Here is a 71,589-nt window from a genome sequence, read left to right on the forward strand (position 1 = left end):
AGGCCAAAAGGGTATACATGAGTTTCATGCCCTTGCAAAAAGGCAACAGTCTAAATTTGTCCACATGGAATCACTAGCTGTGTATGTGGTGGAGTCACAGCTAACATGAGGTAATTAGATGAAAAGCCCAATTGAAATAATGACAGGTTTCAGAGTAGCAGCCGTGTTAGTCTGTATCCGCAAAAAGAAAAGGAGTACTTGTGACACCTTAGAGACTAATAAATTTGAGCATAAGCTTTCATGAGCTACAGCTCACTTCATCGGATGCATTCAGTGGAAAATACAGTGGGGAGATTTATATACATAGAGAACATGAAACAATGGGTGTTACCATACACACTGTAAGGAGAGTGATCAGGTAAGGTGAGCTATTACCAGCAGGAGAGCGGGGGGTCGGAGGGGGGACCTTTTGTAGTGATAATCAAGGTGGGCCATTTCCAGCAGTTGACAACATCAAGAATTATAACATTCAAAAACCAGTCGGAGAACACTTCAATCTCTTTGGTCACTCGATTACAGACCTAAAAGTGGCAATTCTTCAACAAAAAACTTAAAAAAAAAAAGATTCCAATGAGAGACTGCTGAATTGGAATTAATTTGCAAACTGGATACAATTAACTTAGGCTTGAATAAAGACTGGGAGTGGATGGGTCATTACACAAAGTAAAACTATTTCCCCATGTTTATTCCCCCTTCCCCCTCCCCTGCACTGTTCCTCAGATGTTCTTGTCAACTGCTGGAAATGGCCCACCTTGATTATCACTACAAAAGGTTCCCCCCACCACCCCCACTCTTCTGCTGGTAATAGCTCACCTTACCTGATCACTCTCCTTACAGTGTGTATGGTAACACCCACTGTTTGATGTTCTCTATGTATATAAATCTCCCCACTGTATTTTCCACTGATTGCATCCGATGAAGTGAGCTGAAGCTCACGAAAGTTTATGCTCAAATAAATTGGTTAGTCTCTAACGTGCCACAAGTACTCCTTTTCTTTTTTCAACTAAAATAGTGACCCGGGGACAGAAACAACAGCCACTGAGGTAGGATGGATTCATGCTGTAAATGCTGTGACATCTGACTAATGAATCAATTCTGCCAAACACTCTCTATTCCAAGGCATTAGAAACTGAGAGGACATTGAGTCAACTTGCACACAGGGGACAATTCACCTTGAAGCCTTACCACACAGGTAAAACCTATTCCACATCAGGAAACTGAGGCAGAAGGACTAATGTGCCCAGAAAAGCTTGATGTTTAACAAAGATGGCCTCATCCTCTAGGTTTCTCCTATTGTGGGAGTTAAAAAGAAAAACTAAAACAAAGCAACAAGGCAAGATCTGAATCAGTGTCCGTGTGCACCTACTAAACAAAGAAATAAGACCTGAGACACATCACCTCGCTATGGATCAGATGAACTAAATGGATCCCAGGTTTTTTTGCAGCAGAGTACCACTGAACAGAGCTTCACCTGGAGATCAGATCCATAACATTCACGACACATGAATTCCTGCATTGCTACAAACGATTTTAGAATCTCTCCAGCTGCACAGTTCTTTCAAAACACAATCTGTGAAGTCTTAGGGCCATCAGGAGTTCTAAACATCACAGCACACAGGAAAACATCTGAAGAGCATAATTCTCACCTCATAGCCATGTTACTTCATGAACACAACATCACACTAAGTGCACAGTGGGTACAAGAGGGGATTTTTCAGGGATAGTTTTGTACTATCACACAGGCAATCTCAGCCATACAAAAGGCAACCACACAGAAGTACAAAGCTTGGTAGACCTAACGGACTTCTGTGATTGTTGTGTCCCACATTTGGTAAGTATCACACACCTTATTTGACCGCTCTCTAGCAATGATGAGCACTGACCATGAGCAGGATCACACACTACACTCAGAGTCTTGTACTAGCGAGACTTCTGGTCAGTCATCAACTCATACAGCTTGGGCATGATGCTCTAGTACAAAACTTTCACAATTATTTAAATAGCTGCCCAGGAAAGAACAGACCTGCAGTCTGTCATAGAAACTGCAGAAGCTCATGTAAATTTCTTGACCTATGCCATCTGTAAAGCAATGACTCAATAACAGTCATGAGCTGCCACTGGGTCAGACAGCTGGCTGGATGCATTCAGTCATTCAAATGATGCAAGACAAGTATCAGCACAGGTCAATTGCATCAGACTCTGGAATCACAGGAGACATGCTGCTCTACACAAAAGATGAAATCATGCTTGCTCTTCTGTACTACAAGACTTGTTCTCCTTTGCTCTCTGGAGGACTATGTCTTCCTCAGCCAAATCAGTGTATTGTAAAAAGCAAATAGGTTCTGTGAGAAAGACTGGATTCTGTAGACTGGATTCTGTGGATTGACAATTTAACTGAACTCCATATAAAATCCTGCCAGTCTGCTATCACTGGACAGTCAAACTTCTCTATTACATGTTGGCTGGACATTAGTGAGGACTTCTGTGATTTCTTCAGTGAAAGACGTCTACTGGCTGTCAGTCTGCCTGACTGTTAATCTAACAAGATATACATAGTGACCCAGATACAGCACCCCAAAATACAAAATTTCAAAACACATTCAAAGTCAAATTCACACATCAGTGACACCAAGGGCTACTTCCTAACCCATCCAAAAGAAAATAAGCAACCCTCAGCTATCTCCAGCCCATCATTAAAAAGCCTGTGGAAATACAATAGCTTTGCAACATGCCTGGAAGATCAACAAACTCAAGTTGTATTGAAGTGAAACTCAGAAATATTCTGTTGGTTCAATAAACTATGCAAGCATTGCCAAAAAGTAAAAAGATCAGAACTACTGTGAAACTAAAACCCTTTCTGGTCATACCTGAAGTCTCTCCAGATGGAAGTTAAAGATCCCATGGTAACTTTTGGAAAATTTTGAGGATCAGTTCAGTATTCACAGTATACTTCAAGAGCTCCTGTTGCAGGAGCTAGGCCCCTAGAAATTAGCGGGGGGAACAACCTGTGTGACCACTGCAGATTAGTGGCTGCCTCACAGAGCCCTGTGTTGGCCTCATGCAGGCCTGCACACAGACCCTCATCTCAGTTTCCATTCCTGGATCCACCAAATCAGTGGCTCTCATCCTTTCCAGACTATTATATCCCTTTCAGGAGTCTGATTTGTTTTGCATACCCCCAAGTTTCATCTCACTTAAAAACTACTTTCTTACACAATCAGACATAAAAATACAAAACTATCCCAGCACACTATTACTGAAAAATTGCTCACTTTCTCATTTTTACTGCATAATTATAGAATAAATCAACTGGAATATAAATATTGTATTTACATTTCAGTGTACAATATATAGAGCAGTATAAACAAGTCTTGGTCTGTATGAAATTTTAGATTGTACTGACTTTGCTAGTGCTTTTTATGTAGCCTGTTGTAAAACTAGACAAATATCTAGATGAGTTCATGTACCCTCTGGAAGACATACCCCTGGTTGAGAACCACTGCCCCCAAACAAATTGCACACAGAGTTTTTCCAGTCCAGTCACAACAACCCTCCTTAGGGTCTGCTTTATTAACTTAAAGTTCAAACCTAAACACAAATGCCTTCCCTCCAGCCTTCAGCTGGGTACAGCCCAAACTCCCTTGGTCTGGCCAGAGTCCTTACTGTCTTGGTAGGCTATTCCCAGCCCTTCTTAGCTGGAGCAATTCCTCTGGTCCCAGGGCCTTCTCTACAGGAGCCTCACTCAGTCTCTGAAATCTCAGCACAACCTCCTGAGCTTCCCCCTTACTGCAGCCACATTCTGCTCTTTATAGGAAATCGCTCGATTCCTCTCGGGTGGGGCTTATTCTGTAGTCAGGGTTGGCTTGGCCCTAGGCTCTCCAGCCCCGGGGCAAGCTACCGAGTTACAATCACTTTTAGTCCATTCCCTCTGGGTAAGGTGGCCAGTTGTTCTGGTTTTATGGGACAGTCCCAATTTTGGGGCTATTACACCCCATCCCCTGTCCTGATTTTTTACACTTGCTAACTGGTCACCTTACCTCTGGGGACCACAGCAGAATTATTTGCTACAGTGTATTCTCGAGCGCTTGGTCCATTCTAATCCCTTTACTGCTTTCTAGGATAAGGTCTATCCAAGAAACGTGTTCTTGCCATGCAGACAAATGGGCCTGGTCCTTCTTGATGTCCCAATTTTTTAAAATGAATTGTAATGTGCAAGGGAAGATTCACCTTCAGATCCCTGACCAGAACTTTGGAATAACCAAAGGAAAACCCAAACCCAGATAATACATCCCACGTTTTATACTGAGGCAGAGTGCATTCTGGGGCAGAATTTGGGGATTTTAGTGAGGGTTGTGTGAATACAGATGCAGTACTCATGATCAAGAAATCTCAAAGTTTATACACCTGACTGTTGTTTCACTGCCTTGATTAAGGCAGCTCCCTCTAATCGGGAACATAACAAGGACATTACACATATAAAAATCTATTAATTCAGATGCATCCCCTAGAGCAGTAAAGAGTTAAAGGAATTAGTATCAGAATTAGATATTTTTAGTGCTCTCTGTAGTTAGTTATGTTTAAAGCCACAATCCAGTGAAACTTTTCAAGGTAATACTGTTGTGCCATAACAACTCAAAAGCTTGAACCATTAGATTTCCGTTATATCACAGACCCTTAAAGTTTAGTTTCCCATTTGTTTTTTATCAGACCACTATTAGTTTAAGGTTGAGTAACAAATGGATTGCTTTCTTTAGCTTGACATTAATTCACTTTCCATCAGTATGCACAAGACCCTCATTCATGTACCAGTCAAGTTATAGCTTATGCTATGCAGCATGGAGTCCACTCACCATCGGAGCGCTCCTCCTGGTTGCTCTGGGGATTAGCTGGTTGCAGGTCTAATGCCCCCTTTTGTCAGCTCTTCATCCCATTGTCTCCTCCTGTCTCTGGGACTCAGGGTGCTCCTTCTTCATAACTCAGCCCTCCAGCCAGGTCACTATAGTCCTCCCTTCCTGAGGGTCACAAAGTCTCCCCGGACAACCATCCTAGGCAATCTGCACGCCACTGTCTGGTCCATGCCATTTCCTCAGTAGCCGGTGGGGAACCTCAGCTCTTCCACTATTCCAAGCGCCAGTCCAGGGACCCTATACCTGCAATTGTAGTCCACTTTCCTTCAACACTGGTTGCTCTTTCCCTGGACTTCTTCCTACTTCTCACCTCTACCTTCTGACTCCCTAACTCTGTGGGTTTGCCAGCCCAAACACCCTCCTCCCAGGCAGAAATTGCAGGCTACTTAGCACTGTAATCTCCAAACACATCTCCCTTCTCTCACCTTCCCTGCTTTACCCTAGCACCCCACCCCCGCACTTCTTTCTCAGCTGGACTCCATCAGCATTCAGGGGATTACTTAGGCCACCTATTTCCCCTCAGCTCTGACCTATCTGGTTAATTGGCCCCATCTCAGCCTCATTAACCCCTTCTAGACTGGTGTGAGGGCAAACCAGAGGGGTAGCCAGGGTTGGGCCTGGCTGGGCTGTGGTCTACCCACTTAGCATCCAGGCCCACCCAAATCTGAGCAGGAACGTAGTGCTGCCACAGCAGCCCAGAGCATCACTGGGGCACCTGAAGTCCAGGATGGAGTGTGGGCAGGGCCGGAGCCCCCTGAATCCACAGACTGGGAAGGGATGAGTTGTGGGGGTGGGTCTGGGTAGGACTAGTGCTGGGGCCAGAGTGGAGCCAAGCCTGGTGACTAGGAGGATGAGTGGGCTGGGCATGGACAGGCCTCCAAAGACAGGGGCAGCAGCGCACAGTGCAGGATGCACAGACACAGCGGCGCCGGCAGGACAGAGGGACAAGGCCGGCTGGGTGGACAGACACCGAGCCGGATTCAGAAGGGGTGGGCAGAGCTTGACCGCTGGCGGGGTCCCCCTCCTCCTCATGGGCGTGCCCGATAGCCTGTGCGCCCTGGGCAGCCTTGTCTTCTGGTGTCTGAGAGCGGTAAGGGCCGGTTGGAGGAGGTGGGGGGAGGCTGCCCCCTGATCACTCCTGCCCCCCTCCCCAGGCCCCTAGATCCCTCCTGTGCCCCCTCCCCCAGGCCTCTGATCCTTCTTGCACTCCTGATCCCTCCTGCATCCCCCAATCCTTTCTGTGCCCCCAATACCTCCTGTGCCCCAGTCCTGTCCCTGTACCCCCAGTGCTAGGCTCTGCTATGCCCCCCAGTTCTGCTGCTTCACTCATGTCCCACGCCCCCCTGGGTCCTGCCCCTTCCCCCCAGCTCTGGACCTTGGCCTCTACCCTTCCCAATCCAGCCTCTTCCTGCCCCTCCCCAGTTTTCCCTCCCCGCTCTGGATAAACTTTCCCTTTTCCCAAGATGGCGAGGCTCAGGGAACCTGTTTCGCTGGCTGGATACCCTGACGGGGGAAGGAGGATGTAGTCTTCAGACTCTGCTCAACTGAAGTGGGGGTCAATGCCTATTATCCCCCCTCTGCTCTAAGGAATGTGGGAATTTCAGCCCAAAGGGGCGGGAACCTCTTTTACCCCAGCAGCTACCCACACTGGCACATGCGAATGGGGTCCTGGCCCCATGTGCATGCCCAGCTCGGCAGGTGAAACCTTGTGTCTGGGGGGACCAGGGCTAGGAAGAGGGCGAGGAGTCAGGGGAGAAGCTGAGCTAACACAGTCTGTCATTGCCCGCCCGCCCAAAAGTTGAGGCCCTCCCAAATTTCCAATCCTAGCTACACCACTGAGGTGAACACCCCATCATACCAAGTAACTCAGGTGAAGGCCTGCAGTATGCCTCCGTGTTAGCTTCAGATGGGTTATCTCAATCCTGAAAGCACCAGTGTAATTGCTGGCTGATGCAGGGTTATAATAATCAACTTAAATCAATCCTCCGATGCTACTCCACAATGCCCAACAAAGGCTGTGACTACACTAGCACTTTTGTCGGTAAAACTTTTGTCTGTCGGGGGTGTGAAAAAACACCCCCGACTGACATAAGTTTCACCAACAAAAGTGCTGGCACGGACTGTGCTATGTTGGCAGAAGACGTTTTCCCGCCGACATAGCTACTGCCACTCATTGGGGGTAGTTTAATTATGACGACAGGAGAGCTCTCTCCTGCCAGCATAGAGCAGCTACACGGCTGTAAGGTCCGGCTGTAAGGTCCGTAGTGTAGACAAAGCCAAAGTCTCCTATCTGACCATCAGCCCATTTCTTTCATCTCCCTCAGCAGAGGTCACACTCAGTGAAAGATGTACCTAATGCATGTGTGAATGCAAGTGGGGATACAAACCATTGGGTTAACTTTAATTGAGCTACAAAACATGAGATAAGAACAATCAGTCTAATTCTGTAGTCTAGATAAGGCCCTTGATGATGTTGATACCTAGCTCTTAGAGACCTTCGAACTGTGGAAGTAAACGCGAGGTCACGCAGGTGGTGTCGGAGAGAGAGCTTTGGATTCTTCGACCATGGGATGTTCCGGGAAGAAGGATTGCTAAGAAGAGATGGGATCCACCTAATGAAGAGAGGGAAGAGTATCTTCGCAGGCAGGCTTGCTAACCTAGTGAGGAGGGCTTTAAACTAGGTTCGCCAGGGGTCAGTGACCTAAGCCCTGAGGTAAGTGGGCTACCAGGAGAAAACACAAGGACGAGGGTGCAACGGGTGGATGGAGCGGGGGTACCTGATTCATATTGAGAAAGAAGGAAAATCGGCTAGTTATCTTAGGTGCAGGTACACGAACGCAAGAAGCCTGGGAAACAAGCAGGAAGAATTGGAAGTCCTGGCACAGTCAAAGAACTATGATGTGATTGGAATAACAGAGACTTGGTGGGATAACTCACATGACTGGAGCACTGTCATGGATGGGTATAAACTGTTCAGGAAGATCAGGCAGGGGAGGAAAGCTGGAGGAGTTGCCCTGTATGTAAGAGAGCAGTACGATTGCTCAGAGCTCCAGTATGAAACTGGAGAAAAGCCTGTTGAGAGTCTTTGGATTAAGTTTAGAACCGAGAGCAACAAGGGTGATGTCGTGGTGGGCATGTGTTATAGACCACCGGACCAGGAGGATGAGGTGGATGAGGCTTTCTTCAGACAATTAACTGAAGTTTCCAGAACACAGGCCCTGGTTCTAATGGGGGACTTCAATCACCCTGACATCTGCTGGGAGAGCAACACAGCAGTACAGAAACAATCAAGGAAGTTTTTGGAGAATGTTGGAGACAACTTCCTGGTGCAATTACTGGAGGAACCAACCAGGAACCGTTCTCCTCTTCACCTGCTGCTTACAAACAGGGAAGAAGTGGTAGGGGAAGTAGAAGTGGGTGGCAATCTGGGAAGCCGTGACCATGAGACGGTTGAGTTTAGGATCCTCACAAAAGGAAGAAAGGAGAGCAGCAAAATACAGACTCTGGACTTCAGAAAAGCAGACTTTGACTCCCTTAGGGATCCCTTGGAAGGATAATATGAGGGGGAAAGGAGTCCAGGAAAGCTGGCTGTATTTTAAAGAAGCCTTATGGCGGGCGCAGGAACAAACCATCCTGTTGTGCAGAAAGAACAGCAAATATGGCAGGCGACCAGCTTGGCTTAAAAGTGAAATCTTTGGTGAGCTTAAACACAAAAAGGAAGCTTACAAGAAGTGGAAACTTGGACAGATGACTAGGGAGGAGAATAAAAATATTGCTCGAGCATGCAGGGGTGTAACCAGAGCATAACTGGAGTTGCAGTTAGCAAGGGATGTGAACAGTAAAAGAAAGGTTTCTACAGGTATGTTAGCAACAAGAAAAAGGTCAGGGAAAGTGTGGGACCCTTAGTGAATGGGGGAGGCTACCTAGTGACAGATGATGTGGAAAAAGCTGAAGTACTCTATGCTCTTTTTGCCTCGGTCTTCACAGACAAGGGGCAACACAGTATGGGGAGGAGGTGAGCAGCCCTCAGTGATAAAAGAACAGGTTAAAGGCTATTTAGAAAAGGTGAACATGCACAAGTCCATGGGTCCAGATTTAATGCATCCAAAGGTGCTGAGGGAATTGGCTGATGTGATTGCACAGCCATTGGCCATTATCTTTGAAAACTCATGGTGATCGGGCGAGGTCCTGGACAATTGGAAAAGGGCCAATATAGTGCCCATTTTTAATAAAGGGAAGGAGAACCCAGGGAACTACAGACCATTAAGCCTCACCTCAGTTCCTGGAAAAATCATGGAGCAGGTCCTCAAGGATACCATTTTGAAGTACTTTGAGGAGAGGAAGGTAATCAGGAACAGTCAACATGGATTCACCAAGGGCAAGTCGTGCCTGACCAACCTGATTGCCTTCTGTGATGAAATAACTGGCTCTGTGGATATGGGGAAAGCAGTGGATGTGATATATCTGGACTTCAGCAAAGCTTTAGATATGGTCTCCCACAGTATTCTTACCAGCAAATTAAAAAAGTATGGATTGGATGAATGGACTATAAGGTGGATAGAAAGCTGGCTAGATTGTCGGGCTCAACAGGTAGTGATCAACAGCTCGATGTCCAGTTGGCAGCTGGTATCAAGCGGAGTGCCCCAGAGGTTGGTCCTGGAGCTGGTTTTGTTCAACATCTTCATTCATGATCTGGATGATGGGATGGATTGCACCCTCAGCAAGTTTGCAGATGACACTAAGCTTGGGGGAGAGGTAGATATGCTGGAGCGTACGGATAGGGTCCAGAGTGACCTAGACAAATTGGAGGATTGGGCCAAAAGAAATCGGATGAGGTTCAACAAGGACAAGTGCAGAGTCCTGCACTTAGGACGGAAGAATCCCATGCACCGCTACAGGCTGGGAACCGACTGGCTAAGCAGCAGTTCTTCAGAAAAGGACCTGGGGATTACAGTGGATGAGAAGCTGGATATGAGTCAGCAGTGTGCCCTTGTTGCCAAGAAGGCTAATGGCATATTGGGCTGCATTAGTAGGAGCACTGCCAGCAGATTGATGGAAGTGATTATCCCCCACTATTTGGCACTGGTGAGGCCACAACTGGAGTATTGCATCCAGTTTTGGGTCCCCCACTACAGAAAGGATGTGGACAAATTGGAGGAAGTCCAGTGGAGGGCAACGGAAATGATCAGGGGGCTGGGGCCCATGACTTACGAGGAGAGGCTGAGGGAACTGGGCTTGTTTAGTCTGCAGAAGAGAAGAGTGAGGGGGGATTTGATAGCAGCCCTCAGCTACCTGAAGGGGGGTTCCAAAGAGGATGGAGCTCAGGTGTTCTCAGTGGTGGCAGATGAAAGAACAAGAAGCAATAGTCTCAAGTTGCAGTGGAGGAGGTCTAGGTTGGATATTAGGAAAAACTATTTCACTAGGAGGATGGTGAAGTACTGGAATGGGTTACCTAGGGAGGTGGTGGAATCTCCATCCTTAGAGGTTTTTAAGGCCTGGCTTGACAAAGCCCTGGCTGGGATGATTTAGTTGGTGTTGGTCCTGCTTTGAGCAGGGGGTTGGACTAGAAGACCTCCTGAGGTCTCTTCCATTCCTAATCTTCTATGATTATTCCCATTTTACAGAAGGGAAAATTGAGGCAAAGAGAGGGGAAATGACTTGCCTAAGGTCACCCAGCAGGACAGTGAGAGAGCTGAAATAAAACCTCAGTCTCCTGTGTTCCAGTCCAGTGCTCTATCCACGCCAATATTTATTTTGTGTTGCAATGGTGCTAGGAGGTCCCACTGTGCTAGGCACTGTACATATATAATTAGTGGGAAATAGTCCCTGCCCCACAGAGTTCACAAGGCAGTACAAAGTACAAGGCAGACAAATGGTGAGAAAAATAAAGTTATGATCCCCATTTTACAGATGGGGCACTGAGGCATAGAGAATAAGAGACTTGCCCATTGTCATACTGGAAGTCTACGGCAGAGCTGAAAAATGAACCCAGATCTCCTGCGTCCCATTGCACTTGGGAACCACCTGACCGTCCTTCCAAAAACTCATTTAAAATTATCATGACCACCAACCCATATCAAATACATAGCAAAGTTCTTTATGCATCCAAACCCCTGTTTATCTGTATAACTTCCACATCCCCTGACTTAATAAACAATGTTTATGCTGTACTGTATTATGTTGCAGTGTTGTACAATTCTATTGCATGCTGGTCTATTGTCATATTGTACTATTGTGTGACATTGTTTTATACAGTTGCATCAGGTTGTATTTAAATCAAATTTAAAATACTTCACTGGCACACCACACAACTGTTGCCAATGTGCAAAAAGTGGACAACAGTTACGCAACCGGTATGCTGAAACCAGTGTAGCTTGCTGACCAATATCATCTCTTTGTCGTCTCATACCGTCTCTGTGAAAGAAAAGTCTGCCGGGAAAATTGTTTCAGGCCATCAAAATGTTTTTTTCAACAAAATTGAAAAGTTTAATCTTCCTTTTATTTTACATGTATATTATTGTATTATACTATATAATACAAAATTTTAAAAATCAAAATGAAAAGTTGTTTCAAAAGAAAAAATTGAAATATTTTGTGCTGAAAATATACAAATAGGACATTTCAAGATTGTTGGAAAATTTCCCCCTTTATTTCTCCAAAACAAAATTTCAGCAAAATTGATATGACTTCACAAAGCGTTTCTGTTTTAACAAACTGCATTTTCTGACAGTTCCATCCAAGTTTTTATGATCATCTCTAGTCTCAATGTTTCCTTATGTCCCCCTTCTCTGTCTCCATCTGTTGCCTCTTCTCTTATACTTAAATTATAGATTTCAGAGTAGCAGCCGTGTTAGTCTGTATTCGCAAAAAGAAAAGGAGTATTAGTCGCATCTTAGAGACTAACCAATTTATCTGAGCATAAGCTTTCGTGAGCTACAGCTCACTTTGCACCTTAGAGACTAACCAATTTATTTGAGCATAAACTTTCGTGAGCTACGGCTCACTTCATCCGATGAAGTGAGCCGTAGCTCACGAAACCTTATGCTCAAATAAATTGGTTGGTCTCTAAGGTGCAACTAGTACTCCTTTAAATTATAGCCTTATTTAAGGAAGGGACTGTCTTTTTCTTCTGTTTGTACAGTGCCTAGCACAATGCGATCCAGGTGCATGACTGGGGCTGCTAGGTGTACAGTAGTAAAAATTAATAATAGCAGACAAAACTCTTGTTTCTCTGCCAGGTGCAATATATCAAGTATCTACCCAAAATAAGGGCATTGCAGTGATTGGTATTCCCTGTCTGTGTTTAGCATGACTGTCCTTTTCTGTTCCAGAGGCAGTGCTATATGGCTTAATGGTATGTCTGTCATTCTTGTTTGTGTTCATCATTGTATGTATTATATTTTACTTGGCTGAGGTCAGTGAACGGTGTTGCAATTATCACTGCAGGATACTGCACTCTATAAGTGGGGTGGTTCTGCTGTGTTTTTGTTCTAACCATGGTACTGCTGTACTCTTATGAACTATCCTGTCCTACTGTATCGCTGCACTCCGCCTGTTTTTATTGTCCTGTGTGGCTATATGGTATTTTATTACACCCCATTTTCATATTATGACGTGTTGTGCTGTTGTGTTGGATTGCATTGGTCTGTCCTGTTGTGTTCTCCTGCATCTCGCCGTGCTATTGTGTAGCATTACGCTGCCCTGCTGTTCTGTGCCTCGCAGTTTTACAAATAACCCCAAACTGCTCGCTGTGCTGCTGTGACCCCTTCTCAAGCCACTCCGCCCTGCTGCTTATTGGTAATGCACTTTAGCCACAGACCCTGAGACTGTCCCCAGCCCGGCCACCGCGGCGTCCCGTTCGGCATCCACCACCTTGTTTGCCGCCGTCAGGCCCCGCCCCTTTGGGCAGGCTGATCTGCATCGCCCCGCCCAGGAGGGCGGCTTATATCCAATGGGGAGCCGGGCCTGCCCGTGGGGGCGGAGTCCCGGGGGTGGAACTTCGCTTCTCGTGGGTCCCTCCAGGGCAGGCGGGCGGGTGGGTGTTGCAGCTGATTTCATCAACCGTGGGGCTGCGGGCCAGCCGGTGGGTCTGCCTGGGGCAGGGCAGAACAGCCCGGACTTGCTCAGGAGCCCGCACCAGGATCGCTGCGGCTGGGAAGCAGGTAAAATGGGACATGTTTGCCTGGCACCTGATGCCGTTTGGTGCTTGCCTGTCTCATGGATAGGGCAGTTATTTGCCGGTCTCTGTGTCTGAGCTGCCTCGTCTTGTCCCTGGACTTCCCACCCAGCCTGCCGGGGCGGCTGAGGTTACTGCGCATCTCTAGATGCTCAACCACCGGGGCATGCCCGGTATGTAGCGGCTGTAATCGAGATGTGGCGCCCTGAATCTACTTGTCCTGGCCTGGGTTGCGTGTGTCCAATCCCGGCCCGTGCATTGCTTTCGCTCCGGCTCGGGCTCTCCGGCATGAACAGGTCTGGGGCTGGTTCAGGCTGCGGCGTCGCTGTGCTGTGTACATGCCTGGGCATATCCCAGCGCGCTGGAGCATCCCTCGCCCTTTCCCGTTTGTGCTTCAGGGGATGGAGAGGCTCCAGTGGGCGAGCCTGTCTCTGTCTCAGCTAGAGATCCTTGTAGGGAGAAGAGAAGCGGGCTGCCAGGAAGGCTCGGTCTTCTTAATCAGCTTTCCTTGTTAGTTTCCGCGCTCAGAGTCTAGGTTAGGATTGTCCGGTACCAAACCGCAAAGCAGGGCCCTCCGTTTCTTCCCGGGAGCGAGGGGGTAACGGATCCGCACTAGCCGTGCAAAGGGTCCGGAGAGGAAGGAAACTGATACTGACACGTGGTGCGCTGGGCAAGTCAGGACTTGCAGGTACAATCTCCAGCCACAGCTCAGTCTCCCACTCCCCGCGGATGGGGTTTCATCTGCTCGCTTTACAAACGGCCCAGATATTCTGATCCCTGCAAACGCAGACTTTGGAATAAACCCTGGAATACTTTGACTGCGTGCCAAAGAGTCACTGGTAAGTGACACCACTCTAGTCTGCAAGGCACGCTGCAGGTTTCGACACTTTAACTTAAGCGATTGCGGGGGTGGCATGCCCGATTCTAAAACACAGCAGACACCAAAGTGTTTAGAGCGCTGAGCTGTAGATTTCAAGGCTGAGATTGCAGCCAACGAAAAATATTAGTGAGGATTACAAATTAATAATCTTATTGGTTATTTATTATAAACTAGGCTGTTGAGTTTAGGATTGGCACCCGCAAATATTGATGAGTACAAGCCACTTTTTCCATTATTGTAATACTTCAGATTAAAGTTTTTAATAAATAATGAGCTAGGAGTTGATCTAGTAGTTGATCATTTCTTTAATTCTTAAAAATGCATTTCCTGAGCACTGTGTGTATAACATTTATGGTATCTCTGGGTGTGCTCTTCATCTGTAAATATTTTAAATTTTTCTGTCTAGCAACTGAAATGTAGTAAGCATTTTTATGTACATTTGGAGTAATTCTTAGTAAGTACAGATTAGAAATGGTTTTCTTTGTAAAATTAATTACAAATTAGGCACAATTTTTTTCCTTTGAGCTGAGTATGAATGACTGGTTGTCAGTGGTATTATGTGTTAGACATTAAAGAGGACAAAAGCAAAAAGGAGTGACATGGGGGTACAAAAAATTGTTACAATAATCAAGAAACTGGCCAGTTAATAATGGATAGGTCGAGGGGAAAAACAAACAGACAAAAAAGAAGCCAAGATTTTCAAAAGATACCAGTGATTTTGGGAAGTCAGTTTGAGACACTCTAAAATGGCCTGATTTTTAGAAAATGGGTGCTCAGATTGGTCATCCAAAAATTTGAGGCACTGAAAAATAGTAAAACAACCCCCAACACAGACTAGTCACATTTGGCAATCTTGATCCTAGTGTATAATTATGTATATAAAACATATATCGTATATAAAAATTATACATATTATGGCCATGATCCTGCAAACACTTATGCACAAGACAAACTGTATGTACGTGAGCAGTCCCATTGATTTCAAGGCCTCAAGTGTATCCCTTTCTTTCCTGTATTGTTTGTCATTTTAAGTCTCAATCCTGCATTGTGATTTGCTAACATGGCTCTCAGCACTCCTGAGGAATCTCACTGAAGTAAAACAGAACTTCACATGGGTGCGGAGTTCTGTATTAATCAGATCCCAACACATGATTGGGGCTTCGGATTAAATTCTTTTGGGGATGATATAGGTCTTCCTATGTGTTCAAATGGCATTTTGCGTGCCATGAGCACTACAAGAATGCACATAATAATAATACAATAACTCCTGCATTGGGTATTATTACTGTATTTTAAAGTCTCATTTTATTTGCTGTTAGAACACAGTTGAAAGAAACAAACAGAAGTCTAAAATGACCATTACGACAAAAGTGGGAAATTAAAAAATTGTCATCATGTCAGAGAGGTGTAAAATCAGCGCTGCACACTCCCCCTTTTGATATTGGGGTGTTTTCTTCTAAAAACAAACAGAAAACAAAACTTTTAGCTTGAAGTATTACAAATTACACACTTACTGGACTTTTTGTGACCCGGAGAAAGTCTACAAGTTCACTGAAAAACATGTTTATTTCCAAACCAGGCTAAAAGATTCAGCCACTTTTTACTTATGACGAGCAATACCTTATTCTGCAGGTAACCGTATTAAAATCAGTGGGATTGTTTACAAAGTAAGGTACTATTTGATATGAGTAAAGATAGAAGAATTTGGCTCAGAGTCCTATATATTAAGCAAATATAGTGTCAAGAAATGCTTGCAGAACAAAATGAATAGCATTGAGTGATTGGGGAACAGAAGATATTTGCACTAAAGGCATGGACTTGACTTAATAGCAGGGGAAAATGCTAGACATGCAGGAATATTTTCCAGGTTAATATTTGGGGATTTTAAAAAATTCTTTTTCTCCTGTTGCTTTTATTTAACATTGTCATTCTTTCTTTTTTAAAGCAACATATAACCCACATGATGGCATTTAATCTGGCTGACCTGTTTTCCACTGCCCAATTCTACCAGCTGCCAACTTCAGATATGCAGTAAGTGTTTTATAGCAATTTTTCCTGTTTTGGTATATTGCAAGTAGTGCTGTATGTTACCAGCAAAGACTAGGTAAATCTTCTATGATCCCTTAACTCTAATATGTTGACCTGATAATCCAGTAATGCTAAACCTGATGCCACTATCCTGGTCCATTGAAATCCCTTTGCCACTTTGAAAATGTAGACAGACGCCTTGAAATCCATTAGGAACAGCAGGAGCCATCTCAAAAGATGGCAAGCGTTTATCAAACAAATATAAATTTTCTTCACTGTGTAAAGATTGTAGGTCAGACTAGGTTATAAACCAAAAAAATTCACCCTCGAATTTCAGGGATCTTCCGGTAAAGAATTTGAGTTTTGCTATCAGTTTCTGGATTTTTATTTCAATTCAGTGCTTTGGATATTTATAAATCAAGCATCTACTGGGGAAAAAAAACAACAGTTTTCAGTTGAATATGAAGTCTGACCAATGTTCAAGGAAAGTGCAAGTTAGGTAGGGCCTAATCCAAACACTCCCATTGACTTCAGTGGGCTTTTAATCAGGGCCCCAGTATGCAGTTGTAGATCTATGTATTGCGAGGTGCCAGTCTAGCTTGTTAAGTCCTCCGTGAAATATCCTATTGTCTAGTTAAAAGGCTGTGAGTGGCCCTTGCATGGGCACACTGTGGTGGAGTGCAAGGGTGAAGCTTCCTCCCCCTTTTTGCAGCTACCTAAGGGCCTCCCATACCAGCAGTCTCTGCAGTCCCTGTACTCTGGGGAGTGCAGGGTCTTGTGCTTCCCCTGGGAAGCATGATGCCATAAGAGAGGGGTCAGGATGAGGCAAGGTAATGGGCCAGCCTTGCATCTGCACTGGCTTCCGAGGTATGGCTGGTGCGCCTGGGAGTTAATCAGATTCATCCACTGTGGTCACCGAGCCATCCCTGAGAGGTTGTCTCCTGAGATACAATCTCGCTGATGCTGTCCTGCCCCACCCCTCCCGAGGGCCCTGGCATAAATGCTGCAGTCTAACCCAGTGGGATAAGAATGGTGGAACTGCAGAAAACAGCAAGTTTACCAAACTATGGTATTCTACACTAATGGTTCAAACCACTTCATTTTACAATAGTTTTAGTGCAGTATTTTGGGTGCATATTACACATACAAGGGAGTGTTTAAATAGGGGAAAGCTGTTTTCACTGAGATTTTTAACAAATCATGAAATCATTCAATAATTTAACAGGTTTTATTCACCAAGTTCATAGATTCCCGTTAACACAGAACAATGACTGTAGGTTGTTTCCCTATAAAATCAGTGAGGAGACTGATACTGTGAGATGTTTAGGTCCCTATCCGGAAAATGAGATCTGATTCTGGCAGTTGCCTTGAGATTCTGTACAGCTTCTGCAGAGATGGGAGAATATCTCATTTTAACCTAATTGGGATCAGATGTTTTAACCACTTACTAGAATCTCAAGGTGGCTTTCTATTGAGGGCGGTCATAGAGTTTAAGACCACCAGATCATCTAGTCTGACCTCCTGCATATTGCAGGCCACCAGCACCCCCAAACTAAATCTAGCAATCAGAACTAGACCCAAATATTATAGCCCATAGGAGACTATACTATTATGTGTCATAAGCAGAGAATAGGAGGCACTGAGGTGCACTGTACCCGAGGCCCCCACAATGACAATGCTGTGTGAGCTTGTTTTGTTTATGTAAATTTCACTTACAAATTAGACTTCACAAGTAAATTGATGGCCTTGGTTTTGGTATTATAGGAGAAAATTTTAAAAATTCCACTGCTGTAACCCACACCAGAAATTCAATAAAGCTTTCAATGGCCAGGTATTGCTAAACAGGAGTGAGGACCATGGAACCATAGATACAAAGGATAGAAAAGATTATGCAGGATAAAACTATATTTGGGAGGCCTACTCCCTACATCATTCCTATTATTGTCTCACCTTGCCTGTTCTTTTTTATTACTATTTATTTTTTGTACTAGGGTGTCACCTGGGGTCCCCCACCAAGATCAGCTCCCCGTTGTTCTTAAGACACCCTAGTGAATGGTGCCTTTCCACTTCACTTGGGAATTTGCTCTTATTCCATTTGTTTTTATTCATACATATGGGCCCAAATCAAAGCCTCCATTCCAAACTCCATATCTGAATGTTTTGCCTCTATAATGAGCAGATGCAAAATCATGGATCTAAACAGTGCTGAACTTAGGGCTTCAAACACTGAACTTATCCAAAGTTCAAGGTGTTTGGAGTCAGCCTATTATGGAGACAAATTTCAGATATGAACTTGGATTCAAATCTGTGATTGGTTCATATTTGGGATGATGGTTCAGGCCCATTTCTATTTTTTTCTAATGGAAATAGGCCCTAACTAGACATTAATATTGAGCCTAAACATTTCCTCTTTTAGCTTCAGCCCATAGCTCCCTGACCACATCTTCTGAGACTATGACAAACTCTCTTTATTTACTCTATCGTGTCAGTAATCTTGAAGCTATTTATGGACTGTGATCTCATCCCTTCTGCGATCTTTGCTTTACTGGGCTAGATAAATTTAGTGCCCTTAATTTTGCTCAGGGTATGTGAGTTGATAGTAATAACTAATATCTTGCTTTCTGTGCTTATCCAGTGGAGACACCATATGAGATGAGTCCTGATTGTTTGGATAGTGGGAAAAGCCTGGCCAATAGCCCACTTCCAAAGTGCAGCCTACTTTGCATAGGGCTCATGAGGGTGGTAGGAGATCAGACCTGAGCGGGCTGACAAGGCATAACAAGGAACATTTACTGAGGGGCCCTTTTCATTTTGTTTGTGACAAAATGAAATTTACAGTTTCAAATGGTGGCATAGATAGAAATGGGTTATGACTGGGGCAGGAAGAGAAGTGGAGAGGGCTCATATATCTACTGCTGTAACATCGTTCTTTCCAGTATGTTACTAGGCCTTACTGTGTGAACATTAGCCGGGCTGTCCTTTGACTTGCTCCTAATAAGGCCTGTGGCTGGGCTGACAAAAACTTGCGCTCCACCCATTTTTGAATTGCTTCAAGTTAGAAAAGTGGCTTCCTTTGAAAGCATGTTTCTCAAGCCCTTTGTACTCTTCTTTAATGTTTAGATTCCAATGAGCCGACCTCATGAGGCAGACACGACATTATTAATTCCTTTCCTCATTTGGTGCATGAGGTTATGAGAGAAGTGACATGAAGAGAGGCCCAGTGCTGGTTTTTACCCTATTTCTTGTCACCGAGGTAGGAACCCACTTGAAACAAATGAACCAAAAACTCTGCCTAATGTGTTTTAATAGCTTCAGTTTGATTTCTGTTGAATTCTCTCTATGTGCTCTGCTCTCTCTGGTCTGTATTATTTGCATTGCCCAAATTCCAAATGAGTTCGGGGGGGCGGGGGGGGGGCTGAAATCCAGGCACCGCTGAACTCAATAGGAGTTTTGCCATTGACTTCAGTGGGGCCAGGATTTCACCAAGGAATGCATGACCAGGGTGTAAGTCTGTAGGCTAGCCTTACCTAGTGCCTTTGACTAGTTCTGTTCAGTTTGAAGCAGAGGATTCAAATCAGTTTTCAGAGTAACAGCCGTGTTAGTCTGTATTCGTAAAAAGAAAAGGAGTACTTGTGGCACCTTAGAGACTAACCAGTTTATTTGAGCATGAGCTTTCGTGAGCTACAGCTCACTTCATCGGATGCATAGCATATCCACGATATGCTATGCATCCGATGAAGTGAGCTGTAGCTCACGAAAGCTCATGCTCAAATAAATCAGTTTTGTGTCTTGTGCTGAGTTCTGGCCATGAATTCCATTCGTTGCATTAAAATCTTGGGTGGCAGTATGGTGCCCAGTAATATAAAGTGTGGCTTTAGTTCTTCAGAGAACTGATAGTTATCCCTTGCTATGTTCTGTGCCCCATATTACGTATCCCCAGATTCCTTCTGCCCCACTGACCCAAGACTGTGTAGTTACTTATCTTCTCTTGCACTGTTTTCATGCCAAATCACATGAACATGAGCTCATCTGAGTGGAAGTATTTGCCTCTCGCCAACTCTATACCAACTAAGGCTCTGGATTAAACATCTGCTTTGTGTGCTCCATCCAGTTTGGTGCTCTCTGCAGATCTGGATACCACATTGGTGGTACTTTCCACTGCTCCATTTATGCAGATCTTTGTGATGCTTCTAAGTTAGGAACAGTCCGACTGTTTAGCAGACCAGGATAACAAGTTATTTGGTCTGGACTATGTACTGACCTCCCATCAGGGAAGCTGCTGACCTGAACTTAAAAAAGTGTGTCCAACATGAGTTTGGAAATAAAAACTGACAGCACCTCACTTCACTTTTAAATGCTACCAAATGGCACAAGGAATGGACAGTTCAGCTGCATGACCTACTACTTAAGTCCCTCCTCTGTCTCTGCTTAGCCAGTTGCACCTCATACTGTTCTTTGGGAAGAAGGCACATGGCTTTGCTCTTGCTGAAGTCAGGTTTTCCTGGTGCAACACAAGCATCTACTAAAGCAGTGATGGGCAACCTGCAGCCCACGGGCCGCATGCGGCCCGCCAGGGTAATCCGCTGGGAGGCCGCAAGACAGTTTGTTTACATTGACCGTCCGCAGGCACAGCTGCCCGCAGCTCCCAGTGGCCACAGTGTGCAAAGAATGCAGGCAAATGTTCCTTCCAATGAGAAAGCTTTGCACAGTAAACAACATGCTTGGTTCACCTCAGGAGTGTTCTGGGACTTGTAGTAACCCCAGTTGTTTCTCCAGGTCCGAGGTGCTGCTCCAAACCCAATGGAATGCCAGGAGAGTGAGTATCTGGATGAGCACAGGAAGTGTGTTCCTTGCAGAGAGTGTGGCCCTGGATGGGAGCTTTCCAAGGTAATTTGGCTGCTCTGAGATGAACCTGGATTGTTGGCACTGGTGGTACTAGATGAATCCTCTGCTAGCCTTTACTAGAAGGATAGAGTTAGAGCTTTCTCTGATATAGGCGTCTGTGCCTTTAAAAAGAACAGAGCTTCATTGGCAAGGGAGGTTAGACTATTCCACTGATCATAAGTGATGCAGGGATAGGGATAGGAGGATGGGAAGATGGAAGTACCATAAGTAAGGAGAGGTTTCAAATTGGTGCATTTTATTACGTAAACACCAAGGAGAGTCCATCATCTCCAGCTCCCAGGGGAAGTCAAAAATCCCTCTGGTGGATAACTCCAGTGTCCTGGTCAGAGCTAGACAATGTCTCATAGACTTTTAGGTCAGAAGGGACCATCGTGATCATCTAGTCTGACCTCCTGCACATTGCAGGTCACAGAACCTCACCCACTCTTGAAATAGACCCTTAACCTCTGTCCTTGTGTGGGTCACTGGCAGCAGGTTTCCACCTGGGATCTTTGGCTCTATAAATGAGCGTCTATGCCTAAGCTAAGAGACCTAGCTCTGTTCACCAAGACTGTAGATTCCTCAACCTCTATATATGATCCAGTCACCACTAGAAGGGGCCAGAACGCCATACTGAATGGGTGTGATTTACACACTCCATTGAGGTTAGTGAGCTTGTTGTTATATAGCCTTGACTAACTCAGGCTCATACTGTTTGATCCCAACTGCCAGCAAACCCTCTCCTCCCCCCGAGGGCACAGCATTACACCAGCATCTCCCTCGCAATAAAACACGTTTTAGTGACTGAGGCAATGTGTGAGCTATTGCTGAGTGCAGAATGGCTGCCCCATTTGTTTGCACAGGCACAGCACTGCTGCTGTCTGCTTCAGTGCAGTGCAAAGATGTGAGATGCCCAGAGTGTGAAAGGCAACGGAGAATTCTCTCACTGAAGAGAAGCCATCTGCCTCTAGAGAATAGGACAGCTTCTTCCCTCCGTGGTATCTTCAGATCTGATGCCATTTCTTTGTCTCAGACATGGCCCTGCGCTTGTCTCTTGCAGGAGTGTGGCTATGGTGAAGGAAGGGATGCACAGTGCACTGCTTGCCCTCCCAGGAGGTTTAAGGACAGCTGGGGGTTCCATGGTTGCAAACCTTGTCTTTCCTGCCCCCTCATCAACCGTGTCCAGAAATCCAACTGCACTGCCACTTCCAATGCAGCCTGTGGGGAGTGTCTGCCAGGGTGAGTACAGCTGGCAGCTGGAACACCAGCAGCAGATGCTCTTGGGAGGGCATAGGGAGGTGCTGTTCAAAAAGATGAGATATACCAGGGATCTGCAACGTGGCCCTCCAGGTTAAGCCCCCTGGCAGGCCGGGACGGTTTGTTTACCTGCCGCGTCCGCAGGTTCAGCCAATAGCAGCTCCCACTGGCCGCGGTTCGCCGCTCCAGGCCAATGGGAGCTGCGGGAAGCGGCGTGGGCTGAGGGATGTGCTGGCCGCGGCTTCCTGCAGCCCCCATTGGCCTGGAGTGGTGAACCGTGGCCAGTGGGAGCTGCTATCGGCCAAACCTGCGGACGCAGCCGGTAAACAAACCGGCCCAGCGCGCCAGGGGGCTTACCCTGGCGGGTCACATGCCAAAGGTTGCCAATCCCTGATATATACAATTCTCTTATACCTTGTCCTGTTGTTAGAGCATTCTCCACTTTCTCTTTGGCAGGTTTTACAGTAAAACCCGGATTGGCGGGCTGCAGGATCTGGAATGCATCCCATGCACAAAGCAGACGCCTTCCTATGAGCCTCAGTGTACGTAGCCACCAGCACTGCAACCTGCTGTCTTTCGCTGTGTAACATGTCATTTCACAGGGCACGGGGTGAGCCCTGCAGGATTAACAGGAGATGGGAGGAGTGGTGGAGTGGAGCGGGGCAGTGGTGCATGTAATTCAGTATCACCTATCTCCAACAGTGGCCACTGTTACACGCTTCAAATGAAGGCATAAACCCCCACGGTATAACTAAGGGTAGGTCTTCACTTAAACCGCTGCATTGGCACAGTTGCGCTGATGTAGCGCTTTAATGAGGACGCTCTAAGCCGACGGGAGAGAACAACTCTCCTGTTGGTTTAGTTAATCCACCTCCGCGAGAGGCGTTAGCTTCATTGGCGGGAGAAGCTCTCCCACCAACATAGCACTGTCTACAACAGCGCTTAGATCAGTATAATTACATCACTCGGGCTGTGGATTTTTTATGCCCCTGACTGAAGTAGTTATACCAAAGTAATTCTGTAGTGTAAACTTGCCCTAAGTGTGCAAAAGAAAATTCCCTCCTGACCCCTGCTGCCGATCATCTTTTGCCCTGAAACATGAAGATTGAGGCTTTTTGTTGTTTCTGTCCTCATGAGTGTCCTTGCAGAGGCTGTGCTTATTCATTTAAATGACTGGTCCTTGTTTTGAAGTTTATTACGCTAGCTGTAGCAGAAGAATTCTGCCCCAGTGCGATCTGACCAAGGAAGTACTGACAGTGTATATATGGAGGGGAGGGGCAGCTGGGGCCAGCAGTGCCATGATAAACGTGAGTATCTATGTGGTCAGACTCAGCAGCTCAGCCATTCTCTATCCTGTAATGTTTTGTTATTTCTGTTGTTAAAAATCAAGGAAAATCATCCCCTTCGCTTTGCCGTCGTTCTGCAGCCGGGAGATCATTTTAGCTGTTGTTTCTCAGTCCTCCTGGGTCCAGTTGGTGGTTCTGCTACTGAGTCACACTGACTGTGGACAAGTCACTTAAACTGCTTGTGTCTCAGTTTCTCCATCTGTAAACTGGAGCTAAAAATACTGTGCTGCTGGATGGCACTGGATTATTATATTCAATTTTCAAAAGCACCTAAGGGGTTTAGAAGCCTAATTCACACTGACAGTCAAAAAAAGTTAATGGACTTAGATTCCTAAGAGTAACAGGAGGTGGGAGGAGTGGTGGAGTGGAGCAAGCCAGTGGTGCATGTAATTCAATATCCCCTGTCTCTGACAGTGACCACTTAAGAGTGACTTAGGAATCTAAGTCCATTAACTTTCTTTGACTGTCAGTGGGAATTAGGCTCCTAAACCCCTTTGGTGCTTTTAACTTCCAGGTTGAGACCTCTTGTCCTAAGGGATTAATATCCTTGTAACTGGTCATGTACTAATCACTCCAGGCTGGATCCGTGCTGCGCTGGTCCTGTCTGCTTTCTTTTCTGTAGCATCCTGCAGCTCACCATGTGGTGATGATGGGACTCTGACCTCTTTCTTTGGCTGGTATGTTTGCAGGCAGCTCCAGGTCTAGCCTGGTGAAGGCAGCAATTCCCACAGTACCTCCCCAGGACACTGCCCTCCTAGTGCTAACCAGCAGTGCGCTAGTCATCATTGCATTGGTGCTGCTGGCGCTCGCCATCATCTGCTGCAAGCGCTTCTGGAAGAGCCAGTGTCAGCGAGGTGAGTGAATGCAAAGCAGCATCCCTCTGGTCCTCCTTCCCCTGCCCCCTCTTCCCTAGAAATAGCAGGGAAGAGGAGGAGGAGGATGTAAGGGCTCAGATTCAAACAGCGTGCCAGGTGGGGCCAGCAGGGTTGTCACTTGCGAGGTTAGTGCTTTCTCTTCTCGGGTTTTCCCAGGCTGGGTCAAGACTGAGGAGATTTTGGCAGTTGTGGAGGTGAGGGGGCCAGGGCTGGAGCAGCAGAGGATGAAACAAGAGGATGAGGGAAACAGCAAGGAGGAGTAGGTTAGAGAGATATGATTGAGGGGCATTGGCACAGCTGCATGGGGAACAGTGCACAGCACTAGCCCTCTCCATGCCAGGAAGTGAGGCCTGATTGCTCCTAAATTTTACAGTCACCAAATAAATAGCCGTACCAGATGGCCAAGTGCATTCTGGGAAAACAAGCCAGGTCTTCGCTGATATCAGTTGCTCTTTATCCTTTAAAGTGTTTCTGAGGACCCAGAGTTTCTCGGCCCAGAGGGTGATGTTCTGGGCCTCAGCCATGCCAAGCAGGTTTCCCTGTGAGGAACAGACGTCTAGTCCCTGCTGCTTGGGTGTGAAGAACCTGAGCCCATGCTCCAGGCAAGCAGAAGGTAACGTCTCTCATTGCTGCTTTAGCTTGGGTCTGGGGGGAACGCAGGCTGGGCTGTGACCCTCACGTCATAATATCTGTTCAGTTTCCATTCCTCAGGCAGGAAGGAGCACCCCATTGGCGGGCTGTCAAAATCTCTGCTGCCATGAGGCTTACTGCCAGGGTCAGCCCCTGTGGTCAGACACTGGAATAATCAAGGTGGACAGAGCCCAGTGCCACTAGGAATCTTCCTCAGGGTGAAAGGTGGAAGTCTGGGGCGGATTCTGAACACAGAAGACGTTGCACTGGCTTTGGGAAGATGTAGGTTTCACTCCTCCGGCTTCAGTGTCTTTCTCTCCTAGGGATGTGTGGGCTCTGGAGGAGAGAGTGCTTGACTGTTGCAGTGGGAGTGACCCTGGAGGGCTGGTGATCGACCCCTGGAAGAGCGGGGAGCCTTGCTTTGTTCAGCAGTGCTCACTGCCACCTCGCAGACAAAAGGCACTGAGTAGTCCTATGCTGTCTCTTCCTCTGCAGCTGGAGACAGGCATTGGCAGTGCAGTGCCCCGGGGGAAATGGGGTTTTTAAGGAGTGGTTGACTGGAGGGAGGCCAAGCCCCAGCAGGTGGAGAGGCTGGTGGAAGGGAAACCAACATACTTTTAAGCCATGGGGTTTCTGGTTCCAGGTCCAGTTGAACCGGTTCAGTTCATTTCAGATGGTGAAGCCATAGGCCTGCAGATCCCTGCTCTCCAGCCCAATTCGGAAGCGATTGCCATCAGCCCCAATCCCACATCCCAGCTGGCGAGGAGCGTCTTGGAGACCCAACCCCTGATAAGGAACTCAGGGTCCAGCGACTATTCTGCAGGGGTCTCGTCATCCTCAGATGCCAGGCAGGGCCCAGCTGTGTTCACAGAGGCCCTGACTCCCCTCTCATCATGTGCCTCAGAGATGCAGCCCAGGTGGCCCCATGCCCCGGTGGAGTGCACGGAGCTAGACCTGCAGAAGTTCTCCACCCAGGCTGAGTTTACGGGTACCAAAAGCCAGGAGGATGCAGAGAAGCAGGTGGCTCAGAGGGTCCGGAGACATACAGATGAACTAACCCTTGAAGTGCCCCTGTTTGGTTCCCCTCTGATAACACAAAGTGAACTTGTTCTGGACCCTGCCAGGGGGTCATCCTCATCCTTCCAAATTCCCACTGCTGAAAGCAGGGAGCAGCCTGTAAGTTCTTCCCATCTTGCCCCCCTCTGTATAATAACAGCTACTACGGGGCTCACACAGGGAGGGACGGGATATCGGAGGGGCTGGGGGTACAAAACGTTTCACCTCTGAGCAGGTTCAGATCTAGCACTGGCTGGTAGTGGCCGTCCAAAAGTCATAACCGTCTGCCGTTCAGTGAACTGTGTGGCATGAGTTTGGGAAGGGACACCGCCCAGTTGCCATTGGCCAGGGTAGCGCATAACACTTCCACCATTAAACTAACTGGTGTTGAGAGCCCAAGGGAAGTCGCCAGTTGTGGTGCTTTTTCTGTTTGCAAGGAACTGGTCTAAGACCCACCAACTTATCTAAGGGCCACCAAAGAGCTATCAGATGGTAGCAAAACTCAGTCACTACCAACCTGGGCTGGGTTCAGATACTCAGCCTGGCAAAAGGGCAAAGTCCAAGCATATCCTTAACTCAGCAGGAACTGTGCACTTCACCTGATCCTTGCATCACCCACGAATCATCTTTGCATGTTTCCCAGTATGGAAAACTGACCTAGTGGTGAACAACTCAGCTTCCCAGTCCCCTGAGCCATCTGGTCTCCTCACCAGTTTGTGACGGATTAGTGATTAACATAAGTCTAAAAAATGTCTAGCAGGTAATTAACTTACTAGTTTAGGTTCAAGTACTTCTTTATTGAGATGATGGTTTGCTGGAAGAACTTAGAGCATCTTAATAGGGTTGCTGTCCTAATTGAGTGGTGATGTCCTGAATAGAAATATCCAGGCCATTACTAATACATGGCAGGTCCTGTGAGTGGAGCACTGACAAGATACACGTGATTGTTGCTCATTCTCTGATGAATCTCCCCAATCCTTGGGGTCTTTGTCTTAGCAGGTGAATGATGTCCTGAGCCTTGTGAGTGAGATTAGCAGAGCCACACAAGGTGAGTGGATGTCTGGGCAGCATTTTTCAGTCACGCCCTTGCTCCCCTGGGGTTCAGGTGGAGGCAGACCATGGGGTGAGGAGCACCTGCAGAGCCCCAGCCTGGCCAGTGTCGCACTGACTGTCGACATAGAGATCTGTGGCTGACCCTCTTTCACGGGGCCTGTGGCATTAATGCGGGGAATAGACAAGCCCTTCTGTGATACACCTTGGAATGTGGGTGGGTTGGGGGACAGGCACATAGTTTACCTCTATTAACAGTGAGGATCATAGGCGCTGACTCCGTGGGTGCTGAGGGGCTGGAGCACCCACAGGGGAAAAAATGGTGGGTGCTGAGCACCCACTGGCAGCCCCCTATCAGCTCTCCCCGCCCCAGCACCTCCCAACCGCCAGTCAGCACCTCCCTCCCCACGCCTCCCACCCGCCGTGAACAGCTGTTTTGCCGCATGCAGGGAGGCTGGGAGGGAGGGGGAGGAGCGGGGGCGCGGTGCACTCGGGGGACGGGGCAGAACTGCATGGGAAGAGGCTGGGCAGGGGTGGAGCGGAGGCAAGAAGAAGCGGAGTGGGGGTGGGGCTTTGGGGGAAGGGGTGGATTGGGGGCTGGGCCTGGGGCAGAGCCGGGGATCAAGCACCCCCTGGCAGTTTGAAAAGTCGGTGCTTGTGGTGAGGATTAAGCTCCCCTGGGGCTGAGAGGCAGGTTCCATGCGGCTAAGCTCTGAAAGGATATGCATTGGTGCCCTGTGGCAAAAGTTCCCTCTGTGGTGAGGCCAGGCAGAAGGGGGTGTTGCAGCTGCTCATCAGATGGGTGGGACAGGGGCCGTGGTATGGGCCTCACTGCCTTATTTTCAGGACACCCTTCCCTCGCTGAGTAGACAGGCTCTCACCTCACTTTTCTGCCATCCCCAGGTCTCCCCATAGCACAGCTCCCCCACTCCTTGGTGCTGTCACTTGGCTTCCAGTTGGACCCTTGCTTGTCTGGTCTCAAGAATTTCAGCCACGTGGGGGTGGAGCTGGGGGTCCCATCCCATCTGGTGAGCAGGATGTCTGGATTCAAGCAGCTCGTTGCTCACCTCGCCTCCTCAGGAGACACAGTCACTGTTCCCGCCCTGGCCCGGGTCCTACAGCGACTCCAGCGCTTCGACGCCTTGCTCCTACTCTGTGATCATTTCATTATGAGCCAGGCCCAGGGCTGCCAACACTAGGGGAAACCCACGTTGCTGCCTCCGCACACAGAGGGAGGAGCAACTCCAGGCATAGTTTTGGCTGGGTGAACCTGGCAGCGATGGTGCTGCCTGGTTTCCTACCCACTCTTTGTGGGCTGTGTGGAGGTTGCCTTTGAATCCTTGGGGTAGAATCACAGTAGAATGATGAGTCTGTGAGTGCTCACTCAGCAAACTTCTCTCTCTTGACCACTGCTTGAGACCTACCTTGTGCTGGTGATAGCTGGCAGATGCACGTGGTACCTCCAAATGCCACCTTTCTTAATACTTGTTCATACTGATGCCCAGAAACGTTGTGGCCCTCATGGTCACCATGCATGGTTATAGGGCCATTTGCCTCCATGGGCAGGTGTGGATTTATAATGGGCCCTTCAAGCACACAGTGTTTCCTTGAATCACATCTCAGCTGTAATGATTGAACTCTTTGAGTGAGGGGCTGGATGGTGTGTGAAAATATCCCCCAACTCTAAGATGGAGCTCAGAGGGTCTGGACCCTCTGTGTTGGATTTCTCCCCTGCAGCTGATTGTATCTTCCTCTTAGAGACCTGATAATCATTTGTTCTTCCCCCCCACTTTTTAGATGTGGGCCTTCTCCATTTGGCAGACATTGTATTTTGCTGGCTTTCTGCTCAGCTTTCTGCTGTGGCTGCCTTTTTGTTTACTTCTCCTTTTGTGCACCGACGAGGGGACCTGTTCTTGGAGAAGGGTTGTTTAGCTGCCACTCCTTTCTTTTTTTTTTTCTTTTTTTTGGCCAGGTAGGAGGGACTCATGCGCTGAATTTCTGTGTGCCATACCAAAATAGCAGTGTGTTTAATTGTATTTCCTGGCTGTGGAATAGTACCGTTTTCGTTAAGCGATATTTCTAATTGTGAGTCAGGATTTTTTTAAGCATGGTGGAGTTTGCTCCAGTGCAGATGGCAGGGTACTTGCTGCATTCCCCAGTCTTCTGCTAAGCACTTCAACTCCCTTGCCCTAAGGGGCTTGCTAACGGGCTCCTCTGTGATGATGTTTGGAGGACAGCACAGCACAGATTCTACTCTTCTGCACATCTGAAGTTTTCAGAACACGTGACACAAATAAAACCCTTGTGGGAATCTGGATGTGTAATCCCAGGGTCAGGGTCTCCCCTCCATTACCCCTCCTGTGAGCACCACAGGGTCTCATCTTCTAAACACTAAATGGAGACCACTTGGCCTGGATGGCGCCCCTTTGAAGTGCAGATTGGAAGGATGGCTTGGCTTTCAGCTCATCCGGTGCCCAATTCTCATGCTGTAGGATGCAGGCCATTCCCATTGGCTTTTGTGGGAGATGCTCCTATTCTATGGTGGGAAAACAGAGCCTGTGGGGTTTAGTATGTTACGTAGCTACAAGAAAATAAACGCAGTATAATAATGAAGGGTGTCTCAATGGCACAACCACTCTATTCCTTTGCCCTAGTTAATTAAAAACTAAAAGGATGGAACCCCTCAAGAACTAACTATGCCAAGTTCATAATGGGAAATGCTGGATGAAACACCATGGAGTATTCTCAGAAGTATTTTCTCACTGCTAGTGTAATGTACTGCCATGTGCATAACGCCCCCTACTGGAATTAATCAGACCTTTGTGTGGTCAGGTTCTGATTATTAGCCTGTGCAGGGAGGCTAAATACTACTCCCAGGGTCGCCATTTGCCTGCAAGAGGCTTCTATTGGAAGAGCAGGAAAGTATGACTTCTCATCCCAGTGCCATGTGTATTTGATTTGGCTGAAAGACTCTGGTGTCCAGAGGTTTGTTTCCTGGCCATGTTATGCTGCCTGTTAAAGTAATCATGCCATTAGTGGTGAAGCGGCTTTATTTTAAAATAATGTGTTGTTCAGACTAAAGATGACCTCATTTTCTGGTTTCTGAGAATGGCTGTTCCATAGGGACACACTCTTCTGACTTTAATTTTCTCTAGGAGGATTTGTCAGAGCTTGCCATGGTTTGGCTGTGTTAGACTTCCTGAAGTTCCTGGAACTGGTATCTGGAGGCAGCTTCCAAGGTTGGTGGCTGCAGGTTCTTGTGCTATTTTCTCAAAGCTGCCACCAGCTTCTCTTGTTACTGTGCATTAAGTAGGAGCAGGTTACACTTTGAACTGCTATCTGACAAATTGGATTGGTGGGAGGAAGTTGTAGAATATGAAACAATCCAAGTCTCCTGTAAGGCTGGAGAAATCGTGCCACATGACACACCCCACACCTCCCGGAGAGAGGACAGGAATCCAGCCCTGGTGATCAGCTGCGATAGTCTGTTTCGTGGTTGCAGAACACACCCACGGTCCATTCATAAGAGGACCCTAGCACTCAGGGCATGTGACATACTCTGTTATATTGATGTGTTGTTCAGCCCTGGCACTCAGCTGTGATGGATTCCTTTCATAGTGAGGTCATTTTCACAGAGCAGCTGCTCCAGAAGGAGAGGCGTTGCTGGGAGCCTGATTGCAATCAGCACTTTGCCATGAATTCAGATAGATGGGGGCTTTCATTCGGATTCCATAAAACACACTGTTTCACTATGTCACTCTAGGTGGGATTCAGTGTGGTTCTGTCAAGTGACAGATGACATAGGCTCCCTAGAACACCATCTTCAGGTGGATCTTTACTTCATTGGTGACACAACCTTGACACCTAGTGGATGGGGAAGGAGGTGCCTTTCTAATAATCTCTCCTGGGTTCTTGCCCAGTCTGTGGAGCTGGCTGTTTCAAACAAGAATGGAGAAGAATGTGGCTAGCTCCACATTGCACAGGGTGATGGTGTTGGGCTGCATGACATTTCCCATGTGTGCTGTATTTTGCTGCACCTCAACACGTGGGGATTGCTTTTTTTAGTGAAGGCTTGAGACCGATATCTGGGGCTGGCGTTGGAGTTGCCCCATTTAGTCTGTTTCATCCTGCTACGCCCTTGAGGGTTCAAGTCCAATGTAGAGTTAACCTCATGAGCTCTGGGATATACTTGCAGAGTTTCACTGATGCTAGGGTCCCTAGAACAATACTGGGTGGTGCGGAGGGAGTTTTGCTGAGCATACATAGCGCTGCCAAAGTGCATAGGCATAGGGTGCAAAATATCAGACCATCTGCACCCAGTTAGCATTGTGGGCACTGTTCATCTTCCCAAGAGCTTTGGGAAAAATGAGCTGGAATGTCCCTGATTAAACCCTTCACCTTATCCCAGCTAAGAACCATAAGCTGTTGACAGTGCTGTGCTGTCTTAATTTCATTCACATTGCCTGAGCATCAGTGGAGTGCCAGGGACCACACTGGTACATTTGAGAACACCGTGTCCCTGCTGCTGAGTATTCCGGGTATGTTTTGCAGTAGTTGAGGGGCTAGAGAGCAGAAAGGGTGGTGGTTTTCCCTGTGTTTAGTAAACAACTCTCCAGAGCGAAAAACATATTGCTTATGCCAGTTACCAACGTTGCTTGGGAGCCATCAAGCTATAAAGGGACAAAGCAGAAGGATGGTCTTGTGGATAAAGCATAACACGAAGTCAGGAGCTCTGCACATAGCTATGCCACACATGTTGAATGCGTCTGGGAGGTCACTTCACCCCTCCATTCCCGTTTCCCCACTTCTCATGTAGGGACAATAATACTCTCCTACCTCGCAGATCTGTTGTGAGGACTACTCCATTAATGTTTACAGCCTCCTTTGAAACCCTCAGACGGGAGGCAAATGAGAATGACAGAGCTGTTCTGGTAGCATAAAGCCTGGTCCCATTAAAGTCAGAGGCAAAACAATCGTTAACTGCAATGGGATCAGGATTTGGCCTGTGGTACATGGTTCCTCCCTTTCCTATCCTGTGTCTCAGGCTCCCCTCTTCTCCCTTTATTTCTGTGCATTTTCCTGCCCTCTTTCCAAGTTAAATTTTCAGACTATTTACAGTCCAAGAAGTGTGCACTGTTCTGCACTTTTCTGATATCAGCTGTGTATCCCAGCCTCGGACAGAAACGTCAGCTCTCTTTTAAGCCCAGGATAGGCTGCCATCTACTATACCCTTTGTGCACTCAGTAACGCCCCTGATCTGTTGTTCTGAGTAATGTCTGAATATTTTTAAGACCAGGGTTCTGATTAGAGAGCCCCTGGTATTGACAGTTCCAATGCTGGGCTAGCTAAACCATTTCATTACTAATTAACTGGCATGTAAAGGCTGTCTTAACAGACTGACATGTATTGTGATTTCATTATTAAATGTTACAGTTGAAAGTTTGACAATAGGAAATGCATATATCAGAACCCCATTGGGTTCATCTGATCATAGCAATCCCTTGGCTGTTATCATAGCTCTGGGTGCCTGAAATTGGCTGAGAACACAGACCACATGGGAATGTGTAATTAGATTATAATTAATTGGTGTTTGCCTTTTATGGAGGAATTAAAGGCATGGTGTCTCCCGGCAGCCAGCAGGGGGCAGTATTGCCTTGTTTAAACTCAAGTGCGCATTTTGCCTGGATGGTTTGTTACTAATTGACATTGGTATCTGTTGAACATCTTTAAGACCTGAATCTGTTGAGGACAAGTCAACTCAGGCGGGGCATGGCCACCTAAAGCTGGACATGATGCTTTCCCTGTCTGCTATTCACCTCTGGCAAAGTCAAGGTCAACTCGTTGCAGTTTTTGAGATTGCCTTGCAGTAAACAGAGGTATTGAACGTTTTATCCCTTCTAAGTTAAAATGTCAATAAATTATCCCTCATTACTTGGTTACTTAACTATGCAGCACTAATTAAAAAGGTGCCTGAAATGTAGAACATCTCAGGGCAAATGCAGATCTGGGGCCAACATCCTGATCTCTGTTATACCGACATAAATTTGTAGTAACGTCATTGACTTAAGTGGCTACTCTGGATTTACTCCTATACCAGTGAAATCAAGATCTGGTCACTAGTGTGATGGATTTTCACCTGCCCTTCATGTCATCAACTATGGGTTATTGGAATCAGTGGTAGTTCTGCCCCATGAGTTAGTTTTGCAAGCTGAGTACATCAGCTCCCGTTGACTTCAGGGGGAGCACTGAGAGTGCTCAGCAGTGCCCCCATGCAGGATCCGGCCCAGTTTGAATGTAAGGCTTTCCCTTGTCCTTCATTTGTTTCAGGGGCTGCTGTGTCTATTAGTGCCCAGCAGCATAATCATGTAATTAAGAATGAATGATCCTCTGGAGTTACACTCTGGGAGAAAAAGCTAAACTTGGGTAAATGCTGCTGATCCTTTTGTAAGTGTTAACAATCAGTGATTTCTGTACGTGAGTATTATAATGTGTGTTGCAAATTCTTGCCACTTGCTGATGTGGTGTTTGTCCTTGCTGATCTCACCTGGTAGCCTTGCTGGTGAATGGGGAAAGCACAATGTAAAGGAGTTTTTCCTTTTGAAGAATTTGGTCTAAGCGAACATGTCCTTTCCCTAGTTCAAGGTTTTTATGTATATATTTTAAGGTGCCCTATCATTTTTAAGCTGCATACCGTGTTGTTCAGAGGCTGATCAATATTATTCATTGACAAACCTTATTAACTTCTGCCTTAGGAATGAAGCGGTTGCGATGTAAGGTTCTTTGTTCAAGTATAGCATGCAAATAAGCTACTGTGACTCACACTCTGGCTATATTCTCTAGACCAATCACAGTGTAGCTGTTCAATTATGGTGTATTTAATGAAAGAGTGTTCATTAAATACAGGATGGGACTGTTTTTGTGTAGTTTAACTGGATTCTAGTTACTCTTCAGCATGTAGCAAATTAGGAGCCCAAGCAACCCCTTATGCAAGTAGTTCTTGTGTGAGTCATCCCATTGGCTTCAATGAAATTCTTTGAAGAGGATTGATTGTCTGAGTAAGGGGTTGCAGGACTGGGCCTTTAATGGTTAGGAAAAACGTAACAGGAGTTCAAGGTCCGGTTCCTGCTTCCAGGTAAGTCGATGGCAAAACTCCCTTGACTTCAGTGGGAGCAGGACTGGGCCCAAAGTTATTTACTAATGCCAGAATTTTAAAGAGTGGCCCACTGCTTTTGGGTGCCCAGCTTGAGATGCCTTGGATTTGATTTTCACAACTCCTGCAGAAGTCTATGGAAGCTGTGGGTATTTAGCACCTCTGAAAACAAGGCTCTGGTCATCTCAGTTTGGCCCCCAAAATTGTGGCATCCACAGTCAATGGCCATTTTGAAGGTTTGGCTGTAAACCAGTGAGATCTGTTCTTGACTCTTTTTTTTTTTTTTTTTTTTTTTAAGAAAAAGTTCAGCACAATGCATGAGATATGAAATTTCCAGAAATCTGTGACTTAGTTTCTATTTTAATGTTGAACAAACTCGGATGTGGGGAATCTCCAGAGAGTGTGAATCTTGCATTTCGGTGTAGAAAGTAATGCTGAGCAGAGATGGCTTATAAAGAGCTAAAGGAAATAAAATTATTCAGCCTCTGTAAGAGTTCAGTTGGGAATAACTGATTTCGAAACATGGAAATATTTCCTGGCTCGACTTCCTTTTTCCCAGTCATGTCTCAGGCCCTAATTCAGGAAAGAATGTAGTAAAATCCTTAAGTCCATCCCTGTTTAGGGCAGCAATTAAGCACATTTTTACCTTTTAAGTGTGTGCTTAAGTCCAGTTGACTTTAATGGCATTTAAGCATGTATTTCAAATGCTGTCTTGAACAGGGATACTGAATTGAATTAGCCTGAATATGCTGTTATGTGAGCAGGTAGCTGCTGCAAAAGCTGTTTTAGTGCTCCAGGCACTCTTAATTCTCGTGTGTTCAGAAAGCTCTAATTAAAGTGCTAGGACGACATCCTCATGGTACTCATCCTGGTGCATCTCATGAGGTTTTTGTTGTTGTTTTCAATTGCTGTAGTCAGGGATTGCCCATGGAAATACATAGGGTTTGTATTTTTTATGGTGAATGTTATTTTTGTAAAGGTTGTGAACAGGTAATTTATATTTTTGTAAATTCACTGGCATTGTAAATCAGTGCTGTAGCTCTTTCCTTTCCCCCCGTCATCTGTTTAAAAAAAAAAAAAATCCTGTGTTTTAATGTACTAGGGAATGTTTTGGGGCTTCCCACATTCCATCTTGGACTCAATGCTCTTGAATGTTTTTTGTATTTGTAGTTAAATAAATTTTTAAGAAGGAAATATTGGTGGTTTTCAGTGAGTTTTTTCCCCCATTCTGTTTGTCCGACATATACAGAATAAGACACAGAACTACAAGATGTTCCACATGATAGGAAAAACAAAAACCAGGTGAGGAAATAAGATATGACCACACATAAAGGGGCAGAGTTAAGGTTATATGTGCAATAATTTGAGTTGGAGCTGTGGTTCTTAATCTGTGAAAATGAGACAACTTGTTTAGGTATAGAGGTATAGGTACCTAACTTCAAACACTCAGTTTTGGAAATATTAGTCTGGTCTACTCTTGAAAGTTGTACTGGTACTGGGGTAATATTTTTTCACTGAAGTACTTATGCTGGTACAAGCCCTAACGTGGACACCGTTACATTGGTCTAATGGTGCCTTATACTTGTATAACTTATTCCTGTATAGGAAGGAGAATAAGCTATACCCCTACAAACATCTTTATAGTAGTATAATTATGTCCACACTAGGGGCTTTGTACCACTTTAACTATGCTGGTACAATGTGAATGTAGACGAGCCCTAGTGAAAAAGGTCAGTGAAACTGTTCTTTTGTGAAGACACAGCTGAACCACACAACCTCAGGCCTGGTGCAAGGCTGCAGTTCAGCTTGCAGGGTTTCTAAAGAAGCTGCTTTCTTGGAGCTGAGAGGACAGTATTGCATCTCCATTTTCAGAGATGCTTGAAACAACATGCTAAGGCAGGGGTCGGCAACCTATGGTATGCGTGCCAAAGACGGCACATGGCAGCCCCGTTCAGCCCGCTACCAAACCCAGGCCCACAGGGGACTGAGCGGGTCCAGCGGCCGGGACCACGGCAGGCAGCAGCATGCCATTAAAAATCCTGCCTGCCCCGGCCTGCTCTTCTCCGCCCCACACCCATGGGGGCAGAGTGAAGAAACTTGGTCCTGCCGGCTGCTGCTGAAGGGCAGGCAAGCTCCCCTCTCCCCTGCCTCTTCCCCTCGCCGTGCTGGGTTCCTGCCCCTCCTCCTCTTCCTCCCTGCCGCCATCAGCTGATGGCCCGTGCGAGGGAGTGGGAGAAGCAGAGCCGCACCATGCTCGCTGCTCTGGGGAGGAGGTGGAGAAGAGGTGGGGATGGGGCCTTGGGGAAGGGGGTGGAATCAGGGCATACCCCCTCCAGCCCCCTGCCCAGAGCGGCTCACGGCAGAGGGCTGGGAGCACCCCCACACCCCTAGTCCTCTGCTGTGACCCCTGCACCCCCCCACACACCCCAGTCCTGACCCCTGCACCCCCCCACACCCCAGCGTCCTGCACTGACCCCCCCACGACCCCAGCCCTGACTCCAGCACCCCCACATATACCCAGTCCCCCACATCCCATGCCCTGACTCCTGCACCCCCTCACCCCCCCAGCCCTGACCCCTGCACCCCCTACACATCCCAGCCTCATGCACTGACCCCTACACACCCCAGCCTCATGCACTGACCCCTGCAACCCCCCACAACCCCAGCCCTGACTCCAGCACCCTCCTCACACACCCCTAGCCCCCTGTCCTGACTCCTGCACCCCCCACACATATCCAGCCCCCCCACACCCCAGGCCCTGACTCTTGCACCCCCCACATTCCCACCCCCACCCTGAGCACCAAACGGGAGCTCCTGCACCCCCCACCAGATTCCCACTTGCACCCCTCGCACCAAATGGGAGCTGCTCAGGTAAGTACTCCACATCCAAACCTCCTGCCCCAACCCTGAGCCCCCTCCCTCATTCTAGCTCCTGGCCAGACCCTACACCCCAACTCCCAGCCTGCTCCTTCACCCCCAGCCCTGTGCTCAGTGCACTCCCTCTCTCTGCACTGAGCTGAGGGTGGAAGAGAATGGGCTAGAACAAGGAAGAAGGTAGGTACCCACTCTATGTGGACAGGGCCGGGATCCCAGACTGGCAGTGGGCTGAGCGGGGCCGGCAGCCGGGATTCTGGCTGGCAGGAGCTGGCGGATGGAATCCCAGACCAGCAGAGTGCTGAGTGGCAGCTGGCTGAGCCGCTCAGCCCACTGCCGGTCTGGGGTCCCGGCCGCCGGCCCCTTGCCAGCCGGGGTCCCGGCCGCAGGCCCCGCTCAGCCCGCTGCCGGCCTAGGTGAACTGAATCCCAGGCTGGCAGCAGGCTGAGTGGACTGGCAGCATAAGATCAGCATTTTAATTTAATTTTAAATGAAGTTTCTTAAACATTTTAAAAACCTTGTTTACTTTACATATGTCAAGAATTTAGTTATATAATATGTAGACTTATAGAGAGAGACCTTCTAAGAAACGTTAAAATGTATTACTGGCATGTGAAACCTTAAATTAAAGTGAATAAATGAAGACTCGGCACACCACTTCTTAAAGGTTGCCGACCCCTGCCCTAAGGGTATGTCTATACTGCAATTACACCCAGGCGGCTGGCCTGTCCTAGCTGACTTGAGCCAAGGGGCAGTAGATGTTCGGACTCAGACTGCAGTCCAAGTTCTGGGACCCTCCTAGAGCCCAGGCTCCAGACTGAGCCTGAACGTCTACATGGCAATTGAACAGCCCCTCTAGCCCACGGGTGTCTAACTGCACTGTAGACATACCCTAAGAGTTAATATTGAAATGTAGAACTCGTAGCTGTGCTAAGCACAGCCAACCAGGCTGGAGGGCTACAAAGTGTAAACAATGTCGATTAGTCTGCCTGGGCTGATGTTTTCGGTAAAATGTGCCCTGCATTCTTCGACCCCTGCCTGGGTTGTTCCAAAGTCCTGGTCCAGAGTTGAAGGGAATGTTTCCAAGCAAATCTTGGGATTTTGGCTAAGAGCTATGAAGCCTGCTCACAGAGAACAGCTTGACTTCATAAGGCCTGGCATATTGTGGCTCAGTTTTGGAGAAGAATCCCAGATTTACCATGCTGGAAGAGCAGGATTTGAAGAGAATTTCCCTGCAGATTGTTGTGGCTGGACTTCAGAATATAACTGCTGAATTTTCACTTAGCTCACATCCTTTGGCTTCCAGATGACTGTAACGCACGCACCTCATTCTTCCTGTTTGGGAACCAAGAAATGTAGGGGGTGCTGCAAATGAGGATTGAGGTGCATTGGCAGAGCTGTGTGATGAAAGGCTACCACTGCTGGTTGCATTAAACCTAGTTCTAGCCAATACTGTTCACCTCTCTAGCCTTAATAATGCTGATATGCTGTGGAGTTCCAGTATATACCCCACACAGCTAATGAAAGAGAAATTAGTGCACCTGGCTACACCTGCAGGATGGGCAAGGCCCAAACTAAGAAGAAACCCAGCAGGGGGAGGAGGTGGGTGGTGAGCATTATGAGAGGAAGCCCAGATGAGCAGGGGACTGCAGGGAGAAAGGAGCTCTGCAGGCCCTCTGGTTCGAGAGAGTGGAGGAAAGGCCTAGATTGAGGCATGTGTATCGTAAGCCCAGGGAGGGGCTGAAGGAATGGCCCTGGGGGAAGGCCAAGGTAAGAAGAAGTAGTCCAGGGAGGCAGCAAAGAGTTTCCGGAAGTAGACCGTAGCTGCTTGCCCTAGGAGCCCTGGGCTGGAGCCCAGAGAGGAGAGAGGGCCTGGATTTCCCTACCAGCAACTAGAAAAGGTTTTGTAGAACCCCCTGACACAAAGGGGACAAGGACTACTGAGTCTGAAGCCAGGCTCCGAGGAGACAGGCCTGGGAGGTGTTGCTCTGCACAAGTGTAGGGGGACAGCCTGCTGAGCCTGGGAAGGGGCGAGGCACCTGCAGAGGAGTGGGCCAAGGCAGGGGCAAAGAGTTAGGTTTATTTACATTCAGTTTAGTGGGCTATTTGCTTACCTTGGAAGGGGCAGACTAAATGTGACCTGGTCCGAGGGCTGAGCCTGGAGATGAGGCAGGCTCCCAGAAGGCCTCAGCGGCTGTGGACCGAGGAAGAGAGCCTGCTGCACCACACCCACCCCTCAGAGTGTGATGAGTGCACGCTCTTCCACCGGCCTTTTATGTAAGATGTCAGTTTGGAGTACTCAGGCGGTGTGGTACCATACACTCACGGAAGGGGGGCAGCCCAGCCCCCTGGAACACGTCCAAAGGGAAAGGAGTTACATGCAAAAGGCTGGGGTCCTCCTGGGGAGAAAGGAAGTGGAGACAGTGTACACAGACAGAGGTAGAGTTCCCCTCTGGTCTTGCTGAGAGTTTGGCTGACACACAATGGGCATCACACATCAGGATCCAGTTCAAAGCAGCCCTGGGTTTGGGGGGGTTATTTTTCTTGCTGTTGTGAATAAAAGCTAGCAATCTGTAGACAGCAGCTGGCAGCAGAGAAGGGGGGACTGGAACTCACATTTCCTATAAATCAGAACTAGGCTGGCTCCTCCCTCCCCTTCCTGTTTTATCAGCCTTACCTTGCAGAAACTTTGGCAGCACATTAGGATGCTGGCGTGCATGCAATCCCTCGAACTGCTGGAGGGGAGGGGAAATCTCTAGCAGGATATTCAAGACACTACAAGGATATTCAAAGCTTATCAGCTAGATGCCTGGCAATTCTTCAGTTTGAGGAAGATGCTCCACTCAGAGCAGATGTATTTCTCATGGGGTCCCCTCTGGAACTGGCATGCACAGATGTTCCTTGTGTTCTATAGCTGTGACCGCTCACAGGTTAGGGACACGGCCCAGTTAACCATTAGATTTTAGGATGTTTTTTTAAGCTCTGTGACCTAACAGCATGAAGATCTGGAAACCTATCCCTTCACATCCTCTGAACAGGGGGTAGGGGGAGAGGAGAAGATGAGGGGAGAGTGTTATTTATTCTATACTTTGAAGCTCTCTTGCCTGCTGTGATGTTATCTGATAAAATATAACCACGTAGATCATTGTTGCTACCACTGTTATATAATTGCAACAAATATTGTACAAATGTCAAGTAAGGTGTCTATGGAAAGGTTATGATTATGCTATTTGTATGCATGTATCATTTTTGTATCTGAAGTTATAAGTATTGGCTCTATGCCTGTATTTCTAATGTGTTTGCTTCTGGGAAACACCAACAAGATGTTTCGCCAGCACATTGTGAAGGAACTATTCAAGTTAAGTGGCTCATCAAAAGGACATTTAACTCACAGTGGAAGACGCCCATCTACACTGAATGGACTGTCCTATGAACATTCTGTCTGGGGTATAGGTAATGGCTTCTGCTATGACTAAGTGAAATCATGCATGAACATGTGACTTGCCCATGTGACTCCAAATACCATCTTGTTACTGTAGTTTTCCACAGTGAGAACAATGGTGTTTCCCTTCACATGGCAGAAGCTATAAAAGGCACTGGAAACATCTCCATTTTGCCTCTTTCCTGCTCAGACCTCTGGACTATGGGCTTATACTAATGGAAGCATTCTAACTAAGGAATTGAGGACCTTCCAATGATTTGGAAGCAACCAGAGATTTAACTTAAGCCAGCAGTTTATTCCATCACTGTCTCAAGCCTGAACAAAGAACTTTGCAATTATTGTATGTATTTAATTCCTTTAACCAATTTTAACTCTTTTCTTTTTCTTTGCTTTTTCTTTTCATAAATATACCTTTAGATTGTAGATACTAAAGGATTGCCAACAGCGTGATTATTGGGTAAGATCTGAGTTGTATATTGACCTTGGTGCGTGGCTGGTCTTTTGGGATCAGAAGAACCTTTTATTTGATTAAACTGGTTTTAAAGAACCACTCATCTCTAAGTCTAGTGTTTTTGGTGGTGATACAAGGACTGGAATGCCTAAGGAAACTGCTGTTCTGACTTCTTGTTAGCCAGTATGGTGAAACAGAAGTTTACTTTTGTTGCTGGTTTGGTATATCTCATGGGAGAATAACCACTAGTTTTGGGGTGTATCTGCCCTATTTCTCAGCAGTTTGTCCTGAATTTGGTATTCTCATTTGTGACCCACAAAGACATCCCTGCACAGACCAAATGGATTTCACCAGCATGCAGCTCTTGTCATCACCTTAGAGATCTCTTGTCTGTGTGACCCTTCTTCCGGGCAGCAAAGGTTGTTGCCTGACCTGGACCTGTGAAGACTCCATCACTAAGGGATGGTGGTTGGTGGCTGGTACTGACAAGCAAAGGTGCCTCTTCCCCATTTTTAGGGCATCAGAACTGGGGACGATGTGGGGTGGAGGATTTGAAATCCAAACATAAACTTTGTTCCAAATTTTTCAGCTATATACTCATTGTATCTTTTTATCCTCAGGTTTGTATGGGTTCAGGAACTAGAAATAAGTTTGTTTCCTCCCTGCTCAGGCTCAAAAGCTGGCAGCAAACTCCAAAGAAATGTGATGTGAATGGAGCACTCACTCGCCCCCTAGAGCACCAGCAGACACAACAGGCAGGCAGCAGTATGAATAATAAGTGTGGACTTCTATAATACTTTACAGCCAAGGGTCTCCCAGCACTTTATAACCTTCACTAAGCACCACAACCCCTTGTGAGGCAGGGAAGTGTCATTACTTTTTGTGTGGTAGAGAAGGAAACTGAGCCATAGCCAGGTTGAGTGAAGTGCTTGAATTCCCACAATGATTAGTAATAGTCAAAAAAATTTTTCCAGCTATTCAGCCACACTCCCTCTCTTCTTCACTGCCATTCATAGACAATCTCTTAACCCTGCCTTTCAGAGCTGAACTCTATGAATCCTTGGGCCTACTGCACTTCTAGGTAAACTGCCTAAATGAGCTTCACTGCAGTGTTGTTGAAATACATGAGGGATCCATCCCCCTCTCCACCTCACCCTGGCTGAGTCCCCCATTATGGGGCATGTCCAGTGATGAGCTGCCAAAATCTTAACAACGGGTTCCCTCCTCACCCCACGAGGGGGTCGTTGCCCCCCGCCGGGACTCCTGCCCCATCCAACCCCCCCAGTGTTCCTTGACGCCCCCCCCAGGACTTCTGAACCATCCACCCCCTTCCCCTGTCCCCTGACTGCCCCCAGAACCAGGCAGGAGGGTCTCGTGGGCCACCGTAGTGGGTGCCCACCCCACCCATAAGAGCCAGAGGGACCTGCCGGGGGGCGAGGTGGGGAGTCCCGGCGGTGCTTACCTAGAGCAGCTTCCAGGAAGCATCCGGCAGGTCCCTCTGGCCCCTAGGGGTGGGGGAGCATAGCTAGCAGGGGGAGCGGCCGCTCCCCCCACTGATCACATCAAAAGTGGCGCCTTAGGCGCCAACTCCCTGGGTGCTCTGGGGCTGGAGCACCCACAGGGAAAATTGACAGCTGACAGCTGACAGCTCCCCGCCCGGCCCCAGCTCACCTCACCTCCGCTCCACGTCCTCCCCTGAACGCACCGCCCTGCTCTGCTTCTCCGCCCGCCCCCCGCCAGCTTCCCGCGCATCAGCTGTTCGGTGGGAAGCCTGGGAGGGCTGAGAAGCAGGCGGTGGCTTCCCACTCAGGCCGAGGGTGGCAGAGGTGAGCTGGGGCGGAGAGCGGTTCCCCTTCCCCCCCCCCCACCCCCGGGTTACCTGCTGCGGCGTGGGCGGCCCTCCTCGCGCCCCCCCGCCCCAGCTCACCTCCGCTCTGCCTCCCTGGGCCTGAGCCCGAAGCTGCCGCTTGCTTCTCAGCCCGCCCCAGCTTCCTGCACAAACAGCTGATTCATGGGAAGCCTGGGGGACGGAGAAGCAGAGCGGGGCGGTGCGTTCAGGGGAGGAGGTGGAGACGGAGCGGAGGTGAGGTAAGCTGGGGCCAGGGGTGGGGCGGGGAGCTGCCAGTGGGTGCTCTGCCCCCACAAAATTTTCTCCTTGGGTGCTCCAGGGCTGGAGCACCCGTGGAGTCGGCGCCTAAGGTGCCACTTTGGGCTGGTTAAATTTAGAAACCCTTTTAGAACTGGTTGTCCCTCGCGGAACAACCGGTTCTAAAAGGGCTTCTAAATTTAACAACCGGTTCTAGTGAACCGGTGCGAACTGGCTCCAGCTCACCACTGGGCATGTCTAATACGCACTGAGTAGTGAGAGTCACTCAGGAAAGCTGATAGGGAGGGGAGAGTGCGTCAGGCAGAAGAGACACTCAGGTCCTGTACTTTGCTAATGTAACAGCTTCACTCCTCAGCATGGAGTCCCACCATGTGCCTTACTACAAGTGACAGGGCAATAACAGAGCCCTGCGTTAACTACATGGAATGACAGATCGGTGAATAGGTACAGCACAGGTATTCCCTTACATTGTGCAGAGAAGATGGTTACATCCAGCAGGTGCTTTGACAATAACAGCCTCCCATCATTTGTGCTTGCTATTTGTCTTTTCCTTTTAACGCTTCTTTCCCTCTTGAGAATCATAGAAACATAGACTATCAGGGTTGAAAGGGACCTCAGGAGGTCATCTAGTCCAACCCCCTGCTCAAAGCAGGACCTAATCCCCAAATAAATCAGGTAGGGGTGCATTTCCTCCACACAAGGCTACAAACATTTCACACTTGTTAAGTGAATGTCATGCTGCTGAAAGGTACCTGTAGTATAGTCAGCAAGCCCTTCTGTGTCTGCATAATCCAGGCCAGGAATTACAGCATCTCCGGGTGCGGACACCATGCAACATAGACTGGCAGATAGAGAACCAGAGGGACTGGTGGTGTCCTGCAGCCTCAATAACAAATTCCTTTGCAGTGCATGAAGCTTGTGGCCCTCTGTTCATAATGAGGATTGATCAATCCAATTTGCTCTCAGCTTCCATTTTTGCTGGTGCCTCAGACTCTCCGTGCAGGTAGAGCTGGAAACAGTATCAGGCTCCAGAGATTTCGAACAAAGACTTCAATCAGTACTTTGCATAGTGCTGCTCTTTGAGCACGCCTGGCTCTGCTGCAAGGGAAAAGATGATTAAAACAATGCCCTACACAATGGGCTATCTGTGGTAAAGTGTGATAGGCTGTGAAATCTCTTCCTGACTTGCTTTAATGCTCTGAGATGAAATCCTTTATAACTGCCTGTCATGAATTTCTCATTGGCTAATTACCAAAGAGAGAGGATTAATTATCCCTAATACAGCAGAACCTCGGAGTTACAAACACCTTGAGAATGGAAGTTGTTTGTAGCGCTGAAATGTTCGTAACTCTCAACAAAACGTTATGGTTCTTCTTTCAAAAGTTTACAACTGAACATTGACTTAATACAGCTTTGAAACTTGACTATGCAGAAGAAAAATGCTGCTTTTAACCATCTGAATTTAATTGAAAAAGTCCAGAAAGTTTCCTGATGTTGTCAAATCTTTTTTTTTTTTAAAAACTTGCCCTTTATTTTTTAGTAGTTTACATTTAACGCAGTATTGTACTGTATTTGCCTTTTTTATTTTTGTCTCTGCTGCTGCCTGATTGTGTACTTCCGGTTCCAAATGAGGTGTGTGATTGGTCAATTCTTAACTCTTTAAGTCAGAGTTTGTGACTCTGAGGTTGTACTGTAACACTAATTAATAGGCAGTGGGAACAGCACTTGCAGCATAAAATATCATTGGGAATGCATGAGTGCAAGACACACACAGGATGTGCAAGGGGAATGCATGTGCAGTGTGATACATGTGGTGTTCATAAAAGGAATATGTGTGCAGCTTAAGGCATGGAGGATCTGCCAGGAATGTGCAGTGTGGCACTTGAAGGGTCTGTGAAAGGCATGCACATACGTACCCTCAGATCTACTGAATGGATCAGTTTCACCCAACAGAATGCCCTGACTACATTGTAAAGATACACCGGGGGAAGCAGGCAGGTTTAGAAAAGCATGCTCCATACTCCATTGAAATGGCCCTGAAATCAAGGCAAGTGCCTTGCGTGCTTGTCAGAGTGGGGGTTAGCATGTTACCCACAGCACAGGTGGACCAAACACAGTGAAGTTACACAACATTAGGGATGAATTTCAGCCCACTAAGGAAACATCTTCACTAGGAAAAAGGTGTGTTTATACCTTGCATTAGCTAATACATGATAATTAACATGAGGGAAAATCCGAGCAAGGACAACGCAGTTGGTAGTGTAACCCATGCCTTCTTGTTGGGGCGCTCTGTCTCCCTCTAGTGGCACCTAGCCCAGCTAGAGATTGATGAGTCAGCTACAGCCTTGGCTGAGGCCCATGGCTTTTAGGTCGTGCAGTAGAGCAGAGGTGGGCAAACTACGGCCCACGGGACCATCCTGCCTGGCCCCTTGAGCTCCTGGCCCGGGAGGCTAGTCCCCGCCCCTCCCCTGCTGTCCCCCCTCCCCTGCAGCTATGCCACTGTGCAGGCAGTGCAGCTGGCTCCGGCCAGGCAGTGCGGCTGCTAGTCCTGCCGCTCTGAGTGCCATGGTAAGGGGGCAGGGGAGTTGGATAAGGGGAAGGGGGTTCCGGGGGGCAGTCAGCGGACAGGGAACTGGGGGGGGTTGAATGGGGTGGAGGTTCTTGGGGGAAGCTGTTGGGAGGGGGATGGGGGGGGTGTTGGATAGGCATGGGAGTCCCAGGGGGCCTGTCGGGGTGGGGGGTGGTTGGATGGGGCAGAGGTTCTGGGGGGGAGTTGTCAGGGGCAGGGAGCAGGGAGCAGTTGGATGGGGTGGAGGTTCTGCGGGGAGGCTGTCGGGACGGGGGGGTTGGATAGGTGTGGGGGGCCTGTCAGGGGGTGGGGGGTGGTTGGATGGGGCGGAGGTTCTGGGGTGGGCGGTCAGGGGACAGGGAATGGGGGGGTTGAATGGGGCGGAGGTTCTGCGGGGGTGGTCAGGGGACAGGGAGCAGTTGGATGGGGCAGAGGTTCTGTGGGGAGGCTGTCGGGATAGGGAATGGGGGGGGGGGGGAAATTGAATAGGTGTGGGAGTCCTGGTGGGCCTGTCAGGGGGTGGAGGTGTGGATAGGAGTCGGGGCAGTCAGAGGACGGGAGCAGGGGGGGGTTGGATAGGGGGTGGGATCCCAGGGGAGCAGCCAGGGGACAAGGAGCAGGGGGTTTGGATGGGTCGGGGGTTCTGAGCGGGGCAGTCAGGGGGCAGGAAGTGGGAGGGGGCGAATAGGGGGTGGGGGCCAGGCTGTTTGCGGAGGCGCTCCATACAGTTTTGCAATGCCGATGTGGCCCTCGGGCCAAAAAGTTTGCCTACCCCTGCAGTGGAGGCTCATATAATAAGCTTCAGAGCTCCCAGGTTTGATCCCGCCTGCTGAGGATTGGAGTCTGTCAGCATTACATAAGCAGGTCATAGTAAAGACACTAAGGGAACCTAGGGTTTACTTGGACCTCCTAACTTTTATTGAAACTGCAGATTGGATTGTCTTCACTAGGATATATAACATTGTGTTAGTTACCATGTGTTAGCTAGCACAAAGTAAGAACACACCTTTTCCCTAATGAAGACAAGGCCTAGAAGGACATACAGTAGAATCACTGGTTTCAAAGAATTCCTTCAGAAGCCCTGGAAAACAAACCGTGGCTGTGCTCTCTAGACCAGTGCTTCTCAAGCTATCTGATGTGGGGGACCGGCAATTTTTTTCCCAATGTGCACGCAGACCGGCAGCCAATGGCTCGCGGACTGGCACCAGTCCACGGACCACCACTTTGAGTAGCACTGCTCTATAGTGTCCCCACAGGATATAGTCTTCTAATTGTACTGTATCTGGATGAGTCACTCACGCTGCTCCAGGGTGCAAAGCAGCCCTAAAGCTGTCTCAGCCCACTCAGGGTGATCCCCCTCCATAAAAGTGGCAAAGAGTCCTGTGGCATCTTATAGACTAACAGACGTATTGGAGCATGAGCTTTCGTGGGTGAATACCCACTTCGTCGGATGCATAAAGGCAGTGCAGGAGACACAGTAGCCGTTCCTGCACCCAGCCTATCCTTGCCTGTTATAATGGTCCCTTAGGACTAGTGATAGTTGGTGCAGGCTGTAGTTATACCATCTTAAACTGAGCGAGGAGCAAAAAGTAAAGAGCTCAAATGATAACTGGTACCTTAGAGTTTTGAAGTCTTTTCAGTTGAATAATCTAAGAAGTAAGGAAAAATCGATTTTTCAAAATATATGATTTCAGTGTCTTTGTATTGCTAACTGCAAGTACAGACACACTCTATCCTCCCCTACGCCTCATTGAGCTCAGTTATAGCTTTCCTCTAAAGGCCCAGGTTGAATGACCTTAAGTTATAGGAGCTGTTGCGGTTCCTCCAATGCCCAAAGCAACTAAGAAATGGAACTCACCGAGGCTACACATAAAAGTCAAAAAAGTCAAACCAAAGTGCCTGAGGAAGATTACCTCTGGAGGGATTTGGGAAGGCTGCAAAGGTCTGATAAATACATTTTGTATCAAAATCAAAGTTGTTTTCCCCATCGCCTGTCAATATCCAAGATCAGGAGCTGACTGTTTCCCTGACACCTCAAGCAGGGAGAGGAATGGAAGAGAAGGCTTCTGCCACTAGGAGGCTAAGTAAACACATGTACCTGATTAAATTCTTCCAACCAACATATGAATGGCCATACTAGGTCAGACCGATGGTCCAGCTCTAGCCCAGTATCCTGCCTTCTGACAGTGGCCAGTGCTAGATGCTTCAGAGGGAATGAACAGAACAAGGCAATTCTGAGTGATCTATCCCCTGTTGTCCAGTCCCAGCTTCTAGCAGTTGGAGGTTTAGGGACATCCAGAGCATGGGGTTGCATCCCTGACCAGCTTGTCTAATAGCCATTGATGGACCAAGCCTCCATGAACTTATCTAATTCTCTTTTGAATCCACTTATACTTTTGGCCTGCACAACATCCCCTGGCAATGAATTGTGGAACTTGATTGTGTGTTGTGTGAAGAAGTACTTTCTTCCTCCTGCCTATTAATTTCATCAGCTGACCCCAAGTCCTTGTGTTATGTGAAAGGGTAAATAACACTTCCCTACTCATTTTCTCCACACCATGCATGATTTTATAAACTTCTATCATATTCTCCCATTAGTCCTTCATTTTCTAAGCTGACCGGTCTGTCTTTTTATTCTCTTCTCATACAGAAGCTCTTCCATACCCCTCATCATGTTTGTTGCCCTTCTGCTGCACCCTCTGTAGCTTTCTCCCAGCCTCTCAACTTCTCCCCCTCCTTCCTGTTTCCTGTCCTTTCAGACTCCCAACAGCCAATGCTCCCAATTCTAATAATTACAAGCAACATCTAAACACCACATTCCCTCCTCTCTTAAGAAACTCTCCCAATTAAAATAAACATTATTGTTCTAACCGTAGGAACAAATATGAAACAAGACACTATACTGTTGGCAGAAATATTACACTGAAAACACTGTAGATACTACATAACATAGTCTCTAGTCCAGACAGGTGGTCGTCTGGGTCTGACAGGCCGTCTCTCAAGCCCCAGTTCCGATGCAATGTCTTGTTGTGTTGGTACTACGGTGAAGTCATCCAGTGCAGACTGGGTGTTGGCATAATCTCCTCTTGGTGCACAGGCAGGTGCAAGATAAGAAGCATCCCATACTCGCCCATCAGAAAGTTGATAGGTGTAAGGTCCCTTCTTCTCTATGATTTTAAGAGGAGCTGTGAATTTATGATCCCCTTTGCGTAAAATTCCAGGTTTTCGTATTCTAATGAAGGAACCACACTCAAACTTTGGTTCCTTAGCACCCCGCCACTTGTCTGTGAAAGGCTTAGACTTTACTTGGTTCTGTTCGACTGTTTTTCTCACATCATCCTCGATTGGGGCATCAGGTCGTGCCTTTAACAATCCAGCAATGTTCAGTTTAGTATTCATCTGTTTCCCATGCAGTAACTCTGCAGGTGATCTTTGCGTTGTAGCACGTCGTGTAGCCTGGTATGCTTGCAAGAAATCAGTAGTGAAGGGTATCCACAATCGCCCTCCTAGTTTAGCCGTTTGCAAACTCCCTTTCAAACTTCTGTTAAACCGTTCAATTTCCCCATTGGCTTGAGGGTACTATAGGGATGACCTTCTGTGTAAAATGTTCCTCTGTGCTAGAAAAGTTTCAAACTCCAGGGAAGTAAATTGACTACAGTTGTCTGAAACCAGTTCTTTGGGGTTACCTTCCCTGCTAAAAACTGAAGAGAGGAATTTAATTACTGTAGCAGAAGAGATTTGCGATGTAAACGCTACCTCAGGCCTTTCGGACTCCCAACAGCCAGTTCTCCCAATTCTAATAATTACAAGCAACATCTAAACACCACAGTGGTGAAGCTCAAGAAACAGCTAATTTAGACCCCTTCATTTTGTATGTAGGGTTTGGATTATGTTTTTCAATGTGCATTACTGTGCACTCATCAATATCTAATTTCATCTGCCATTTTGTTGCACGGTCACCCAGTTTTGCGAGATCCCTTTGTAAGTCTTTGCAGTCAGCTTTGGACTTACCTATCTTGAATAACTTTGTATTGTTTGCAAATTTTGCCATCTCACTATTCATCCCATTTTCCAGATCATTTATGACTATGTTGTACAGCACAAGTCCCAGTACAGATCCTTGGGGGACTCTGATATTTATCTCTCCATTGTGAAAACTGACCAATTATTTCTACCCTTCAAATTCTTTTTTGGCCCACGTTCTTATACTTTTATGCTTGACTTGCCAGAATCCGTTTTTTTTCCTCATGAGGATTTGACTTCCAATTGTTAAAAGATGCCTTTTTGGCTCTAACTGCCTCTTTTACTCTGCCGTTTAGCAATGGTGACCTTTTGGTCCTTTTACTGTGTGTGTGTGTGTTTTGAATATTGGGTATACATTTTGTTTGAGCTTTTATTATGGTGTTTTTAAGTAGTCTCCATGCAGTTTGCAGACATTTCACCCTTGTGACTCTGCCTTTTAATATCCTCATTTTTGTGTAGTTCTCCTTTTTGAAATTAAACGCTATTGTGATGGGTTTTGTTGGTATTTTTCCTGTACAAGGATATTAAATTTAATTACATTATGGTCACTGTTACTGAGAGGTTCAGCTATATTCATCTCTTGGACCAGATCCTGTGGTCCACTTAGGACTAAATCAAGAATTGCCTCTCCCGTTGTTTTCTAGGACAAGCTGCTCCAAGAAGCAGTCATTTGTGGTGTCTAGAAAATTTCTCTCTGCATCCCTTCCTATGGTGACATGTTCCCAGTCAGTATGAGACTAATTGAATTCACCCATTATTATTGCATTTTCTGCCTTTTGTAGACTCACTGATCTCCCTGAGCATTTCATAATCACAATCACTGTCCTGGTCACGTGGTCGGGAGCATATTCCTACTGCTATACTCTTATTGTTCAAGCATGGAATTTCATTCTATGGTACAGTTTGATTCATTTATGATTTTTGCCACTCTTCCACCACCGTGACCATCTCTGTATATTTTTACCCTGGTATTACTGGGTTCCATTGATTATCCTCATTCCATTATGTTTCTATGATGCCTATTATATCAATATCCTCATTTAATACCAGGCATTCAAGTTCACCTATCTTAGCATTTAGATTTCTGGCATTTTTATATAAGCACTAGTACATTTTGTCAATATTCAGTTGTTTACCTTCATGTTATATTTAAATAGAACTCTTTTACATTTGACTGTTCCTCACTAGCTCCTACCTGTACTTTACCAATGTCTTGCCTGTCCTCTTTATTAGGATATAGAGTTCCCCCTTTAATAAATTCATCCCTGGGGGATGTCTGTGCCCAAATCCTGTGCACCACTGCACTCTGCTTCACCCGAGTCCTTAATTTAAAAAATCTGCTATACCCTTTTTAATTCTACATGCCAGCAATGTGGTTCCATATTGATTTAGGTGAATCCCCTCCTTCCTGTATAGGATCCTGCTTCCTGAAAGGGTCCCCCAGTTCCTTATAAACCTAAAACCTTCCTCCCAACATCATCATCTCATCCATGCATTGAAACCCTGCAGTTCTGCCTGTCTTTCTGACTCTGTGAATGGAATTGGAAGCATTTCAGAGAATGCTACCATGGAGGTCTTGGACTTGAATCTCTTACCTAGCAGCCTAAATTTGGGCTCCAGGACCTCTCTTCTACCTTTCCTTAAGTCATTGGTACTTACGTGTACCATGACCACCGGCGCCTTCCGAATGCTGCACATATATCTGTTCAAATGTCTTGTGAGGTCTGCAGCCTTTGTACCCAGAAGCTAATTTACCATGCAGTTCTCCCAGTCATCACAAACCAAACTATCTGTATTTCTAATAACAGAATCCCCCATTATTATTAATGTGCTTTTCCAAGTTACGAGGGTTCCCTCCCCAGGAGAGGTATCCTCAGTGCAGAGGATACCATGGCATCTTCTGGAAAGAGGGTCCCAACTATGGAATTGTTTCCCTCCATTCCAGCTTGATGTTGTTCTTCCCTGAGACTTTCATCCTCCTCAACAACATGGAGGCTGTCAGACTGGGATGGGACTGCTCTGATGTGTCCCTGAAAGGCTCATCTATGTACCTCTCTGTCTCCCTTAGCAGCTCCAGTTCAGCTACTCTGATGTCAAGAGCCTGTACTGTGTCTCTGAGAGTCATGAGTTGCTTGCACCATATACACACACAAGCCACGTGCCCACGAGACAGGTAAAAAATGTACATGCTGCATTCAATGCAATAAACTGGATAGCTCCCACTCTGCTGCTGGACTTCTGCCTGCATTATTTGTACTCCTGTAAGGATTTTTTTCTGGTGGTGGGTGGTGGTGTTATTGGCCTACGTTTAGAGTATGTTTGTTAGGTGTATCAGGGTTTTGTTCTCTCTCTCTCTCCCCCTTCCCCTCCCACCCATGTTTTTCTTCAAGGGGGCTTTTTTGGCACCTTTCTAGTAGTTATAGTCTCTTAGCTGTACCTGGATGCAGTGACTCACACTCCCCCTCTAAACTCCCTGACAAAACTCCCTTGTTTTCTAGCTCAGAGGACACCAGCACACAGATATACCTTGTTATCACATTATGCAGGCATTCATACAAAATGAACTGTCTATGAAAGAATCCAGCTGTCGGGGAATTTAGGATGGTAATAAAGATGAGGTGTCATAATTGTGATGGGTTGCCCCCTCCTCCGGGATGCCACATGATGTAGTGGGATACTACTGAGCCCATGTGTTCCACCAGCCTGGGCTCCCTTACCCTGTTTTGCTGAGTCAGGCCCTCAAGCCTCCTCTAGCACACACACAGATAGGGACACATCCAGCTGTGAAAGACACAGACACTGAGATCAGCTCTGCATGGGAAAACTCAGCAAGGGAATTGCCCAGCACTCAAGTGCACACTCCCTCTGGGATGCAAACCCAAAATTGTATTGTCCTGCACTGCACAGAGAACTTTACAGCATAAGCTCATGAAATTGTCCCCCGCCCCACAACCTAGAGGAAGATATGCACAGCTTTTGCCCCCCCCCACCCTGTTAGGAATTCCACAAACTGGTTTTAGAGAAAACAAAAACAAGTTTATTAACTACAAAGGATAGATTTAAAGTGATTATAAGGGATAGCAAACAGATCAAAGCAGATTACTGAGGCAATAAAAAAAACACGCAAACTAAGCTTAATACACTATAGAAACTGGCTACAAGTAGGAATTTCTCACCCCCCAATGTTGTTAGGTAGATTGCAGAGTTTCTTGAAGGCCAGCTGCTCTTGCCTGCAGCTTAAAACTCCAGGTATTTCTTTCACAGGCCAGACACCTTTTCCAGCCCAGACTCAGCTTTTCTCCCCTGCTCTGTCTTTCTTTCTTAGATATTTCCAGCAGTCTTCCTGGGTGGGGACTCAGTGAAGAAGGAACCCTGATCATCTCCCTCCCCTATCTTAAATAGAATTTACATATGGTGGGGATCCTTTGTTTTCCAGTGTGGTTCCTCCTCCCCCTCAGTGGAAAAATACTGGTATTCTATCATGGAGTCCAGTACCAGGTGACATGATCACATGACCCTGACGTGTCAATGCAGCCATGAATCAAAGGCCATTTGTAGCATCCCAGGAAGGTGGGAGAGTAGCATCTTCAGAGACCTATTGTTCTCCCTAATGGTTTATTGAATTGTCCCCAGCTAACCAGCTAGACTGATTGCATTTTGTCTGGTGGGCATTCCCCAGGTGCAAACACTTTTGTAGTACAGGTGTATAATCAATATTCCTAACTTTAGATACAAAATGGTACATGCATACAAAGAGGATAATCCTATTCAGTAAATCATAACCTTTCCAATGATATCTCACAAGACTCATCTTGCATAAAATATATCTTATATATGCTATAATCATAACAACATTTCTATGAAGAATATGGGGCGTAGTGTCACAATAATAAACTGTGCCGAGAGGTAGAAAAGGCCTCTGGGGTTTACATCAGCTCTGTTGGTGTGGTGCTTTTATTACACATTAAAAACATTTGTAATGCTAACCCCATGTTTGTTCTGAAACTGAAAACAACAGTAGCCAAAATGCAAATCTACCGCACAAGGAATGAATGCAAAGAACCATTCCTGGCAAGGAACACAGAAATCCTTGCAAATGCAGCTCCACTCCTGTTTTTGTCTATTCTAACCATGTAACTATTGATTATACCTCATAGCACTTGCTTTTGTGACATGGACCAATGGGACATAGGATAAGAAATCCACCACAACTCCATTCAGCAAAGCTTATTTTCTCACAACAAAGCTTGTGTTTGACCTCAGGGCCATAGATGTGAAAGGCAAGAGCATCAGCAAGGCTCGAGTTGAAGAGGAGCCCGGAAGAAATTTAAATAAAGTTAGGGTTTTAATGAACCCAGGAGGGAAAGGAATTAAATATGAATAACTCAGTCCCTGAGCCTGCTGTGTGTCCTCTGTTCCCCTGATGAAAGGCAGCCCTGAGGATCATCCTTTCCTGATGACATAGTTAATAGAAGGAATGGTGGGTTCCACCTGTAGTTGGGTAAAGCTTAATGACATTGCAGAAGTGGGCAGATAGCCACTTTGGGTCCCAGAGCCACTTTAAAAAGCCCAGATTGAATAGAAAGAGATTGAGAAAAGCATCTGTAATAATGGGGTGCACAAGGGTTCTCAGCTACACATTTCACAGAGGTTTAATGAGATGGCTGTCTCATCAGCACACAATAAAGGCTGATTCAGGTCAATTATTATGTGACATATATGATTAGCTTTTATTAATGCTCAGAAAATGCTTCTCAAAATTAAATTTACTTTAGGAATTTTTGGGTCTGTGTGATGGGGTGCCTACCCCACATAGGTATAGAAAAGGTTAACCATGCCCTGTCCTAGAAAGAGCAATGTAGGTGAGTCCTCTGAGTGGCCCAGAGAGGCTGCATGAAGCACAGTCAGTCAGGGAGGAGTTGCAGGTAGCAACCAGTCTGGCTGTGGCAGGCTCAGATAAAAGGGAGCTGCAAGGCAGAGTAGGATCAGTTGCTGCAGGGAGTCCAGAGAGAACTGTGTTCTTGGCGGGCTGCAGGGAGGTACCACCTTGGACAGAGCAGTTGCTGGCAGAGACCAGGGGAGGAAGAGGGAGCTCCTGGCTGGCTCGTGGTCCTGAGAGCAGGGTGAAGAAGGTGCTTGGGCCACAGGAAGGTGGCCCAGGGAATTGAAGCAGCTCTGACAGAAAAGTTAAAGAAAGGCAGCAGGAGGCTGCTATTGATAGGTTCCCTGAGCTGGCACTGGAGTAGTGGGTGGGCCTGGGTCCCCCTACTCACAACTGGGAAAGTGACTGGACTGTAGAACTGGAAGACCCTCCCCCACCCCTCCCCAAGATGGTGGGAAAACACAGACAGTGACATGGCTGGAGGGCTGAGTCATGAAGAGGATGCTGCAGTTCCTGGACTGAAGCGGGTTTGCAGAAGGAGAAGGCAGTGGGAGAAGTACCACCAGGAGAGGGAGCCCTGGCTGAGAGAGCTAATCCCTGATAACGTCAGCAGGAGGCACCCCTCCAGTGAGTGAATTCTGTCACAGTCTGATACTTCATTGCTTTACACCTTGTGTTGTCATTTACATTCACCATTGGACATTAATCTCAATAACAAACCCAGCTTCTCAAATTCAGTTGAAATACAGAAGAGCTGGTGAAGTCAGCTAAACTGATTTACAACAGCTGAGAATCTGGCCCATTAACTGGATGCAAATCATAAAAATTTACTTAAGGGACGTGTTTAATTCAACAGAGCCTAGCTAGGGAAAAGTTATCAAGCTATGCCGGTTTTTGAAATTCCCCAGTAGGTCTATTTCCATTAGAATTCCTTTTTTGGATCGTGAAAATAGGCTATTTTCAGGGTCCCTGTGCTCCTAGGAATGAGTGATTTCAGTTGTATATGGAACAAAAACACAGGGATAGATGATCAGCTGGTGTAAATTGGCATAGCTTCATCAGTCCACTGATTTCAACCTCTCAGCTCTTTAGCCAGCTTAGTAGTAAACGAATCTCACAAGTATATTGCACATTAGCTATTAAACAGTAGAGAGGTAGAATGTTGGGTTCAGAGAATGGAAAAAGTCAACAGCATTCAGTGTTCTGCGGATCTCATGTCACGACATTTGTTGAAGGGACGCATCACGAGGAATGGATTCTATGGAGGATAAGTACTGTAAAGCTAGAGGTTAAGAGGTGCAACTTATTGTTTGGAAGCATGAGAGCACTAACGGCCTGAATAATGTGTAGTCACTGAATATGGTATGGGAGCAAAGCATGGGTTGCACTGAAAGCCTGGTTATTTCATACAGCACCACAAACCTTTCTGAGCCGTGGTTGTCACTGATTTTTACATCAAATTGGCCATCTCTCTTGAAACCAAATGTAGTGGATGTTATGCACCAAATATGCAGCAGTGCTGTAAAGTCAGTGTGTTTTAGGGTGACAAGACAGCAAGTGTGAAAAATCGGGATGGGGGTGGGGGGTAATAGGAGCCTATATAAGAAAAAGACCCAAAAATCGGGACTGTCCCTATAAAATCGGGACATCTGGTCACTCTAGTGTGTTTATACTGACCAGGTTCAACTGTGGTGCTACGACAGGGGAACACATGACATTTGCCCCCTGCCCTGCCCCCCAAAATGGCAACTGCACAATCTTAACTTCAACCGCCTCATGAACAAATAACACACAGTGGACTTTGGCAGTATGCACAGGACTCTTGAGCAGGGGTGGGCAAACTTTTTGGCCCAAGGGCCACATCTGGGTATGCAAATTGTATAGTGGGCATGAATGCTCACAAAATTGGGGGTTGGAGTGCAGGAGGGGGTGAGGGCTTTGGCTGTGGGTGCAGGCTCTGGGGTGGGGCTGGAGCTGGGGGTGCGCTCCGGGCTGGGACCAAGGGGTTCAAAGGGCGGGAGGGGGATCAGGGCTGGGGCAGGGGGTTGGGGTACAGGCTCCGGGCAGCACTTATCTCAAGCAGCTCCCAGAAGCAGTGGCATGTCTCCCCTCCAGCTCCTACATGGAGGTGCGGCCAGGAGGCTCTGTGTGCTGCCCTGTCCACAGGCACCGCCCCTGTAGCTCCCATTGGTCGCGGTTTCTGGACAATGGAATCTGAGGGGGTAGGGGCAACGTGCAGAGCCCCTTGGAGCTGTCCCTATGCATAGGAGCCGGAGGGGGGACATGCCACTGCCTCTGGGAGCCGCGTAGAGCGGGGCAAGACCCTGACCCTGCTCCCCAGCTGGAGCCTGAGGGCCGGATTAAAACATTTGGAAGGCCGGATGTGGCCCCCCAGCTGTATTTTGTCCATCCCTGCTCTAGAGAATGCACTTTAATCTAGGTTTCAGAGTAGCAGCTGTGTTAGTCTGTATCTGCAAAAAGAAAAAGAGCACTTGTGGCACCTTAGAGACTAACAAATTTATTTGAGCATAAGCTTTTGTGAGCTACAGCATCCAATGAAGTGAGCTGTAGCTCACAAAAGCTTATGCTCAAATAAATTTGTTAGTCTCTAAGGTGCCACAAGTACTCCTTTTCACTTTAATCTAGTGTGGTTAGAGCAAATGTTGTGGGTTTGAGTGTAACTGAGAGAACTGGATGTGTCAGCGTAGCTGGTTATATGACGGATGTGCAAAAGAGAATGTTGTGAAAGTGAGGAGTAGGGTTACCAATTTTAGTTGGACGTATTCCTGGAGGTTTCATCACATGACATCATCTTTAATTAAAGATTAATCTTTAAGTCCTGGAGACTCCATGACAATCCTGGAGGGTTGGAAACTCTAGTGAGGACCGTGAGAGTGCCTTGGAGTAGTATGTGTAAGGAGCACAGCTGGCTCTCAACCTGGTTGCTAGGCAACCCAGGAAGCTCAGCTGGGCCCAATGAGGCTTTTCCAAATGGTCATGATCCTGAGTGGGCAGGGGAACCAGCAGCCTGCTGCTTGAGCCTTTCAGTGGCAGCTGCACAGTGGCTTCTCAACGTGTACCACATCTGTAACTGTGCTTGTTCTGCTCTGTTTCCAGTCCTTGCTCCGGCCTGCCTCTGGCCCTTCCTCTAGTCCTCATTCTAGCCTTGACTTCCATCCAGACCTTGCCCTCCTGCCCTGCTTGTGATTCTAACTCCGGTTCTGACCTTTGGCTTGGTTCCTCGACCCTGACCCCAGTTTCACCTTAGGCCTGGTACCTGACTCCTAGATCTATGCTCCCTTTTACTTCAAACTGCCACTGCAACCTGGTCTACCCACTATGTAGACTGATGCCCACATCCTGGCAGCTTACAGTTTGAGCAGCCCTAAAGACCAGACATAGGGAGAGCATGGCCTAATAACATGGAGGTCCCTCCTGGGATGACCCCAGCGGGAGCCCAGCTCACCCTTGCAGTCTTAGTCGGGGCCTAACAGGAACTGCAGGTTCAGGTTGCTGTACTATGAGTCAGGAATCCAACCCTTCTAGCTCAGGTGGTGTCTACATGTCCCCCTCATTTCCCACCAACTCTCACACCTGCTGTCTGTGAGCCCAAAGTCCCCTGACCAGACAAGTTCAATGGGGACCATGCCAAGTTCCAGGGCTTCTTGAATCAATGTGGCCTACAGTTCATTCTGTGACATCTATCGTACCCTAAGGACCAGTGCTGAGTAGGATTTGTGATTAGCCTGCTTACTGGAGCGGCACTGGTATGGGCTTCCCCACTGTTGGAGGGGTCTAGCTGTCTTCTCAAATGCTTAGACGAGTTTGTCCTGGCATTGGCAGGCATTTTTGGTGACCCTAATGCAGAGTGCACTGCAGAAGCTGTGCTCCAAGTCCTCCATCAGGGGTCCTGATCCATTGCCAGATAGGCAGCTGTGTTTCGATGACAGGCAGTCAATACCCACTGGAATGAAGCTGTGCAAGGACATGACTTCTGGCAAGGACTCAATTACCTTATTAAGCATGAGTTAGCTCGAGTAGAATCCTCGCCTATCTGAGGGGCCCTGATCAATCTGTGGATAAGGATTGATGACCAGCTAATGAAACAAAGCTAGGAAAGGAAGTGCATCACTTGAACCTCGTCAGACCACTTCCGTTCTCTGCAATTCCAGACAATCCATTGGACGCTGAGCCAATGCAACTAGGCCAAGTTGACTCCACCTCTCCACCAAAGAAAAGAGCTGGAACCAGGCTCTGGGCTCTGCATGCACTGTGGGAAATCCAGGCATTTAGCAGCGGGTTGTCCAGCCAAGAAACAACACCCTGCTGGGTCGGGAAACACCAGGACCCAATCCCAGTATCAGGGCCAGAGCTGGGTCAGTATTCCACTCTGCCCCGCAGTGAGCCACTCTTCTGGAATCCTGACAATCCCAACACACCAATCCACTAAATCTTTCCCTCTACCTCTGGGACGGAGTGGTGCCCCACCTCCGTGTGGAAACATTGGTGGACTCACTGACCAGTGCCCCTGGAGCAGCAACCACTGGGTAATCATGCAGTTCAGGGTATGCCCCACATACGTTGGTCATCCTTTGCACCCCTTAACTTGTCTCCCACGATCCCCTGATCAGCTGGTGATCAAGGACAGTGCTCTTCTTCTCCCTGGCATATCAATGAGACTGGCTCCCTAGCCCCCATCCACAGTCGACCATACTCTGTGTGGTGCTTCCCCCCACCCTATATCCCAAGCAGCAGGCCCAGCCACACTTAAGATTACTGTCAAACACCTAGAGTTCACCAGGGTGTTCAACAAACAGGAGGTGGACACCCTACCACACCACTGCAATTACGACTGCCCTGTTGAACGCCGCCAGAGATGAAGGTTCTCTTCGGACATATTTATGCTGTTTCTGAGCCACAGCTGCAGGCCTCCAGGAGTACCTAGAGGAAAACCTGCAGAAAGGATTTATTCATTCCTCCGTCTCCCCTGCGGGTGACCCTATATTCTTCGTAGCTAAGAAAGGATGGCTCTTTTTGACATTGTGTTGATTACCAGGCACTAAATCAAATCACGGTGCATAATTGATATCCATTTCCTCTTATTAATAAGTTCCTGGAAAGACTCCAGTCAGTCTGGATCTTCACAAAATTTGACATGCATGGAGCATATAACTTGGTCAGAATCCAGTAGACAGATGAGTAGAAGATGGCATTCCAATCCAGCTGTGGCCATTTTGAATGTTTGGTTATGCCTTTTGGCCTGTGTAACGCTCCTGCCACTCCATGAAAAGTTGGTTGTGGATCACAAGCAGAGATAGATGCTAAAGTCTGTGAGAGGGGTAGGGCTTAAGAAACACTCCTCTCTTCAGCATGTCCCCTTGGCTAATTTAGGTGGCTCCCTGCCTAGTATTCTGGCTCTTGTGGATTGCATTTTTAGATGCTATTTCTCCTCATTCACTGTCTGGGGAACCTGGGCATCTAACTCAAGCTTTGTGCATTCCAGGGTTGTTTCATTGATGTTCTAGGTGCCTAAAGGTTGAGCACTGCAACAGTGAGTGTTGCAACACCTAAGTTCCTTTGTGGATCTGGGTCACTGCTTATGCCCCCTTTTCCCACGACACACCCCTGTACTAAAGGACAAGGAGATGCTGTCGCTGCTGTTGGGGATTCCCTGTAAGTTAAGGGAATACCAGCTACCTAGTTCAACCAGCTTTCCAGCTGCTTTGCAACTCTGGAGTTGCACAAAGCAGAAGGACTGGGAGCCAGAATCTCAACTTGTCTGTTGTTTATTCTGGGGAAAGAAGAATAGTGGGGAAAGTAGAGACAACAAGAGGCGGAATTCAAGAAAAGTCAATGCTTGACCTTAACATTTTTTACTTGCCTTTAGGATGGGGCCTGTATGGTTCGTTCTCCATTTCTGTTCATTATCTGGTACTGGTAACCTGCAAATGACTCACTGGTAGGAAGCAGTCTCACTTAATAATGTAATAAACCATTCTCTCTGCCGTCTTTGTTTCTGTCGGAGCTCCATGTGTTCAGAGTGAATCCTGGTCAAAGTAGCTGTGGTACTAAATCCCAGACCCTTACATACCTGTACTCTCTATACACTGGGAACAGAATGTTTCTCCCCTAAAGCATGGCTGATGCAAACAAAAGCTCTGAATACACTAGACAGGCTGTATTTAATTTGTCATTGAATTTTTCTCACTTCCCCTCTGCTGAATTTCCTCAGTCTGTTTTTTCACTCTGTCCTCTGCTCCATTTTCCACTTTATATTTTCCATGGATTCTTTCCTTCTGCTTGCTTCTTTCACAGTCTGTGCTACACAGAGCACAAATACAACAACGTTTAAGTGAAAATCTAAATTTCAGATACGTACTATAGAGTGGGTTTGGTGGGAGGTAAGATTTGTTCTCCTGGTAAATTCTCCCTATATACTCCAAGGCACATTCACAAGTGCCCTCCAGCTGCTTTGCATCACTCAAGTGTTATAAAATAGCTGTAAATCTGGGCAGTTTATGAGTTACCTGGCTGGTTAGGCTGAGTTTTCAGCTGTTTTATATTTCCAGAGTGCTACAAAGCCACAAAAATGGATATGGCCCTATAGTCACACTGTCCAAATTAGAAGTTCTACTCACCCCAGCTCTGGGTATTATTCCCCTTGCTTAATTCCCTCCAAAATTGAAAAAAAAAGGGGGAACAAACACCCTCCTTTAGCCAGTGCTCTCTGTTGCTGTGGAAACAGCTTTAAAACCCCAAAGGGAAGAATATTCGCACAGGAAATTTTTGCTGAAAAGGCTAAGCAGGTGATATTAATGAGAGGGAAAAGTTCCCTAGCGGAACTGGACCCATGGCAAAGAGAAGATTAAATGCAGGGAGGTAGCTGTGTTTAATGGAGGCAGAAATTCACTTTTAAAAATTGCAGGCTTAATCATAAAACCTCACTCATTCAAAATAAAAACCTTTTGCCTGAGAGAGAACCAAATGCAGGCCATTACCACTATCCATCAAAAACACGCAGTTATTATCCCAGTGAAACTCCTATGCGCCTTCCCTGTTTCATTGTGGTGAATGTAGCTTTTAGTGATTGGCTTGCCTGCTTGTGGTGTAACAACCACTGCATTAACAGGGGTAAGCAAATTGTATAATAAGGGTGGTGCTGGATTCAATGATAGCTCCCCTGAGGATGGCATTTTGTAAGGTGAATAATGTGCCACTGTGGCCCCTGCGATAATGTATCAAACACCCAGGTGAAGTGAACAAACAAATGCCCAAACCAAATAGACTAACAGGCTTGATTCTTCAGAAGTGCTGAGTGCCCACAATCCCATATGAAGTTCAATGGGAACATGGGGCATTCAGAACCTCTGCAAATCAGGAGATACTGCAGGAGAGAGACTTTCATGGCCACAAGCATTCTTCTTCCTTTCCACCCCCACTGATCTAAAGGCAAACATTGACCATTTCTTTTCTGAGAAGGATCAGCAGATCAGCTGAGGCTTGTCAGTTATGGGAGGGGTGGCTGCTAACTGCTTTTACACAAACCAAGATCAGCCCCTGAAGACAGCTGGGGGAAAGTGGATAAATGGGTGGCTGAAGCTAGTGTAACTGGGCAAGTGGAGGACCGAGGACATTAAGGGGGAGACATGATGAGAGACAAGAGGGCAAATGGAGAAGGGCAGCCAGACGTGTGAAGGGCTTGAAGATGACAAAGACAAGAAGGTTGAACTTGAGATGGTGGAAAAGTAGGAAGGTCTTCATAGAGGAGGGCCATGGTCACATGCCTATACATAACATGATGGGTGTGTTAAGAGCGTAACTACTATTGAAATGCCATCTCCAGGCCATGGAGGAAACAGGAATGAAAGGAATAATGTCATGTTTCTCGAACATGCCGAAGTGTGAGGAATCCGGGTATGTAGCAGAGCCAGTCTCCGGGCAACTTAATGAGCATAGCTGGCCTGTAGTAGGCTGCCTGATTGGTGGGAAGAGTCAGCAGAGCAGCTCTTAAGCCCCAACAGCAGTAGCAGTTCAGTGGCTGCTCAAAGCATTTGGCCATGGCTGTGATAGCTTCTGGGCCTGCTTGTTCCCTACCTTGGACCCAGCCCTACTCCTGCTTTGCCTCACTCCAGGTAACCCAGCTCTGACTCTCAGCTCTGGCATCTGGCCCCTGTCTCCAGCTCTGACCCTGAGCTCCTATTCCTGTCTACTGACTTTTGCTCCAACCACTAGGCACAATCACCCAGCACAACCACCCACTTTCCAGTTTCTGACACAAAGACTTGAGAGCTCTGAAATGAGATTTCATGAAGCAGGACTTTGTGTTTCCAGAGCCTACAGTGAGTGTCTCACATTCATCCCCATGCTAATACACTTTCTCACCAGCAGGGATAGACTTCTTTCTCTTTTTTCTGTTTTCATTTTGTAATGTGTACTGTTAAAGGATAATTCTAACACAACAATTAATTTAACAACTTCAGCACCCCTGGCATTTGCGCACCTGCTCTGTTAATGTAAAATCTTCTTGCAGACTGAAAACAATGGGAGAGAGCAGGATAACACCTGTGGGAGGGCTGTGTGCTGTATGCATTCATGGTGATGCTTCATTGCTAGGACCCTACTAAATTCATGGTCCATTTTGGTCAATTTCACGGTTATAGGATTTTTAAAATCACAAATTTCATGATTTCGGCTATTTAAATCTGAAATTTCACTGTGTTGTAATTGTAGGGGTCCTGATCAAAAAAGGAGTCGGGGGGGGGGGGGGAATCGCATGGTTATTGTAGGGGGGTTACAGCACTGCTACCCTTACTTCTGCACTGCTGGTAGCGGGCACTGCCTGCAGAGCTGGGCGGGTGGAGAGCGGCGGCTGCTGGTCAGGAGCCCAGCTCTGAAGGCAGAGACGCTGCCAGCAGCAGTGCAGAAGTAAGGGTGGCATGGTATGGTATTGCCACCCTTACTTCTGTGCTGCTGCCCGCAGACCTTGGCCCTCAGTCAGCATCTGCCACTCTCCAGCCACCCAGCTCAGACCGCTGCAGTGCAGAAGTAAGGGTGTCATGGTATGTTATTGCTGTCCTTCCTTCTGTGCTGCTGTTGGCGGGGCGCTGCCTTCAGAGCTAGGCGGCTGGCCAACATCTGCCGCTCTCTGGCAGCCCAGCTCTGAAGGCAGCGCAGAAGTAAGGGTGACCCCCCCTAAAATGACCTTGTGATCCCCCTGCAACTCCCTTTTGGGTCAGGACCCGCAATTTGAGAAACTCTAGTCTCCCCCATGAAATCTGTACAGTATAAGGTAAAAGCACACAAGACCAGGTTTCACAGGGGGGACCAGATTTCACGGTCCATGATGTGTTTTTCCATGGCCATGAATTTGGTAGGACCCTATTCATTGCATGCTATTGTTATAGGGACTGAGGCCTATAGTTATGGTCGTCCACCACTTTCCTTTATAAGATCCTGTTTTCAGCTGCTTATAACTTTGCCAAATGTAAACCATGTGGGCTGAAATTTTCCAGGCTGGCTATTTGCCTTCGTTTTTTTGTTTGCTTGGTTTTTGTTTTGTTTTAAGTTTTAGCTAAAACAGCTCAGCTGTTTGAGAACAGGAAAAAATACATTGTTTTGCTCACATTACAAAATTCTTACAACCATTCAGCTGAGACGGGGTAACACCTCCATGCTTCGAAGAAGGACTGTATCATAACGCATAGGTACAAGGGGAATGAGTTAAGGTGGCACAGGCAGCCCTAATTCTGGCATTTCTGAACTTTTGAGAGCTTGACTTTTACAACCTTAGTGTTCTCTGAACATAGTTATTTGGACGTAGTAAAACCACTGATGGCAAAAACTCCTCTTCAAGCACTTTACTTTTGCTTGCAGGTTAGGGCAGGTTTAAGATTCTTATATTCTTCACTGCTACTCTCCTTGGATGTACTGACATGCGGTGGTGGGGGGATCATTATACAGCTTGGTGGCACTGTTCCTCTTTTTCCCAAACCCACCTCATTCTGTCATGCTCCGTTTCCTCTAACGCACAGAAAGAGGACAATTTGAGAGATGAAATCTTTACAAGATCCTGTCTCTCCACTCAGAGGAAGACCTCCTAGAAGGCCTTGCTGTCTTTCCAGTTGTAGGTGCTAGACTGTGGCAGAGTGGTCAATAAAGCCCTCAACTTTCTCAGTTTCCTCACACCAGATGTCAAGTTTGGCCTTCACCACTTTATATCCACCAAAGAGAAATGGTGAACAGAAGCTGGTAACGTGCAACAGAGCCTTTCACTTCTGGATTCAAATCCAGTCAGAGAATGCTGGCTGTTCACACGAGAAATGAGTTGGTGGGTCTCCATCCGGGTCCTGTTGTAACTCCAATATACCCCCATAATTGGCATTTTGAGATGGGTCCCTCTGTTCTCTCCTCCACTTTGTGCCCCTTCTCAGAGCTTCTGCTGCAATCCTCTGGTTTTGTCCACAAGCCACGTTTGAATTCTTTTTTGTTGAGAATGTTGCACTGATTTGCTCTTATACTATTCTTCTTCCCTGTGCTTCACTTGCACTCTTTCTAACTTTGAGAGCTATTTGCGAGATAATAATAACCTGATCCCTGTACTTTTTGCGGATCAAGAATTCCAGACATAAGGACATTTCTGGTAAATATTTCCATAGCTGCTTAAGTGTTGCTATTCAAGGCATTGTCCATTGAGGATTAAAATCCTGCCTGACACCAGCTCAAATATCTACTCCTAAGACTTTCTGGCAGGCTGAATGCACCCATGGAATGGAATGAATAGAGGGATTAAAGATAAACTCTGCAAGAGACAGAGGAGAAAGAGCTTAAAGTAAGGGAATTGGTCCACTATTAACTGAAGCCTGAGCTGGAAAGATCAACCCTGGAATGCTAAGAATACGGTCTCCATGTTCCATTCAATACTTGGCCTGGCGAGTGAGACTGCCCGCAAGCCGGAGGGAGGGGCAATTAGACCCAAATGTGGTGGTGGGGTTTTTTGGGGTTTTTTTTCCCTTGTGATGTGAGCACCTGTCCAGTGGGGACTGCACTGAGATCTGCCAAATTCAAATCACAATATTGTTTTTGCCAAGCAGTGGCCTTACATTCTGGTTTCCGGTTACAGCACACAGACAGAACTGGTACAGCCGTCCAGCAGGATATCTGCTCTTCACCTCTGAAGTACTTGGTTTCAGGATTTGAAGCTGAGGCATAAAAGGGGCATGTGAATCTCAATCATAGACTCAGACTTTAAGACCAAACGGGACTGTCATGGTCATCTAGTCTGACCACCTGCACATCACAGGCCACAGAACCTCACTCATCCACCCAATCTAATATTGCATGAGTGGTTCTCCACATCTGCAAAACTGATCCGATTGGCATCCTCTGCTCAGGAACAAATCATGGATCGGGATTCACACAGGTCAAGGTCCCAGAGTACTGGCAGAACTGCTTGTGGGCTCAAGTCTGGTCTAGCAAGAAGTGTGACAAATCAGGAGTGAAATGCTTAGGCAGAGATACAGAGGGACAACCCATCAAAATGGATCAGAATATATGCCAGCCTGTCCAGATCCACATACAGTGGCAGAGTTTACTTGGGGTATGCCCACTTCTCCCAGGTTTTAGCCAATTCCCTTAAGTCTTTCACGGTCATGAACATTCTTCTTCTTTTATCCCCTACCCCCACCCCCAAATCTAAAGACAAATTTTGTGAGTTTGGCTTCTGAGAAAAATAGGCAGATCCGATTGGTCTTGTCCACCCAAATGTGGGAGGTTGCTAATAAGCTTTAACAAACAGAGACCAGGCCGAATAGGAGTGCTGTGGCCAGTCGGACCCTCGCATCTGGCCCTGGCAACACGGCTGGGACTCAGAGGCCACCTGAGCTGTGCAAGAGCAGAGGAGTAAACAAAATGGGAGATCTCTAACATGGAGACTATTACTGTAAAACAAACAAACAAAAAAAAACCTCCTGAGGTTTAATTTGTCTGTCGTGGTGGGAACAAAAAACAAACAGCAGGAAATGCAGTTTGTCTGGGCTTGAGGCCATTCCATTCATCTCTGGCTGTAATATAAACTATCTACCAGCAGTGAGGCCAAGCAAAGTGCTGAAGTTGCCATGGTCTCTTACACAACATTGTTGTTCAAGGTTTGTTTCCTTCATGAAATGCATTTTCTGGATTATTTCTGATTTGCAGGGGAATGCAAGTGCTTTTAGAGCTAAACCGCCCAAGCTGTTTGTGCTAGAACATTTGTATCTTCCCAGTCAAAGATTGCCGCTGCTTTCCTATTGCCCTTTTTATCCACAGAGCTCAGCATGCTTTGCAAAGGTTGTTTTGTGTCATTGCCCTCATTCTGCAAGTGGAGAATCTGAGGCACAGAGAGGGGAAGTGACTTGCCCAAAGTCAAACAGCAGGTCAGAGAACCCAGATAGCCTGATTCCCCCATCATAGGCCCTGTCCCCTAAAAAGGACAGTGGCTATGGGGAGAAAACACTTTCTTTCAAGTTCAAACACTAATACTCTCCGGGTTTATTACACCTTTAAGCTGAGGAAGTTTATATGCTTTAAAATAACTTTAAAAGTCCCTGTGAAGTGGGAAGGAATTCATCACTTATATGAAAACAAAAGTGCAGAGAGGGTAAGGTCAACATTTCATGAAGTGGCCACTGTTTTTGAGTACCCAGCTTGAGACATTTAGGGCTGGATTTTTCAGAAGCGCTGAATAGCTACAACCCCAATTAAAGTCAGTGGGAGCAGCTTTAACCTCAGTACCAAGGTTGCCCTTATGCTACAGGCCTGTGCAATTTAATACATTGAGCAGTGAGCAGTGGAGCTCCTTCACCAGGAGATATCTGCCACTTACTGGGGAGGGGATTCCCCCTCCTTCTTATCCCCAGTCTCCTGACTGGGGGAGGAGTAGCTTGTGGAAGAAGATTGTACTGGTAGGTTATGAGTGTCTTAAGAAGCAAATTTGAGAGATCTGATAGCCTAAAAGACAATAGAATTTGTGGCAGGTGGAATGCAAAGTTAGTTCATTGACTGAACACCAACTGGAGCCTTCAAGCAAAAGTTTTGGTTCCACTTTCCTTTTTAAAACAACCCAACTTGGGAGTATGAGGGGGCCACTCGCCTCTCGCGAACACCTCCTGTCAGCCAGATGTGTCTGCACCTGCACTCTCTCTGCGTTGCTTGCGGTGACCCCTGCTGGCAGTTAACTTCTCAGGTGAACCTTCTGTGACTCAGCACTTCAGCCAAGTCACACACCATCTGTAGGTATACAACAATACAAAACAGACCCCTTCTGGGATACATGCTGCAACAGAGCCTATCTCAGTGCCCTCTGTAATGTCTCTTTATCTGCAGCCCTACCTCTGGGCTCTATTCTCACTCAGTCCAACAGGGCCGACCACAATACCCTGCTCTGAACTGCCTCTCAGCCCTTTCTGGGTTATTCTTAGATACTAAGGTCAGAAGGGACCATTATGATCATCTAGTCCGACCTCCTGCACAACGCAGGCCACAGAATCTCACCCACCCACTCCTGCGAAAAACCTCTCACCTATGTCTGAGCTATTGAAGTCCTCAAATCATGGTTTAAAGACTTCAAGGAGCAGAGAATCCTCCAGCAAGTGACCCGTGCCCCATGCTACAGAGGAAGATGAAAAACCTCCAGGGCCTCTTCCAATCTGCCCTGGAGGAAAATTCCTTCCCGACCCCAAATATGGTGATCAGCTAAACCCTGAGCATGTGGGCAAGATTCACTAGCCAGATACTACAGAAAATTCTTTCCTGGGTACTCAGATCCCACCCTATCTAACATCCCATCACAGGCCATTAGGCCTATTAACCATGAATATTTAAAGATCAATTAATTACCAAAATCATGTTATCCCATCATACCATCTCCTCCACAAACTTGTCGAGTTTAATCTTAAAGCCAGATAGATCTTTTGCCCCCACTGCTTCCCTTGGAAGGCTATTCCAAAACTTCACTCCTCTGATGGTTAGAAACCTTCATCTAATTTCAAGTCTAAACTTCCCAATGACCAGTTTATATCCATTTGTTCTTGTGTCCACATTGGTACTGAGCTTAAATAATTCTTCTCCCTCTCTGGTATTTATCCCTCTGATATATTTGTAGAGAGCAATCATATCTCCCCTCAACCTTCTTTTAGTTAGGCTAAACAAGCCAAGCTCCTTGAGTCTCCTTTCATAAAACAAGTTTTCCATTCCTCGGATCATCCTCGTAGCCCGTCTCTGTACCTGTTCCAGTTTGAATTCATCCTTCTTAAACATGGGAGACCAGAACTGCACACAGCATTCCAGGTGAGGTCTCACCAGTGCCTTGTATAACGGGTTCTCTCTCATTGTCCTTGCTTTGGTATGGAGCAGGGACGCTCAGCCTTCCTGCCTGGAGACTCTTCACCTATAGCAGCTTCGCTGACCCTAGCTTTCCAGGTGAGTTACTCTTCACAGTTCACTCCCTTTCTGGGGTGGTATCAAAAGTCGTACAAATGCTGACCCTGTCTCTGGGTCTTCAGCCCTTTCCCTGGGCTACACCTTTGCTCAGGGCTTAAGCCACTTCCCTAGTGGCTGGCAGTGTTCCCTCTAATTTTTCCCATGCATGTGCGGAATGAATTTTGTTATGTGCATCAATATGGAGGTGATGTGTGAACAAAATTCGTATGGCGGGGATGGGGCCAAGGTGTTTGGAGTGTAGGAGGGGGCTCAGAACTGGGACAGAGGGTTGGGGTTCCGGGGGGTGAGAACTCCAGTTGGGGGTGTGGGCTCTGGGGTGGGGCCAAGGATGAGGGGCTCAGGCAGAGGGTTGGGGTGCAGGAGGGGGTGAGGGCTGGGGCAGAGGTGAGGGCTCTGGATGTGGGGGCCAGGAACGAGGCAGTTGGGGTGCAGGCTCCTCTGGGGCTACAGGACTCTTCCCAGCTCTCTCTCCCTGCAGTAGCACATGGGCTGCGGGGGGGGGGGGGGGGGGAGAAGAAGTGCCTCTCCCCACTGTGGCAGCTCCAGGGCTGGGGGAGAGGCATCTCTTCCCGCCGCAGCCCTGAGCACCTGTGCAGTGCTTAATAGGCTGCTGCACAGCTTAGAGGGAACTTAGGTGGCTAGTGAGGGGTATCCAGGCCCACCCACTACTTTGGGTCCCAACCCAGAGACCCTATACTTAGCAGCCATCTGCTGTGTCCTTTCAACTATTTGCTGCTCCTAGGGTTCTCTGGGCCACTTCCTATGCAGCTACTTCAGCTGCACCCTTGCCTTGGGGTTATTATAGCTTGAGCCCCAGCAATCATCCATTGGTTCCAGTCCGCAACTGCTCTTTCTTCATGCTGCAACTCCTTCAGCCAACCAAGAGCACCATACTTGTTCCTCTAGCTCCAGGCAGTAACTGACTCTGCTCAGCCTCTGCAGTTCCTTTTAGCTGGGCCTGTCACATTCTGATTGGCTGCTCCCTGCAGCCTCTCTCTGATTGGCTGTTTTCCCCATAACTGCTCTAAGCAGCCCGGAGGACTCACTTCTACTGCTCTTTCTGTGTGGTAGAGCCACAAGGCCTCCAGCAGATGGCCTCAGGGCCTGGTATATTTTGTCACAGGGAGCTTGCAGACAGCTGTCACAGAAATCAGGAAGAATATACTTTCTTTCCACAAACAAAGGCTTCATGTAGTCCATGACCATGGCAGAAATGAGAACTAAAGTGCTGTAATGGACAAAACTTACAATGGATGTGATGATACAGAAGAAGATGGCTTCTCTTGTCACAGTGGTCAAGAAACTCTAGGGTCTGGACTAATCTTTCAAGGGAACGCTGTACTAGAGAATGTGGAAAGCCAGGGAAAGAAAGACAAAATAATATATGGCAAATACAAGGTGAAAGAAAAGGGCTAGTCCAAAAAGAAGGAAAATAACAAGACAAAGCCCAGAGCCCAAGAGAGAAAACAAGGAAACAAGTCTAAATGCACAGAGAGGCCAAGGTAAAAAAGAAGGAAGAGGCTGGTCGAGAGAAGCCTTAATAAAGCATTTGGCTCTTTTGTGACTACAGGGGCCTGTGCCATATAACATCCACCAAAAGAAAATGAAGTTCTCTCAACCTCGCATAGGTGATGCATGGAGAGATTCCAGAGACCTGGAAAAGGGCAAATATAGTGCCCATTTATAAAAAGGGAAATAAGGACAACCTGGGGAATTAAAGAGCAGTCAGGCTAACTTCAATACCTGGAAAGATAATGGAGCAAATAATTAAGCGATCAATTTGCAAACACCTAGAAGATAAGATGATAAGTAACAGTCAGCATGGAATTGTAAAGAACAAATCATGTGAAACCAACCTAATAGCTTTCTTTGACAGGGCAACAAGCCTTGTGGATAGGGAGGCGGTGAAGAGGTGGATGTGGTATATCTTGACTTTAGTAAGGCTTTTGATACTGTCTCGCATGACGTTCTCATAAACAAATTAGGGAAATAAAACCTAGATGGAGTGACTATAAGGTGGGTGCATAATTGGGTGGAAAACCATTTCCAGAGAGTAATCAGTGGTTCACAGTCAAACTGGAAGGGCATATCGAGTGGGGTCCCGCAGGGATTGGTCCTGAGTCTGGTCTGTTCAATATCTTCATAAACGATTCAGATAATGGCATAGAGAGTACACTTATACAGTTTGCAGATGATACCAAGCTGTGAGGTGTTGCAAGTGCTTTGGAGGGTAGGATTAAAATTCAAAACGGTCTTGACAAACTGCAGAAATGGTCTAAAGTAAATAGGATGAAATTCACTATGGACAATGCAAAGTACTCCACTTTGGAAGGACCAATCAGTTGCACACATACAAAATGGGAAATGACTGCCTAGGAAGGAGTATTGCAGAAAGGGATCTGGGGGTGGTAGTAGATCACAAACTAAATATGAGTCAACAGCATAACACTGTTGCAAAAAAGTGAATATCATTCTGGGAAGTATTAGCAAGAGTCTTGTAAGCAAGACAAGATAAGTAATTCTCCTG

The 71,589-nt window shown here is 47.1% G+C and overlaps 1 protein-coding gene across 2 annotated transcripts; it reads left to right on the top strand.

The window, feature by feature from the left end:
• The first annotated feature begins 12,909 nt into the window (after nucleotides 1–12,909).
• On the top strand, nucleotides 12,910–35,433 carry EDA2R (ectodysplasin A2 receptor). 2 transcript variants are annotated; one of them, XM_007060247.4, is made up of 11 exons: nucleotides 12,910–13,069; nucleotides 15,909–15,994; nucleotides 19,112–19,244; nucleotides 20,768–20,878; nucleotides 21,936–22,114; nucleotides 22,589–22,674; nucleotides 24,168–24,332; nucleotides 24,820–24,966; nucleotides 25,627–26,159; nucleotides 27,039–27,087; nucleotides 27,993–35,433. In XM_007060247.4, exons 3-11 carry the CDS (start codon nucleotides 19,197–19,199, stop codon nucleotides 28,286–28,288), a joined length of 1,614 nt encoding a protein of 537 aa, XP_007060309.3. In that variant the 5' UTR covers nucleotides 12,910–13,069; nucleotides 15,909–15,994; nucleotides 19,112–19,196; the 3' UTR covers nucleotides 28,289–35,433. The 2 variants fall into 2 exon arrangements, with proteins under 2 accessions (XP_007060309.3, XP_027678348.2); XM_027822547.3 differs by having other exon boundaries at nucleotides 12,942–13,069; nucleotides 27,036–27,087.
• The last annotated feature ends 36,156 nt before the right edge of the window (nucleotides 35,434–71,589 follow it).

The sequence above is a fragment of the Chelonia mydas genome, chromosome 9, assembly GCF_015237465.2.
Source record: "Chelonia mydas isolate rCheMyd1 chromosome 9, rCheMyd1.pri.v2, whole genome shotgun sequence".
NCBI lineage: Eukaryota > Metazoa > Chordata > Testudines > Cheloniidae > Chelonia > Chelonia mydas.

What these genes read in the sequence shown, in the direction of transcription:
- EDA2R (XM_027822547.3), top strand. Translation starts at nt 19,197, where the DNA reads ATGAAGAGAGGCCCAGTGCTGGTTTTTACCCTATTTCTTGTCACCGAG. An exon ending in CTGGATGGGAGCTTTCCAAG is followed by an intron (nt 20,879 to 21,935) that starts GTAATTTGGCTG and finishes TGTCTCTTGCAG; the next exon opens with GAGTGTGGCTATGGTGAAGG. An exon ending in GATTAGCAGAGCCACACAAG is followed by an intron (nt 27,088 to 27,992) that starts GTGAGTGGATGT and finishes TGCCATCCCCAG; the next exon opens with GTCTCCCCATAGCACAGCTC.